At 45.3% G+C, this 72,089-nt stretch overlaps 3 protein-coding genes and 1 pseudogene across 3 annotated transcripts in view; 1 reads left to right on the top strand and 3 right to left on the bottom strand.

The window, feature by feature from the left end:
• Window positions 1-46,812: 46,812 nt before the first annotated feature.
• On the bottom strand, window positions 46,813-47,796 carry LOC123416863 (transcription factor BHLH133-like). Its single transcript, XM_045106821.1, has 5 exons — window positions 47,527-47,796; window positions 47,383-47,445; window positions 47,153-47,218; window positions 47,013-47,078; window positions 46,813-46,908 (listed from the first exon to the last, which is right to left on the bottom strand). Exons 1-5 carry the CDS (start codon window positions 47,794-47,796, stop codon window positions 46,813-46,815), a joined length of 561 nt encoding a protein of 186 aa, XP_044962756.1.
• A 1,524-nt stretch (window positions 47,797-49,320) lies between these two features.
• LOC123401362 lies at window positions 49,321-51,789 on the top strand (annotated as a pseudogene).
• A 9,588-nt stretch (window positions 51,790-61,377) lies between these two features.
• LOC123416847 (putative leucine-rich repeat receptor-like protein kinase At2g19210) lies at window positions 61,378-66,139 on the bottom strand. Its single transcript, XM_045106820.1, has 11 exons — window positions 66,022-66,139; window positions 64,851-65,909; window positions 64,341-64,479; window positions 63,744-63,815; window positions 63,544-63,615; window positions 63,373-63,453; window positions 63,113-63,282; window positions 62,771-63,039; window positions 62,549-62,675; window positions 62,329-62,397; window positions 61,378-62,232 (listed from the first exon to the last, which is right to left on the bottom strand). The coding sequence occupies exons 1-11, from the start codon at window positions 66,137-66,139 to the stop codon at window positions 61,538-61,540; spliced, it is 2,871 nt and encodes a 956-aa protein (XP_044962755.1). The 3' UTR covers window positions 61,378-61,537.
• A 4,520-nt stretch (window positions 66,140-70,659) lies between these two features.
• LOC123416831 (probable LRR receptor-like serine/threonine-protein kinase At1g05700) overlaps window positions 70,660-72,089 on the bottom strand; it is a 5,238-nt gene continuing 3,808 nt past the window's right edge. Inside the window, exons 10-12 of the mRNA XM_045106818.1 lie at window positions 71,964-72,032; window positions 71,678-71,870; window positions 70,660-71,311 (exon numbers count right to left, since the gene is read on the bottom strand). Coding sequence (XP_044962753.1) covers window positions 70,822-71,311; window positions 71,678-71,870; window positions 71,964-72,032 — 752 coding nt within the window. The 3' untranslated portion in view covers window positions 70,660-70,821. The remainder of the gene's footprint in view (window positions 71,312-71,677; window positions 71,871-71,963; window positions 72,033-72,089) is intronic.

Raw genomic sequence — 72,089 nt, 5'->3', positions numbered from 1 at the left:
TTTGATAGCAGTCACTAGTAGAAAACAGGGCATTTGTCCCGGTTCATAAGGGCCATTAGTATCGGTTCTTGAACCGGGACTAATAGGTTGTTACTAATGCCTCCCCCCTTTAGTCCCGGTTCTTACACGAACCGGGACACATGGGCATCCACGTGGCCGCTGCAGGCAGCCCAGGCAGGGGGGCCTTTGCTCCCGGTTGGTGACATAAACCGGGACCAAAAGGCATCCACGCGTCAGAAGCTGGCTGCAGCTAAGGTTTTTTTTTTTTGAAAGTGGCTGGTTTAGGGGTTTTGGGGGTTAATTTAGGTTGTTATTAGCTAGCTAATAGAGAGAAGTGTCCCTCTCTTATCTTCGTGCTTGGTTTACCAACGCTACTACTATGTTCATTTCACCCGCTGATATATAATAACTCTTCATGCTCGTATCATACATCATCATATAATAACAAGTCCTACTATCATGCATCATCATACATCATAATAACAAGGAGCATCCATGAGCAGGCACAAAATTTCATCAGGCACACCCCATCATACTTAAAAGTGCAGTAGCAGTTCAACACTATCGTACTTAAAAGGTTTATACTATAAAGATTAAAGCCACCAGGTTCTTAAGATATTCACTCCCGCTTCTTCACCTTCTCCTTCATCATCTTGATGCGCTTAGAGCTGCGAAGACCTAGGCCAGGCTGTGGAATGTACTCCTCTAACACAATTGGCATGGCCCTGTCGCCCAGCTGTGGGACATCCATCGCGAGGCCATCGTCGCTGCTACTTTTGCTGCCAGAGTTGCTGCTGCCGTAGACATAGCACCTGTCGCAGTACTCGCTGCTCCTGCTCCCATTGCCTTGCCAAATGCAAAAAGTTTTTTTTTCAAAATGGGTGTGAGAGATAGCCTAATGGAGAGGAAGAAGAGGTAGAGCGTACCTGTTGGAAATATGCCCTAGAGGCAATAATAAATTAGTTATTATTATATTTCTTAGTTCATGATAATCGTTTATTATCCATGCTATAATTGTATTGAATCAAGACTTATATACATGTGTGGATACATAGACAAAACACTGTCCCTAGCAAGCCTCTAGTTGGCTAGCCAGTTGATCAAAGATAGTCAGGGTCTTCTGATTATGAACAAGGTGTTGTTGCTTGATAACTGGATCACGTCATTAGGAGAATCACGTGATGGACTAGACCCAAACTAATAGACGTAGCATGTTGATCATGTCATTTTGTTGCTACTATTTTCTGCGTGTCAAGTATTTGTTCCTATGACCATGAGATCATATAACTCACTGACACCGGAGGAATGCTTTGTGTGTATCAAACGTCGCAACGTAACTGGGTGACTATAAAGATGCTCTACAGGTATCTCCGAAGGTGTTCGTTGAGTTAGTATGGATCGAGACTGGGATTTGTCACTCCGTGTGACGGAGAGGTATCTCGGGGCCCACTCGGTAATACAACATCACACACAAGCCTTGCAAGCAATGTGACTTAGTGTAAGTTGTGGGATCTTGTATTACGGAACGAGTAAAGAGACTTGCCGGTAAACGAGATTGAAATAGGTATGCGGATACTGACGATCGAATCTCGGGCAAGTAACATACCGAAGGACAAAGGGAATGACATACGGGATTATATGAATCCTTGGCACTGAGGTTCAAACGATAAGATCTTCGTAGAATATGTAGAATCCAATATGGGCATCCAGGTCCCGCTATTGGATATTGACCGAGGAGTCTCTCGGGTCATGTCTACATAGTTCTCGAACCCGCAGGGTCTGCACACTTAAGGTTCGACGTTGTTTTATGCGTATTTGAGTTATATGGTTGGTTACCGAATGTTGTTCGTAGTCCCGGATGAGATCACGAACGTCACGAGGGTTTCCGGAATGGTCCGGAAACAAAGATTGATATATAGGATGACCTCATTTGATTACCGGAAGGTTTTCGGAGTTACCGGGAATGTACCGGGAATGACGAATGGGTTCCGGGTGTTCACCGGGGGGGGGCAACCCACCCCGGGGAAGCCCATAGTCCTTGGGGGTGGCGCACCAACCCTTAGTGGGCTGGTGGGACAGCCCAAGAAGGCCCTATGCGCCATAGGAAGAAAATCAAAGAGAAAAAAAAGAGGAGGTGGGAAAAGGGGGAAGGACTCCTCCTTCCGAACCTAGTTGGACTCAGTTTGGAAGGGGAGGACTCCCCCCCTTGGCTCGGCCGAACCCCTTGGGGGTCCTTGGACCCCAAGGCAAGGCTCCCCCTCTTCCCCCTATATATACAGAGGTTTTAGGGCTGATTTGAGACAACTTTGCCACGGCAGCCCGACCACATATCTCCACGGTTTTACCTCTAGATCGCGTTACTGCGGAGCTCGGGCGGAGCCCTGCAGAGATAAGATGATCACCAACCTACGGAGCGCCGTCACGGTGCCGGTGAACTCATCTACCTCTTCGTCTCTCTTGCTGGATCAAGAAGGCTGAGATCATCGTCGAGCTGTACGTGTGCTGAACGCGGAGGTGCCGTCCGTTCGGCACTAGATCGTGGGACTGATCGCGGGACGGTTCGCGGGGCGGATCAAGGGATGTGAGGACGTTCCACTACATCAACCGCGTTCACTAACGCTTCTGCTGTGCGGTCTACAAGGGTACGTAGATCGAATATCCCCTCTCGTAAATGGACATCACCATGATAGGTCTTCGTGCGCGTAGGAAATTTTTTGTTTCCCATGCGACGTTCCCCAACAGTGGCATCATGAGCTAGGTTCATGCGTAGATGTCTTCTCGAGTAGAACACAAAATTTTTTGTGGGCGGTGATGTGCGTTTTGCTGCTCTCCTTAGTCTTTTCTTGATTCCGCGGTATTGTTGGATTGAAGCGGCTTGGACCGACATTACTCGTACGCTTACGAGAGACTGGTTTCAACGCTACGAGTAACCCCGTTGCTCAAAGATGACTGGCAAGTGTTAGTTTCTCCAACTTTAGTTGAATCAGATTTGACCGAGGAGGTCCTTGTATAAGGTTAAATAGCAATTCATATATCTCCGTTGTGGTGTTTGCGTAAGTAAGATGCGATCCTACTAGATACCCATGGTCACCACGTAAAACATGCAACAACAAAATTAGAGGACGTGTAACTTGTTTTTGCAGGGTATGCTTGTGATGTGATATGGCCAACGATGTGATGTGATATATTGGATGTATGAGATGATCATGTTGTAATAGATAATATCGACTTGCACGTCGATGGTACGGCAACCGGCAGGAGCCATAGGGTTGTCTTTAAACTAACGTTTGTGCTTGCAGATGAGTTTACTATTTTGCTAGGATGTAGCTTTAGTAGTAATAGCATGAGTAGCACGACAACCCCGATGGCGACACGTTGATGGAGATCATGATGATGGAGATCATGGTGTGACGCCGGTGACAAGAAGATCGTGCCGGTGCTTTGGTGATGGAGATCAAGAAGCACGTGATGATGGCCATATCATGTCACTTATGAATTGCATGTGATGTTAATCCTTTATGCACCTTATCTTGCTTAGAACGACGATAGCATTATGAGGTGATCTCTCACTAAAATTTCAAGACGAAATTGTGTTCTCCCCGACTGTGCACCGTTGCGACAGTTCTTCATTTCGAGACACCACGTGATGATCGGGTGTGATAGACTCAACGTTCACATACAACGGGTGCAAAACAGTTGCACACGCGGAACACTCGGGTTAAGCTTGACGAGCCTAGCATGTGCAGACATGGCCTCGGAACACATGAGACCGAAAGGTCGAGCATGAATCGCATAGTTGATATGATTGGCATAGAGATGCTTACCACTGAAACTATTCTCAACTCACGTCATGATCGGACTTGAGATAGTGGATTTGGATCATGTACCACTCAAATGACTAGACAGATGTGTTAGAATTATGCCCTAGAGGCAATAATAAATGTATAGTTATTATTATAATTCCTGTATCAAGATAATAGTTTATTATCCATGCTATAATTGTATTGAATGAAGACTCATTTACATGTGTGGATACATAGACAAAACACCGTCCCTAGCATGCCTCTAGTTGGCTAGCCAGTTGATCGATGATAGTCAGTGTCTTCTGATTATGAACAAGGTGTTGTTGCTTGATAACTGGATCACGTCATTGGGAGAATCACGTGATGGACTAGACCCAAACTAATAGACGTAGCATGTTGATCGTGTCATTTTGTTGCTACTGTTTTCTGCGTGTCAAGTATTTATTCCTATGACCATGAGATCGTATAACTCACTGACACCGGAGGAATGCTTTGTGTGTATCAAACGTCGCAACGTAACTGGGTGACTATAAATATGCTCTACAGGTATCTCCGAAGGTGTTAGTTGATTTAGTATGGATCAAGACTAGGATTTGTCACTCCGTGTGACGGAGAGGTATCTCGGGGCCCACTCGGTAATACAACATCACACACAAGCCTTGCAAGCAATGTAACTTAGTGTAAGTTGCGGGATCTTGTATTACGGAATGAGTAAAGAGACTTGCCGGTAAAACGAGATTGAAATAGGTATGCGGATACCGACGATCGAATCTCGGGCAAGTAACATACCGAAGGACAAAGGGAATGACATACGGGATTATACGAATCCTTGGCACTGAGGTTCAAACGATAAGATCTTCGTAGAATATGTAGGATCCAATATGGGCATCCAGGTCCCGCTACTGGATATTGACCGAGGAGTCTCTCGGGTCATGTCTACATAGTTCTCGAACCCGCAGGGTCTGCACACTTAAGGTTCGACGTTGTTTTATGCGTATTTGAGTTATATGGTTGGTTACCGAATGTTGTTCGGAGTCCCGTATGAGATCACGGACGTCACGAGGGTTTCCGGAATGGTCCGGAAACAAAGATTGATATATAGGATGACCTCATTTGATTACCGGAAGGTTTTCGGAGTTACCGGGAATGTACCGGGAATGACGAATGGGTTCCGGGAGTTCACCGGGGGGGGGGGGGGCAACCCACCCCGGGGAAGCCCATAGGCTTTGGGGAGACACACCAGCCCTTAGTGGGCTGGTGGGACAGCCCCAAAGGGGCCTATGCGCCAAGAGAAGCAAATCAAAGGAAAAGAAAAAAAAAAGAGGGAGGAAGTGGGAAGGGAGGGGGACTCCTCCCACCAAACCAAGTCCAACTCGGTTTGGGGGGGGGAGTCCTCCCCCCCTTTGCTCGGCCGATCCCTTGAGGGTCCCTTGGACCCCAAGGCAAGGTCCCCCTCCCTCCTCCTATATATATGGAGCTTTTAGGGCAGATTTGAGACGACTTTCTCACGGCTGCCCGACCACATACCTCCATAGTTTTTCCTCTAGATCGCGTTTCTGCGGAGCTCGGGTGGAGCCCTGCTGAGACGAGATCATCACCAACCTCCGGAGCGCCGTCATGCTGCCAGAGAACTCTTCTACCTCTCCGTCTCTCTTGCTGGATCAAGAAGGCCGAGATCATCGTCGAGTTGTACGTGTGCTGAACGCGGAGGTGCCGTCCGTTCGGTACTAGATCGTGGGACTGATCGCGGGATTGTTCGCGGGGCGGATCGAGGGACGTGAGGACGTTCCACTACATCAACCGCGTTCTCTAACGCTTCTGCTGTACGATCTACAAGGGTACGTAGATCACTCATCCCCTCTCGTAGATGGACATCACCATGATAGGTCTTCGTGCGCGTAGGAAATTTTTTTGTTTCCCATGCGACGTTCCCCAACAGTGGTATCAGAGCTAGGTTCATGCGTAGATGTCTTCTCGAGTAGAACACAAAAGGTTTTGTGGGCGGTGATGTGCGTTTTGCTGCCCTCCTTAGTCTTTTCTTGATTCCGCGATATTGTTGGATAGAAGCGGCTTGGACCGACATTACTCGTACGCTTACGAGAGACTGGTTTCATCGTTACGAGTAACCCCCTTTGCTCAAAGATGACTGGCAAGTGACGATTTCTCCAACTTTAGTTGAATCGGATTTGACCAAGGAGGTCCTTGGATGAGGTTAAATAGCAACTCATATATCTTCGTTGTGGTGTTTGCGTAAGTAAGATGCGATCCTACTAGATACCCTTGGTCACCACGTAAAACATGCAACAACAAAATAAGAGGACGTCTAACTTGTTTTTGCAGGGTATGATTGTGATGTGATATGGCCAACGATGTGATGTGATATATTGGATGTATGAGATGATCATGTTGTAATAGAAATATCGACTTGCATGTCGATGGTACGACAACCGGCAGGAGCCATAGGGTTGTCTTTATACTAACGTTTGTGCTTGCAGATGCGTTTACTATTCTGCTAGGATGTAGCTTTAGTAGTAATAGCATAAGTAGCACGACAACCCCGATGGCAACACGTTTATGGATGATCATGGTGTGGCGCCGGTGACAAGAAGATCGTGCCGGTGCTTTGGTGATGGAGATCAAGAAGCACGTGATGATGGCCATATCATGTCACTTATGAATTGCATGTGATGTTAATCCTTTTTTGCACCTTATTTTGCTTAGAACGACGGTAGCATTATGAGGTGATATCTCACTAAAATTTCAAGACGAAATTGTGTTCTCCCCGACTGTGCACCGTTGCTACAGTTCGTCGTTTCGAGACACCACGTGATGATCGGGTGTGATAGACTCAACGTTCACATACAACGGGTGCAAAACAGTTGCGCACGCGGAACACTCGGGTTAAGCTTGACGAGCCTAGCATGTGCAGACATGGCCTCGGAACACATGAGACCGAAAGGTCGATCATGAATCATATAGTTGATATGATTAGCATAGGAATGCTTACCACTGAAACTATACTCAACTCACGTGATGATCGGACTTGGGGTAGTGTAAGTGGATTATGAACCACTCAAATGACTAGAGAGATGTACTTTTTGAGTGGGAGTTTAGCATATAATTTGATTAAGTTGAACTCTAATTATCTTGAACATAGTCTAAGTCCACTTTGAATATATTTGTGTTGTAGATCATGGCTCACGCAAGTGTCATCCTGAATTTTAATACGTTCCTAGAGAAAGCTAAGTTGAAAGATGATGGAAGCAACTTTGTAGACTGGGCTCGTAATCTTAAGCTAATCTTACAAGCTGGAAAGAAGGATTATGTCCTTATTGCTGCGCTAGGAGATGAACCACCCGCTACGGCTGATCAGGATGTTAAGAACGCTTGGTTAGCACGTAAGGAGGACTACTCAATAGTTCAATGTGCAGTCTTGTATGGCTTAGAAGCGGGACTTCAACGTCGCTTTGAGCGTCATGGAGCATTTGAGATGTTCCAGGAGTTGAAGTTTATCTTTCAGAAGAACGCCCGGATCGAGAGGTATGAGACCTCCGATAAATTCTATGCTTGCAAGATGGAGGAAAACTCGTTTGTCAGTGAACATGTGCTCAAAATGTCTGGGTACTCAAACCGTCTAGCTGAACTGGGGATTGAACTCCCGCAAGAAGCTATCACTGACAGAATCCTTCAATCACTGCCGCCAAGCTATAAAGGCTTTGTGTTGAACTACAACATGCAAGGGATGAACAAGTCTCCCGGCGAGTTGTTTGCGATGCTGAAAGTCGCAGAGTCTGAACTCCGTAAAGAGCATCAAGTGTTGATGGTGAGCAAGACCACTAGTTTCGAGAGAAATGGCAAAGGCAAGAAGGGCAATTCGAAGAAGAGCGGCAAGCCTGTTGCCAATCCGCTGAAGAAACCCAAGGCTGGACCTAAGCCTGAAACAGAGTGCTTCTATTGCAAGGGTATGGGTCACTGGAAGCGCAATTGCCCCAAGTATCTGGCAGATAAGAAGGCGGGCAAAGAAAAATCAGGTATATTTGATATACATGTTATTGATGTGTACTTAACCGGCTCTCGTAGTAGTGCCTGGGTATTCGATACCGGTTCTGTTGCTCACATTTGCAACTCGAAGCAGGAACTGCGGAATAGACGAAGGCTGGCGAAAGACGAAGTGGCGATGCGCGTAGGAAACGGTTCCAAGGTTGATGCAATCGCCGTCGGCACAGTGTCACTTCAACTACCATCGGGATTAGTGATGGACTTAAATCATTGTTATTTAGTGCCTGCGTTGAGCATGAACATTATATCTGGATCTTGTTTATTGCGAGACGGTTACTCTTTTAAGTCTGAGAATAATGGTTGTTCTATTTCTATGAGTAACATCTTTTATGGTCATGCACCGAATGTGAGAGGATTGTTCATATTGAATCTTGATAGCGATACGCATATACATAACATGGAGACCAAAAGAGTTAGAGTAAACAATGATAGCGCCATATTTTTGTGGCACTGCCGCTTGGGTCATATTGGTGTAAAGCGCATGAAGAAACTCCATGCTGATGGACTTTTGGAGTCACTTGACTTTGATTCACTTGACACGTGCGAACCATGCCTCATGGGCAAGATGACTAAGACTCCGTTCTCCGGAACAATGGAGCGTGCAAGTGACTTGTTGGAAATCATACATACCGATGTGTGTGGTCCAATGAGCGTGGAGGCACGCGGCGGATATCGTTATTTTCTCACCTTCACTGACGATTTACGTAGATATGGTTATGTCTACTTGATGAAGCACAAGTCTGAAACATTTGAAAAGTTCAAGCAATTTCAGAGTGAAGTGGAAAATCATCTTAACAAGAAGATCAAGTTCCTACGGTCTGATCGTGGGGGTGAATATCTGAGTTTCGAGTTTGGTACTCACATAAGACAATGTGGAATTGTTTCACAGTTAACACCGCCTGGAACACCACAGCGTAATGGTGTGTCCGAACGTCGTAATCGTACTTTGTTAGAGATGGTGCGATCTATGATGTCTCTTACTGATTTGCCGTTATCATTTTGGGGTTATACATTAGAAACAGCTGCATTCACTTTAAATAGGGCACCATTGAAATCCGTTGAGACGACACCATACGAACTGTGGTATGGCAAAAGGCCAAAGTTGTCGTTTCTTAAAGTTTGGGGATGTGATGCTTATGTCAAAAAGCTTCAGCCTGAAAAGCTGGAACCCAAAGCGGAAAAGTGCGTCTTCATAGGTTACCCAAAAGAGACAGTTGGGTACACCTTCTATCTCAAATCCGAGGGCAAAGTGTTTGTTGCTAAGAACGGAACTTTTCTCGAGAAGGAGTTTCTCTCGAGAGAATTGAGTGGGAGGAAGATAGAACTTGACGAGGTTGTCGAACCTCTCATCCCTCTGGATGGTGGCGCAGGACAAGGGGAAACCTCTGTCGTTGCGACGCCGGTTGAGGAGGAAGTTTATGATGATGATCATGAAACTCTAGTTCAAGTTTCTGTTGAACCACGCAGGTCGACGAGATCACGCGCTGCTCCAGAGTGGTACGGTAATCCCGTCTTATCAATCATGTTGTTAGACAACAATGAACCTGCAAATTATGAAGAAGCAATGGTGGGCCCAGATTCCAACAAATGGCTAGAAGCCATGAAATCCGAGATAGGATCCATGTATGAGAACAAAGTGTGGACTTTGGAGATACTACCTGAGGGCCGCAAGGCTATTCAGAACAAATGGATCTTTAAGAAGAAGACGGACGCTGACGGTAATGTGACCGTTTATAAAGCTCGACTTGTGGCAAAGGGTTTTTCACAAGTTCCAGGAGTTGACTACGATGAGACCTTCTCACCCGTAGCGATGCTTAAGTCCGTCAGAATCATGTTAGCAAAAGCTGCATTTTTCGATTATGAAATCTGGCAGATGGATGTCAAAACGGCGTTCCTTAACGGTTTCCTTAAGGAAGAGTTGTATATGATGCAACCCGAAGGTTTTGTCGATCCTAAAAATGCTGACAAGGTGTGCAAGCTCCAGCGATCCATTTATGGACTGGTGCAAGCATCTCGGAGTTGGAACAAACGCTTTGATGAGGTGATCAAAGCATTTGGGTTTATACAAGTGGTTGGAGAATCTTGTATTTACAAGAAAGTGAGTGGGAGCTCTGTGGCGTTTCTGATATTATATGTGGATGACATATTACTGATTGGAAACAACGTAGAGCTTTTGGAAAGCATAAAAGGTTACTTGAATAAAAGTTTCTCTATGAAGGACCTAGGAGAAGCTGCTTACATTCTAGGCATTAAGATCTATAGGGATAGATCAAAGCGCCTGATAGGACTTTCACAAAGCACATACCTTGATAAAGTTTTGAAGAGGTTCAAAATGGAATAGTCCAAGAAAGGGTTCTTGCCAGTGTTACAAGGTACGAGATTGAGTAAGACTCAGTGCCCAGCAACTGATGAAGATAGAGAGCATATGCGCTTCGTCCCCTATGCTTCAGCCATAGGCTCTATCATGTATGCAATGCTGTGCACTAGACCGGATGTTAGCCTGGCCATAAGTTTGGCAGGTAGGTTCCAGAGTAATCCAGGAGTGGATCACTGGACGGCGGTCAAGAATATCCTGAAGTACCTGAAAAGGACTAAGGAGATGTTTCTCGTGTATGGAGGTGACGAAGAGCTCGCCGTAAAAGGTTACGTCGATGCAAGCTTTGACACAGATCCGGACGACTCTAAGTCGCAAACCGGATACGTATTTATTCTTAACGGGGGTGCAGTAAGCTGGTGCAGTTCCAAGCAAAGCGTCGTAGCAGATTCTACATGTGAAGCGGAGTACATGGCTGCCTCGGAGGCGGCTAAGGAGGGTGTCTGGATGAAGCAGTTCATGACGGATCTTGGAGTGGTGCCAAGTGCACTGGATCCAATAACCTTGTTCTGTGACAACACTGGTGCCATTGCCTTAGCAAAGGAACCAAGGTTTCACAAGAAGACCAGACACATCAAACGACGCTTCAACCTCATCCGCGACTACGTCGAGGAGGAGGACGTAAATATATGCAAAGTGCACACGGATCTGAATGTAGCAGGCCCGCTGACTAAACCTCTTCCACGGCCAAAACATGATCGACAACAGAACTGTATGGGTGTTAGATTTATTACAATGTAATTCACATGGTGATGTGAGGGCTAGATTATTGACTCTAGTGCAAGTGGGAGACTGTTAGAATTATGCCCTAGAGGCAATAATAAATGTATAGTTATTATTATAATTCCTGTATCAAGATAATAGTTTATTATCCATGCTATAATTGTATTGAATGAAGACTCATTTACATGTGTGGATACATAGACAAAACACCGTCCCTAGCATGCCTCTAGTTGGCTAGCCAGTTGATCGATGATAGTCAGTGTCTTCTGATTATGAACAAGGTGTTGTTGCTTGATAACTGGATCACGTCATTGGGAGAATCACGTGATGGACTAGACCCAAACTAATAGACGTAGCATGTTGATCGTGTCATTTTGTTGCTACTGTTTTCTGCGTGTCAAGTATTTATTCCTATGACCATGAGATCGTATAACTCACTGACACCGGAGGAATGCTTTGTGTGTATCAAACGTCGCAACGTAACTGGGTGACTATAAATATGCTCTACAGGTATCTCCGAAGGTGTTAGTTGATTTAGTATGGATCAAGACTGGGATTTGTCACTCCGTGTGACGGAGAGGTATCTCGGGGCCCACTCGGTAATACAACATCACACACAAGCCTTGCAAGCAATGTAACTTAGTGTAAGTTGCGGGATCTTGTATTACGGAACGAGTAAAGAGACTTGCCGGTAAAACGAGATTGAAATAGGTATGCGGATACCGACGATCGAATCTCGGGCAAGTAACATACCGAAGGACAAAGGGAATGACATACGGGATTATACGAATCCTTGGCACTGAGGTTCAAACGATAAGATCTTCGTAGAATATGTAGGATCCAATATGGGCATCCAGGTCCCTCTATTGGATATTGACCGAGTAGTCTCTCGGGTCATGTCTACATAGTTCTCGAACCCGCAGGGTCTGCACACTTAAGGTTCGACGTTGTTTTATGCGTATTTGAGTTATATGGTTGGTTACCGAATGTTGTTCGGAGTCCCGGATGAGATCACGGACGTCACGAGGGTTTCCAGAATGGTCCGGAAACGAAGATTGATATATAGGATGACCTCATTTGATTACCGGAAGGTTTTCGGAGTTACCGGGAATGTACCGGGAATGACGAATGGGTTCCGGGAGTTCACCGGGGGGGGCAACCCACCCCGGGGAAGCCCATAGGCTTTGGGGAGACACACCAGCCCTTAGTGGGCTGGTGGGACAGCCCCAAAGGGGCCTATGCGCCAAGAGAAGGAAATCAAAGGAAAAGAAAAAAAAAAGGGAGGAAGTGGGAAGGGAGGGGGACTCCTCCCACCAAACCAAGTCCAACTCGGTTTGGGGGGGGAGTCCTCCCCCCCCTTGGCTCGGCCGACCCCTTGAGGGTCCCTTGGACCCCAAGGCAAGGTCCCCCTCCCTCCTCCTATATATATGGAGCTTTTAGGGCAGATTTGAGACGACTTTCTCACGGCTGCCCGACCACATACCTCCATAGTTTTTCCTCTAGATCGCGTTTCTGCGGAGCTCGGGCGGAGCCCTGCTGAGACGAGATCATCACCAACCTCCGGAGCGCCATCACGCTGCCGGAGAACTCTTCTACCTCTCTGTCTCTCTTGCTGGATCAAGAAGGCCGAGATCATCGTCGAGCTGTACGTGTGCTGAACGCGGAGGTGCCGTCCGTTCGGTACTAGATCGTGGGACTGATCGCGGGATTGTTCGCGGGGCGGATCGAGGGACGTGAGGACGTTCCACTACATCAACCGCGTTCTCTAACGCTTCTGCTGTATGATCTACAAGGGTACGTAGATCACTCATCCCCTGTCGTAGATGGACATCACCATGATAGGTTTTTGTTTCCCATGCGACGTTCCCCAACAAGATGTACTTTTTGAGTGGGAGTTCTGAAGTAATATGATTAATTTAACTAATTGTCATGAACATAGTCTAATGGTCTTTGCAAATTACGATGTAGCTTGCACTATAGCTCTACTGTTTTTATATGTTCCTAGAGAAAATTTAGTTGAAAGTTGATAGTAGCAAACTTTATAGAGGATTGTCCTTGTTGCTGCGCAGAAGGCTTATGTCCTTAATGCACCACTCGGTGTGCTGCACCTCGAGTGTCGTCTGTGGATGCTGTGAACATCCGACATACACGTTTCTGATGGCTACACGATTGTTCAGTGCAAAATACTTAATGGCTTAGAAGCAAGGCGCCGAAGACGTTTTGAGACGTCACGGAACATAAGTGATGTTCTAAAGAGATGAAATTGTGATTTCATGCTTGTGCCCTTGTTAAGAGGTACGAGACCTCTGACAAGATTCTTTGTCCACAAAGTAAAGGAGAAAAGCTCAATCGTTGAGCATGTGCTCAGATTGTCTGAGTACGACAATCGCTTGAATCAAGTGGGAGTTAATCTTCCAGATGAGATAGTGATGGTTCTCCAAAGTCACTGCCACCAAGCTGTGAGAGCTTCGTGATGAACTATAACATATCAAGGATAGATACAATGATCCTTGTGCGATTCGCGATGTTTGACACTGCGAAAGTAGAATCAAGAAGGAGCATCAATAGTTGATGGTTAGTAAAACCACTAAGTTTCAAGAAAGGCAAGGGCTAGAAGGGATACTTCATGAAACGGCAAAACAGTTGCTGCACTAATGAAGAGACCCAAGATTAAATCCAAACCCGAGACTAAGTGCTTATGTAATGAGGGGAACAGTCACTGAAGCGGAGCAACTCTAGATACTTGGTAGATAAGAAGGCTGGCAAAAGTCAAAAGAAGTATATTTGATATACATGATGTTGATGTGGACTTTACTAGTACTCCTAGTAGCACAAGGGTATTAGATACCGGTTCGGTTGCTAAGTGATTAGTGACACGAAATGAAAGCTACGACATAAACGGAGACTAGCTAAAGGCGAGGTGACGATACGTGTTGGAAGTAATTCCAAGGTTGATATGATCAAACGTCGCACACTCCATCTACCATCGGGATTGGTGTTAAACCTAAATAATTATTATTTGGTACTTGCGTTAAGCATGAACATGATTGGATCGTGTTTATTGCAATACGATTATTCATTTAAAGAGAATAATGGTTACTCTATTTTCTTGAATAAATCACCTTCAATGGTTTATTGAATCTCGATCGTATTGTTACACATGTTCATAATATTGGTGCCAAAAGATACGAGGTAATGAAGATAGTACCACTTACTTGTGGCACTGCCGCTTGAGTCATGTTGGTGTAAATTGCATGAAGAGGCTCCATGCTGATGGATCTTTATACTCACTTGATTTTGAATCACTAGTGACATGCAGATCATACCACATGAGCAAGGCCTTGTTTTCATTGAGATGAAACAAGATAGTAACTTGTTGGAAGTGATACATTTTGATGTGTGAAGTCCAATGGGTGCTGAGGCACGCAGTGGATATCATTATGTTCTTACTTCAATGAGGATTTGAGTGGATACAAGAGTATTTACTTAATGAATCACAAGTCTGAAATATTGAAAAGTTCAATTCTGTTTCGGAGTGAAGTTCGTCGTAACAAGAGGATAAACTGTCTACGATATGATCATAGATATGAATATCTGAGTTACGAGTTTTGGTATGCAGTTAAGACAATGTGGAAATTGTTTCGCAGTTCATGCCACCTAGAACATCATAGTGTGATGATGTGTCTGAACGTCATAGCCACGCACTATTTGGTATGGTGCATGCTATGATGTCTCTTATCGAATTACCACTATCGTTTATGGGTTATGCATTAGAGACAACAACATTCACTTTAAATAGAGCACCGCGTATTTCCGTTGAGATGACACAGTATAGACTGAGGCTTAGAGAAATCTAAACTGTCGTTTCTTGAAAGTTTGGGGCTTCGACACTTATGTGAAAAGGTTTCAGTCTGATAAGCTCGAACCCAAAAGCGGATAAATGCATCTTCATAGGATATCCAAAACAGTTGGGTACATCTCCTATCTCAGATCCAAAAGCAAAGTGTTTGTTTCTAGAAACGGATCCTTTCTCGAGGAAAGGTTTCTCTCGAAAGAATTGAGTGGGAGGGTGGTAGAACTTGATGAGGTTATTGAACCATCACTTCAACCAGTGTGTAGCAGGGCGCAGGAAGTTGTTCCTGTGGCGCCTACACCAATTGAAGTTAAAGCTGATGATGGTGATCATCGAGCATCGGATCAAGTTACTACAAGCCTCGTAGGTTGACAAGGTCGCGTACTACTGCAGAGTGGTACGGTAACCCTGTCTTGGAGGTCATGTTGTTGAGCAACAGTGAACCTACGAGTTATGGAGAAAGCAATGGTGCGCCCGGATTCCGACAAATGGCTGGAGGCCATGAAATCCGAGAGAGGATCCATGTATGAAAACAAAGTGTAGACTTTGGAAGAACTACTTGATGGTCATAGGACTATTGAGTAAAGATGGATCTTTAAAAGGAAGACAGACGATGATGGTGATAAGTCACTATTAAGAAAAGCTCGACTTGTCGCAAAGATGTTTCCGACAAGATCAAACAATTGACTATGATGAGACTTTCTCACTCGTAGTGATGCTAAAAGTCTGTTAGAATTATGTTAGTAGTTGCTGCATTATTTGTGAAATATTGCACGTAGGATGTCAAAACATTGTTTCCTCGACGGTTTCCTTGAGCAAACATTGTATGTGATACAACCAGGAGGTTTTGTCGATCCTGAAGATACTAGCAAGTATGGAAGCTCCAGTGATCCTTCAATGGACTGGTGCAAGCATCTCGGAGTTGGAATATACACTTTGATGAGATGATCAAAGATTATGGGTTTGTACAAGGTTTATGAGAAACTTGTATTTCCAAAGAAGTGAGTGGGAGCACTATGGAATTTCTGATAAGTATATGTGGTTGACATATTGTGGATCAGAAAGTAATGTAGAATTTCTGTAAAGCATACAAGGTTGTTTGAAAGGAGTTTTCAAAGGAATACCTGGATTGCGCTACTTGAACGTTGAGCTTCAAAGATCTATGGAGATAGATCAAAGGCACTTAATGGAAGTTTCAACAAGATGCATGCCTTGACAAGTTTTTGAAGGAGTTCAAAATAGATCAGCAAAGAAGGAGTTCCTAGTTGCGTTGTAAGGTGTGAATTTGAGTAAGACTCAAAACCCGACCACGGCAGAATAAAGAGAATAGACGAAGGTCGTCGTCTATGCCTTAGCCGTAGACTCTAAAGTATGCCATGCTGAGACCGCACCTGATGTGTGCCTTGCAGCAAGTCTGTTAAGAGGTACACAGAGTGATCCAGGATTGAATCACTGATCAGCGATCAAAGTTATCCTTAGTAACTAAATAGACTAAGCAACTTTTCTCGATTCTGGAGGTGGTTAAAGAGTTCGTCGTAAAGGGTTACGTCGATGCAAGCTTTGACACTAATCCGAATAACTATGAGTAGTGAAACGGATTCGTATAGTAGAGTAGATATTTGGAGCATTTCCGAATAGCACGTAGTAGCAGCATCTATAAGATGACATAAAGATTTGTAAAGAACGCACGGATATGAAAGTTCCAGAACCGTTGACTAAAATCTCTCTCACGAGCAAGACGTGATCAGACCCCATAACTATATGGGTGTTGGATTCGTTGAAATCACATGGTGATGTGAACTAGATTATTGACTCTAGTGCAAGTGGGAGACTGTTGGAAATATTCCCTAGAGGCAATAATAAATTAGTTATTATTATATTTCTTAGTTCATGATAATAGTTTATTATCCATGCTATAATTGTATTGAATGAAGACTTATATACATGTGTGGATACATAGACAAAACACTGTCCCTAGCAAGCCTCTAGTTGGCTAGCCAGTTGATCAAAGATAGTCAGGGTCTTCTGATTATGAACAAGGTGTTGTTGCTTGATAACTAGATCACGTCATTAGGAGAATCACGTGATGGACTAGACCCAAACTAATAGACGTAGCATGTTGATCGTGTCATTTTGTTGCTACTGTTTTCTGCGTGTCAAGTATTTGTTCCTATGACCATGATATCATATAACTCACTGACACCGGAGGAATGCTTTGTGTGTATCAAACGTCGCAACGTAACTGGGTGACTATAAAGATGCTCTACAGGTATCTCCGAAGGTGTTCGTTGAGTTAGTATGGATCGAGACTGGGATTTGTCACTCCGTGTAACGGAGAGGTATCTCGGGGCCCACTCGGTAATACAACATCACACACAAGCCTTGCAAGCAATGTGACTTAGTGTAAGTTGCGAGATCTTGTATTACGGAACGAGTAAAGAGACTTGCCGGTAAACGAGATTGAAATAGGTATGCGGATACTGACGATCGAATCTCGGGCAAGTAACATACCGAAGGACAAAGGAAATGACATACGGGATTATATGAATCCTTGGCACTTAGGTTTAAACGATAAGACCTTCGTAGAATATGTAGGATCCAATATGGGAATCCAGGTCCCGCTATTGGATATTGACCGAGGAGTCACTCGGGTCATGTCTACATAGTTCTCGAACCCGCAGGGTCTGCACACTTAAGGTTCGACGTTGTTTTATGCGTATTTGAGTTATATGGTTGGTTAACGAATGTTGTTCGGAGTCCCGGATGAGATCACGGACGTCACGAGGGTTTCCCGAATGGTCCGGAAACGAAGATTGATATATAGGATGACCTCATTTGATTATCGGAAGGTTTTCGGAGTTACCAGGAATGTACCGGGAATGACGAATGGGTTCCGGGTGTTCATCGGGGGGGGCAACCCACCCCCGGAAAGCCCATAGGCCTTGGGGGTGGCGCACCAGCCCTTAGTGGGCTGGTGGGACAGCCCAAGAAGGCCCTATGCGCCATAGGAAGAAAATCAAAGAGAAAAGAAAAAAAAGAGGAGGTGGGAAAAGGGGGAAGGACTCCTCCTTCCAAACCTAGTTGGATTCGGTTTGGAAGGGGAGGACTCCCCCCCTTGGCTCGGACGAACCCCTTGGGGGTCCTTGGACCCCAAGGCAAGGCTCCCCCTCTTCCCCCTATATATACAGAGGTTTTAGGGCTGATTTGAGACAACTTTGCCACGGCAGCCCGACCACATATCTCCACGGTTTTACCTCTAGATCGCGTTTCTGCAGAGCTCGGGCGGAGCCCTGCCGAGATAAGATCATCACCAACCTCCGGAGCACCGTCACGCTGTCGGTGAACTCATCTACCTCTCCGTCTCTCTTGCTGGATCAAGAAGGCCGAGATCATCGTCAAGCTGTACGTGTGCTGAACGCGGAGGTGCCGTCCGTTCGGCACTAGATCGTGGGACTGATCGCGGGACGGTTCGCGGGGCGGATCGAGGGACGTGAGGACGTTCCACTACATCAACCGCGTTCACTAAAGCTTCTGCTGTGCGGTCTACAAAGGTACGTAGATCGAATATCCCCTCTCGTAGATGGACATCACCATGATAGGTCTTCGTGCGCGTAGGAAATTTTTTGTTTCCCATGCGTCGTTCCCCAACAGTACCGACATCGTCGTCGTCCTAGTAGCACCTCCGACACATAGTCGTGTCGAACACCTTCATGACGAACGTGGCGTTGTCGTCGTACCTGAAGACAAGGAAGTACCCGATCCGCAGGTCGTAGGCACGGACGAACTGCTTCTAGCCACGATCTAGGTACATGCGGCCATCAGCGTCGAACACCACCTCCACGTCCCACAGCTTGCGAAGCCCATTGCCGGCCTGCCTCAGCTTCATGTTCTGTGGCCGATGGCCGTCCAACATCTTCGCAAAATTGTGCGGCAGCACCAGCCTGGAGGATTTCTCAAGTATAACCGTGAAGAACTCCATCTCTGAAAAGCAGCAGAAGAGACCAATAATTATACTACCCTTTACAACATTGTCATACAACATTTACAGCAACATGATCATTAGTATTAGGGAGGACCTAATTAAATACCCTATTTAAGGTAAAATAGTATAAAACAATATAGACCCTGACTTGAGGTCGGAGGGGGGTCGGTGACGGGGACGACGACGCGGATGATGGAGGGGGCTCCTAGATTTCTACAAATCGTAAAATAAAGTAGTATTCAAATTAGCATGCAGTCAATTATAAGCTAGACTACATCATCGATCTCTTGTGTCCATACATCGTCGAATATTATCACTAATTAATACTCCTCGAATACTATCATACATAAAACATCATTAATACAGCTAGAACCGTAGCGCCCGACGGGTATCGTCGCGGGCGGTGGACACCCAAAGAGAAGGAACCATCACAGGATCATAGCTCCGGTGAGATCCCTGAAGAACCTGCCAGGTATTGTCGAACCTGCCCTCCTATGCAACCATGTAGCGACGGACGTGCTCGTCCTCCTCGCTAACACGACGACGTACCACCTCCGCGGTGTCCGGAAGCCTCGGCACCGTCACTGGCCCACGCGACCGCCACCAAACAAGGATCGGGTCAACAACGGGTTTCCTCCTCACCAACCTATGTCCCTCGGAAGGTAGCACCTCCCAATACCAGCCGGGCGGAGCCCAGTCCCGGACATGGCCCCTCTGATCCAGCAGGTGTCCTCCGCCGAGTCGACGACGAGGATGCGGGATAGGCATCGTAAAATGAACTAAAAAAATAAACTAGTTCTATTAATTTTCTTGCTAAAAATAAACTACTTATATATATAGTAAAATAAAGTAGTTTTATTAAATCAACTAGTTCAACTATATTGACAAAAGTTTTAAGTGTGTGTAAAAATTCGGCATGAAATAACATTTCTATAAGGCATGGAAAAAAAATCAATACGTTGAATGAAACTATTCTATGCTTTATTATATTTCATTTAAATGTTAAAATATAAAGCATTTGATTTCCGTTTTAAGATACCCACAAAAATTAGCACTTTGTTTTCACATTTGTTTTGAAGGAACTACACACATAACAAAAAAATCTGACAAGTATACGACTAACCACTATTTCCAAAATCAATATACTTTCACGAGACCATTGCTAAGTAACCATGCATTAAAACTAGCCCGTGCAAATGCACGGGTTGTTGACTAGTGGATATTAGTTTGAATCGTCCTTTGCATGTAATTAGATGCATGAATGAGAAAACTAGGGATGGTTGATAGAGTACATGCTTGAAATGAGCATTCTACAACTATATATATATATATATATATATATATATATATATATATATATATAGAAATCAAATGTTACAAATCAGAAACTAAAAACAATAAATAAATAAAAAACAGAGCCATAGCGGCGGCGGCTCACATTGGGGGCGGCCGGGGCGACGGCGTCACTACAAGGAATATGCTCATACATGACGTTTTTTAAGATGTCGTTGATGAATTCGTCATAAATCTATGACGATTTCATCCGAGATCGTCGTAAACCGTTTGAGGGATAAATCTACATATAAATTATGACGATGTGAGTCAAAAACGTCGTAACCGCATAAGATGAGATCGTCAAAACTTTTACGACGATTGTAAAAATGTCGTAACATGTTCTAACTATGTTGACATGTCACTCGTGGGTCCATTACATACCACCTCATCCTAGTTTGTGAAGCAACCTACTATTCTGTCATTCCAAAAATTCTCAAAAGATTATCATAAATACTTTGGATCATATATTTCTCAAATATGTGAAAACCCTTCCTTCCATAGTTCAAAAATAATTCAGCAATATTCATTTTCCTATTGTGTTCAGAATAGCACTTTGTGAAGGAAGTGCTATTTCTATTTATTTGATTACCCTCATATTTTTTTGGGCACTCTTTCCTATCCAAATCATTGCCTCATAAAAGCTTTTGTAATGATTTTCCTAGTAAATCTTTCTCAGCAAATTTCCAAACTTTGTATTCAGCTAACAGCTTTGTGAAGGAAGTACTAGATAGGAATATCCCGATGAGTTGATTTTTTTCCATATGATCTATGTGGCCAAAACATAGCTCTCCACAAAAGTTTAGCCACATCTAACAATCCATGTGAGCTCATCATCCAATCTTTGTTTCTGGTAATATTTTCATTTTGTGAAGCAACTACATTTTATATTGCTTTATAGTTGATGAAAATTTACCACAGGATGGCACTGACCATAAAACCTCACTCTACCAAATTTTAGCTCATTTAATTCAGCCACCTTCCCTCAATATTTTTCTCAATATTCTGTTTAGTGGAGAGCATTGTGAAGGAAGTACAATTTTTGTTTATAGAAATTTTATGAACTTTTTACAATACCTTAATGTTCCCAAATTATCATCCTCCTCCAAATTTCAGCTCAATCCAATTATCTATGTGAGCCTAGTTTCAATTATCATTTTCTGTCCAGATTGGCACATTGTGAAGGAAGTGTCACTTTGGCATGTCCAAATGGTTTAATTTTTATACGGTGCCTTCATATGCCCAAATTAACATCATACACCAAATTTCAGCTCAATCTATTCATTCATTTGATCCCAGCTTCAACATCCATATTTCTACATAGTGTGTTACTTTACAAAGCAAGTGCCACATAGGTTCATCCATTTGAGCTAAAAATTTGCCAAGAGAGTCTCCTTAGTAGATGATCATCCTCAGCCAAAATTAAGGCCCGTTGTCTATGTGAATTACCCGCACCGCTAATCAAACACTTGGCCGCTAATTCATGTTTGAGCTTAGTTCAGTCTCCTCGTGAGATTCTTCTATTGTATTCTTCTTGCTAACACCTACTGAGGGATTGTCCAACCCACCATACATGTCTATTCCACCTAGAACACGTGGCAATGCAACGGTCAGGCGGTGACCATGCGGCTGGCATGAAAGTTCACGTGCTCTAGATTTGGGGCCCTCGACCACCATCCAAACCTCGACGTCAAGGCACCACACCATGTATTTCTGATTAAATAGATACTTATATACCTATAAATGATTTTTAGGAAAAATAAATAGCAAACTATAACGCAGCTGTAGTTCAAATTTAACCCGCTTCCAGTTGAATCGACATAAATTTGTCTTTTTCACGAGAGGTGGATAAAAGCTTTTAACACCCAACCATTTTGTCAATTGGACATTACATATGAACTAGTATTTTATAAAAATGATTTGGTCCAATTTTGAAACAAATATATGGTAGGTCCTTCACAAAAAAACTCATTTTGGTCACTTGTAAAATGAAAAATGAATTTTTCATACAAGGAAAAAAAAATCCTTAATCAACATTATTTGCCATTCCAAAATGCACCCTTGTGCATAATATTATATCATTTCGACAAACTATGTCATGAATGTGGCCATAAGATTGATCATTTGGCTTGAAAGCCATGAATCTTCACACATGATAGCCCATTTTTAAGAACACTTATTTAAAATAATTGTCGTATTACAAGTTTATTATTTTTCCTGGTAACTTTATCACATATAATGACACAATGCAATGGTTGTCTATTTTTTAAATTTGTTTTGATTTTTTCATGGCCATTTCAAAACGCGGTCAAAACAACGGGTATGACCGTTCCTATCTAGTGGTTGAATATTGGAAATATTTTGGTGTTTCTCTGATTAAATAGATACTTGTGTACCTAAAAATGATTTTTAGGAAAAATAAAGAGCAAACTATAATGTAGCTGCAGTTCAAATTTGACTCGCTTTCACCTAATTCAACGAAAATTTGTCTTTTTCATGAGAATTCGATAAAAGTCTTTAACATACAATCATTTGGTCAATTGTACATTAAATATGTCCTAGTATGTTACAAAAATGATTTGGTCCAATCTTGCTACAAATATATGGTAGGTCCTTCACAAAAAAACTCATTTTGGGAACTTGAAAAATGGAAAATGAATTTTCCATACAACGAAAATAAAAATTTCCTTAAGAAACATTGTTTTCCATTCCAATACACACCCTTGTGCACAATATTATATCATTTGAACAAACTATGTCATGAATGTGGCTATAAGATTGATCATTTGATTTGAAAGCCATGAATCTTCACACATGATACTCCATTTCTGAGAACAATTTTTTAAATAATTGACATATTACAACTTTATTATTTTTCCTGGTAACTTGGTCACATATAATGACACAATGCGAAGGTTTTTCAATTTTTTGATTCTTTTTGAATTTTTTATGCCTGTTTCAAAATACGATCCAAACGGCGGGTATGACCGTTCGTAGCTAGGGCTTGATTCTTGCAAATATTTTGGTGTTTCTATGATTAAATAGATAATTATGTACCTATAAATGATTTTTTGGAAAATTAAAGAGCAATCTATCAACCAAGTGTAGTTCAAATTTGACCTGTTTCCAGCTGAATCAAAGGAAATTTGCCTTTTTCATGAGAGGTGGATCAAAAGCTTTTGTCACTAAACCATTTGGTCTATTGTATATTTAATAAGACTTAAAATTTTAAAAAAAATATTTAGTCCAATTTTGGAACAAATATTTGGTAGGTACTTCACAAAAAACCCACTTTGGACACTTGAAAAATGGAAAATGGATTTTTCGTGCAAAGAAAATGAAAAGTGTGTTCACCGGTAGGTCCTGCATAAAAAACCCACTTTGGTACTATTTATCACCCCTAGTCACAAAATGTGTTCACGGGTATTAGAGTTCCACATATTAAGGTAGACGACTCATGTAGTCATATGATTATTGAAAACCTACAACGTTTTAGTCTAGGCAATTTTAGGTCCGCTCACCTTCAATGTCAGCACGAGAGGCCTGAAACAAAATCTAGTTGCAAAATGACGAAACATTAGACAACGACGGCTTCAAATAACCTTGATGGAACATTTCTGAGAATTTTTTTTGTGATTAAAAAAACGTTTGTGGGATGGAAAGCAAGATTCCTGTGAGAAAGAAGGTCGTGATGCTGGTGCTGTGTGCGGCCCAGAGAAAGGTTGGCCCAGCCGCCCAACGGAGAGCCCAGCCTATAAACACACGACCCTCAGTCCGCACCCCACCCTCCCTCCCCAAACCCTCGCCTCCTTCCCCTCCCCCTCCGCGCCGGACAAAGATCAGGTGCCTTGCCCATGGCAAGTCACGCCGCAACTTGCGGCTATGCATCTGCCACTCAAATGCTATCCAACGGACAGCACCCATCTAAAGCAGAGACACCCCATACTTGACGCTCGGTCCATCCAGCAAAACACACATCAATTTTTTCAGCTCGATTATAGTCATTAGCAATTTTCTAACCAGTTATCAGTACGAATAATTAGTTAAAAATAAAAACAAATATGTTTTTAGGATGTTTGAATTATACGGGTAGCATTGTATATTGAATAAGTGATCAGCATTTTTCAGCCAATTAGGGCATGCACAACGCGGACCCTTAAATCGCCCGCATCCTTTCGGACAACACATTTCGAACGCGCCTTATCATGTAACTCAGTCCCGCATCCGTCGATCGACCAATCTGAACGTTGGGCAGTGAAGTCCGCCCGTGCCTCGTCCATGGTAAGCTCCCTTGCAAAATACTCAGTCCCGCATTTGTTCAGCTGTTTGCGTTATACAAATAGCATTGTATACAACTAAAATAAAAAGCATTGGATACTGAATGTAAGTGATTAGCATTTTTTAGTCAGTTAGGACATCTTCAACGCGGATCCCAAACCCCATGCATCCGTCCAGACAGCACAGTTCAAAAGTGTTTCGTCATTCAACATAGTCTTACATCCGTCTTCGACTGGTCTGAACATTCTTTTTTTGTGGGCGTCCGAACCGCTATCATGCACGCGTCCGACAACCCTGGACAACCCAAAACTCTCTCCCTCGCATGCGTCCTTTTTCGCCCGAAGAGGTCAGTGCCACTCCAGATAGTGGGTGCCTCATTCATGTCGGCTTATGCGACCTTTTACTAGAGCTGGCGTTGAAGTGGTGTGCCGCGCGTCTTGATGTCCGACAACAACCGCATTATCGCACTCCCGATCTCCTTATTCGTGCACCAAAATTGGCATGTCATCGAGCGCCAAAGCCTCGTGGGACAACCTCTCCGCGCGACTAGAAGAAGGAGCTCTCCGACAGGGGGGCGGCCGACACCCTCGTTGAACCAGCCAGATACAAGTAAACTTGCAAGGGAGCTTACCATGGGCGAGGCACGGGCGGACTTCACCGCCCGACGTTCAGATTGGTCGACCGACGGATGCGGGACTAAGTTACATGATAAAGAGCGTTTGAAATGTGTTGTCCGAAAGAATGCGGGTGATTTAAGGGTCCGCGTTGTGCATGCCCTAATTGGCTGAAAAATGTTGATCACTTATTCAATATACAATGCTACCCGTATAATTCAAATAGGCTAAAAACATATTTGTTTTTATTTTTAACTAATTGTTCGTACTATTAACTGGTTAGAAAATTGCTAATGACTAGAATCGAGCTGAAAAAATTGATGTGTGTTTTGCTGGATGGACCGAGCGTCAAGTATGGGGTTCTCTGCTTTAGATGGGTGCTGTCCGCTGGATAGCATTTGAGTGGCAGATGCATAGCCGCAAGTTGCGGCGTGACTTGCCATGGGCAAGGCACCTGATCTCTGTCCGATCCGGGAGGAGGTGTACGCGCCGGAGGTCAGCGGCATCGCGAAAGCCGCGACGGCCGATGGCTCGGCGACGGTCTCCCGCGTGCGGTGCTGCCTGTGCGAGGCGATGAACGCCATCCGCTCCCGGTCGCTGCTTGCCAGGTCGGCCAGGGGCGCCGGCGCGAGGCGGAACAGGACGAACCGCGCCGAGTTGCCCGGGCGGGCGCCGTAGCCCGGGCCTGCCAAGAACGCGGCGGACGCCGCGACGAGCAGCGGTGGTAGCTGTGCTGTGCCGTCAAGTGGTACGACGGCTTCTGTTGGCTTTTGAACGTGCGTATGCAGCTGTACACGCGTGCCTACGCGATTCTTGCTTTCGCCGGCTACTTGACAGAACTTGCGTAACTAGCGACACGAATAAAACTGATCGATGGATTTGATGGCTAAAGGCCCGTGTCGAGCCTTTGCTTTGTATTGCTTTTCGTTTTTCTGGTGTTACAATCAACACCCCTAGGGTGTCTTTTATACACGTCCACAAGGGACTATGGAAATAGACTAGGACTAGGAATCCTAATACTACTAGGACTCGGTTTGGCTTTCTTTCCTAATCCTACATGAGCAACATGATTAACATCTACATTCACCTCCTTAATCTTGTTGCTTGACTTCACTTCTTGCACTCCGACTTTCCTCCTCATCTCGATGAACTTCTGTCGACCGAGGGACTTGGTGAAAATATCGGCAAGTTGGTCTTTCGTGTTCACATGTTGAACCTCGATCAACCCTTCTTCAATGCACTCCCGGATATGGTGGAACCGGGTATCTATGTGCTTGCTCCTTTCGTGATGAACCGGATTTTTGCACAACGAGATTGCAGCTTGGTTATCGATCTTCAGTGACACCTTCTGCACCTCCCGCTTTGCAAGAATAGCTAGGAGTCTTCTCAGCCACATTGCTTGACAAGCCGCCGTGCTTGCCGCTATGTATTCTGCCTCGCATGAAGACAGTGCCACCATCTTTTGCTTCTGAGAATTCCAGCTAATCGGATTCGGGCCAAGGTAGAAAACCATGCCCGTTGTGCTCTTTCGGTCATCAACATCACCTGCCATGTCACTATCTGAATATCCACGAAGGATCAATCCTTCCTTTCCCTTTCTGTACGTGCAGCCAAGATTAATTGTGCCTTTCACATAGCGTAGAATTTGATTGACCGCGCTCATGTGTTCGGTTGTCGGATTCTCCATGAAACGACTCACGATCCCGACTGAATAAGCCAAGTCAGGTCGGGTATGCACCAAGTATCTTAGGCTGCCCACAACGCTTCCATACATTGTGGTGTCCACCGGCAGATTTGAGCTACGCTTGCTCAACTTGTGACGTTGGTCCATTGGAACTTGTGTCGCGTAGCAATCTGACATGCCACAGTTTTCCAATAACTTGATCGCATAAGCCGATTGACATAGGGAAATCTCTCCGGAGCTTTGCTTCACTTCGATGCCCAAGTAATAGCTGAGTAATCCCAGATCACTCATGCTAAACTTGTTCTTCATTTGCGCCTTGAAACGTTCAATTTCTTGTACGCTATCTCCGGTGATAATCAGATCGTCGACATAAACTCCAACTAGCAGGTTTGAGCCTTTGGAGTTCTTTGTATAGACTGCGTGCTCGAGGGGACATCTCTTGAACCCGAGCGAGACCAGACTTCGGTCTAACTTTGAGTTCCAAGCTCTTGGCGCTTGCTTCAACCCGTAAAGTGCCTTCTTGAGCTTGTAAACTTTCCCTTCTTCGCCTTTCTTCTCGTAGCCGAGGGGTTGTTCCACGTACACTTCTTCTGTGAGATCGCCGTTGAGGAAAGCGGATTTAACATCCATATGATGAACCTTCCAATCCTCTTGTGCTGCCAAAGCTAGGAGCACTCTCACCGTCTCGATTCGAGCAACCGGTGCAAACACCTCATCATAGTCAACTCCTTGACGTTGAACGTAGCCCTTTGCAACGAGTCTTGCCTTGTACTTCACAATGGCACCCTCCGTGTCCTTCTTTAACTTGTAAACCCACTTCAAACCTATCGTCTTTTGGTTTGGAGGTCGGGTTACCAAAGTCCACGTGCCATTGCTCTCAATTGCCTTCATCTCCTCATCCATGGCGTGCGTCCAGCTAGGACTTTTTCTCGCCTCTACGAAGTTCGCCGGCTCCTCAACTCCGAACAGACATAGTCCGGAGTACTCGAGCGTAACTGGCTTTGTGTACTTGTAGACTTTCTTGAGGGTCTTGTAGCGACGAGGCCCTGAGGAGTCCGTTGTGGCTTGCGAAGGAGGCGACACAAATTGTGTCGGTGTTGATGCACTTGAGGAAGACGGCTGAGACCCTGGTGTGTCATCGACATCCGTGTCGTCGGCGTAGTCGTCGTGACCGTGACCATCATCTTGATTGTCATCGTCACTATGCGCCTCGTTGTCGATGTTGTCGTCGAGATCTCCGCCTGTGTCGTGCGCGGCGTTGCCGTTATCTCCTTGCGACCTATGCGCGTCGTTGTCGGTGTCGGCACCATGATGATCACTACCATTGTGGTCACCTTGTTTGGGCGTCTTGCCAACCACCTGGACATCCTCCCCTGCATCATCATCAGTTGGAAATTCAACTGCAAATATGTTACTGTTTGGAGCATCGTCGGCTGCGGCGCTCCAATTCCACGCTTGGTTTTCTTCAAACGCGACGTCGCGTGAAATCCGTAGACGCTTGGTTTGTGGATCGTAGAAACGGTATGCCTTGGTGCCAGAACTGCTCTCGTATCCGATGAACACCATCTTGGTGCTACGATCGGCAAGCTTTGAGAGATGTGGCTCCGCCGTCTTCACATGTGCCACGCACCCGAACGTCCGTAGATGAGACACATTCGGCTTACGTCCGTAAATTGCTTCATACGGAGTCTTGCCGATCACCGCCTTCGTTGGAGCCCGGTTGAGAAGATAGACCGCCGTCGAGACAGCTTCTCCCCAAAAGGTCCCTGGCAGGTTCTTGCTCTTGAGTAAACTCCTTGCCATGTCAACGACGGTTCGGTTGCGCCTTTCAACGACCCCATTCTGCTGCGGCGTGTAAGGTGCCGTGAGGAACCTCTTTATGCCAATCTTCTCGCAGTAGTCGTTGAACTCATTCGACGTAAACTCTCCGCCGCGATCTGTCCGTAGAGCGCGAACCTTCAGCTTGTGTTCCATCTCCGTTGCAGCCTTCAGCTTCTTGAACGCTTCAAACGCTTCATCTTTAGACCGTAGGAGAACGACCCACATATATCTCGAGTAGTCGTCTACCACAAGGAAGAAATACTTCTTTCCAGCGTGAGTTGCCGGGGTGATAGGGCCACATAGATCACCATGGAGCAGCTCGAGTGCATCACTTGCACGATAGGTAGACTGAGCAGGGAATGGCCTGCGGTGCTGTTTTCCAACCAAGCACCCGTCACATACTCGATCAACATGGTCGATAAGTGGCATCCCGGATACCATCTCCATCTTTGACATCTTCTTCAAGGCGTAGAAGTTAACGTGTCCAAATCTAGCATGCCATAACCACGAATCATCATCACTCTTGGCGAGCCAACACTCCGGTTGAGATTGATCAAGGTTGAGGATATAGAGCCTATTCCGTGTGCGATTAACACGAGCTAGCACGTTTCGGAGGTTGTCGAAGATCGTCATCACTCCGCTCTCTATATTCACCTTGCATCCATTCTCGTCAAGCTTCCCAATAGAGATGATGTTGTTGCGCAGCCGTGGGATGTAGTACACTCCGGTGAGTATGCGATGTTCGCCTGTGAGACCCTCAAAGAGGACAGATCCTTGCCCGCAAATCTCCACAGTTGAACCATCACCGAACTTGACCGAGCCTTCAACATCGTATTCCAGCTCGAGGAATTTCTCCTTGCACCCCGTCATGTGGTTACTGGCACCTGTGTCGAGATACCACGACACGTTCTGATCACCGGATAACTTTGGTGTCACTTTTTCCTCATGAAGTAGCACCTTCCGGCTTGGTTTCACAACCACCGTTTCAGCGAGATCACAAACTTCGGCCATCAGAAGACCTGGACCTTCGTCTTCCTGCTTTGCCAAATTTGCCTTGATCTCCCGCTTGTTAGGCTTTGGACAATCCTTCGCAAAGTGACCCATCTTATTGCAGTTATAGCACTTGACCTCGGACAAGTCCAAGTTCCGTGGTTTCTGCTCTTTAGATTGGCCCGCCTTACCACGACCTTGTGGTTTGCCTTTTCCTTTGCCTTTTCCATTTTGTCCATCGCCCTTCGTGTTGCTTGAGCCTTCGCCACCGTCACGCCTTCCTTTGCTACTTGGGGCCTCCCAATCTGTGCGCGAGTACATGAGTTGGTCACTACCTCCTCCTTTGCCTTTCCGACAGCCACGAGCATTCTCTTCCCATGTCCGCAATCGTCCGATCGCCTCCGTTATGGTCATGTCGTCGATGTCGTAAAGCTGCTCGAGCGTGCCGATGATGTACGTGAATTTATCAGTGACAGAACTGAAAAATTTCTCCACGATCTCGGTCTCATCGAGCTTTGCACCAAGCGCGCGGATCTCTCCCACCAAAGTAGTAAGACGCATGGCGTAGTCATTCATAGATTCAGTTTCCTCCATCTGCAACTTGTGAAATTGGCGCTTCAGCACTTGTGCCCGAGCCTTGGTGACGCGATCTTCTCCGATCCTCATCTCCTTGAGTGCGTTCCACGCCTCTCTTGCCGTCTCGAACTCCGCCAATGTCATCAGCACGGAATCCGGCACAGACTGGGCTATGGCGGCCATGGCACCTTCGTCGGACTCGTCATCGACGTCGTCGTCCGTGATTGCCTGCCACACTCGAAGGGTTCGGAGAATAATCTTCATCTTCACCGCCCACACGCCGTAGTTGGCGTCGGTGAGCATCGGGTACTGGATGGGGATGTTGCGATGCGCCTGGACGTTAGCGCCGCTCGTTCCTCCACCACTGGTTGCTGACTTGACGCCCTTCTTCACCTTGTCGCCGTTCTTGTTCGCCTTGGCACCGCCGATGCCGGTCTTGCTCGCCACCAGCGTGTACGTCCCTCCCATCCCTTCCCGCGTCCACGCTCCCATTCCCGTTCCTCCGCCTCTGCAGCTTCTGTCCATCCATGTCCGCACGCCTGACGACTTGCTTGCTTGCTTCAGAATTATCGTCTCCATCAACTGGAGGAGGTACCGCCTCTGCACGCACCCGCTCCACATATCAATCGTCGTCGACTACACAGCCGTCTTCGTCTTCCACCTCCTCATGTTCCTCGACAACGGCCACGCTGCAGGGATGGGACTGTAAGGCCCCTCCCCCCCCTGCAGAGGTGGTGCGACGCGCTTGGGCGCTTGCGATTGTGCTTTGTGCGCGCCGTGCTGGCCGCGGGTCAAAGCTTCCTAGGACACGCTGCGCCGGATTTCGGTTGGATCTGTTTCCGTTAACACGGATGCTTTACTCAGTAGTACTACAACTTTTGACAGTAGATTAATTCCACTTGAAAAATCTGGATCCTCAGTCACGGTCATAGCAATACTAGACAACATTTCCTTGGTGTCCACTGGTCACCTACATTGAGCAGAGTAGAGCAGCAATTTGCTTACGTTCTGGACCCAGTCGCTCGTGAGCACATCAGCAGTAGCGTTGCTTGAGCATCATCGGGCTGTCGGTATTTGGGCAGCTGCTACTAGCACCGTTGTCCACATTTGGGCACTGGATGGATGCCACGGGACGATACTGCAGTTGATGATACTGCAGTGTATGTGAGGATTTGCTGCGCGGGTCTAGCTTTCTCTGTGCAAGTAGACGAACTTCTTGCGTGTGATTGACTGATTTCTGGTGTGGTTGCAGGTGATGAAGGTGGACATGCTCGACGGGGTCACCATCTTGCGGTCTGAGAAGGTCAAGGATGAGATCGTCCTCGACGGCAACGACATCGAGCTCGCGTTCTGCCGCCCTTATCAACCAGCTGAATCAAACAGGATCCAGACACTGTCTTTGCTCATGCGCATGGTGATGTTGCCTGAATACTTTTTGTTTGATGTGATGCAGATGAGCCTGCTCTACTTCAAGGCGCAGCTGTCGGGGCGGCTGCCGCACGGCCAGCGTGTCGCCTCGCGCGACCACTTCGGCCTCACTGACGGCCTCGAGGAAGGGGTACGTCCCCATTGTCGAATTGTTCCGTCTCTCCTCCTTCCTTGCCGGCCGGCATGGGTGGCCGATCAATCATCGTATCGTTCAGTCGATCGATCAGGATCAGGGTGCTGACTTTGGATTTATCTGTTGCTTGCTGTGTCTGTGTTTGGTTCCATTAGATGGATTTGGTGGGCGGATACTACAATGCCGGCGACCACGTAAAGTTCGGGCTGCCCATGGCCTTCACGGTGACCATGCTATTGTGGAGCCTGCTTGAGTACGGCAGCGACGTGACGGCCACCGGCGAGCTCGCGCACACCCTCGAGTCCATCAAGTGGGGCACCGACTACTTCGTCAAGGCGCACACCAAGCCCGACGAGCTCTGGGCCGAGGTAAATATTTTATCCCTTAAGTCATTAAGATTAGTTCTTATTTACTGTATATTTCTTGCTGTAAAAAATCTCATAGCTGTTGTACGTGCATAATGTGTGCGTATTCCTGTATTGCTTTCAGTCATGTACTGCCGATAAGTCGCCAAAGGGGCACAATGTAAACAAGCAAAAGATTGTATATTAAACCTCCAAATGAAACCTGATATAGTTGTTATTTCTTTATAGTATTTTATTTCATAATTTGACTGATGCTATGGTTTGTGTTCTACGCTTTGTGGTTAAACGGTTTCTTTGTTAGGCTCCATCTTTGGAGTACTTATTAGAATAGCAAACGTGAAAGTAAAAGAACATCCCTCCACATGCAGCCCAAAACCGCGAGGTAGAGCACAATGTATATGTTCCAAGAATGACTTGTGTTTTGCTCCAGTTCTCTAGTTGCTGAAGGGCTTGGCTATCTATGTCATCTTAAAACCTTATTTGCTTGCTTGCTTGTTTTATTGTCTGCATGGAAAAATTAACCATGATGAAGAAACACATGAAGTGGCCTGTAAATTTATGGTGCAAATAATGTTTTGAGGTCAAGACTCATATATCATTAGACTAAGTGTCACATCTTTATTTATTACATGTGCAATAGTTGCTGGATTTTGTCTTTCATGCTAAGCAAGATCGGTGCAGCAACAATGACAGAAAACTCAAATCCCCCTTTTGTCATCTAGAATTTTTCTTTCCAATGTCAGAAATTAATCATGGATGCCATTACCTGACTTCCTTTTGGGTACATTTCTCAATTGACAAATTTGACCATGGCGTTCTGCTAGCAATAATCATTGACGATGAGTCCATACCATGGGTTAAGGGCTTAAGACAATAGTTATGTGAGAAACAAGCCAAAATCCGAGTTGTATTCCAATATGTTTGCCTTATCACGTCATGTATGAAATCCATTCCCTTTACATCCCAGTTTAAAGTAGCAGAAGGCCCTCTTGTGGGTAAGCACACGAAGGGGTGCCACTGCAAGAGATCCGAGTGCCTGAAGAGATACTGTGAGTGCTTTCGATCTAATATTCTCTGTTTAGAGAACTGCAAATGTATTGTGTTTCTGTGGGTGGGAGTGGATCATTCAGTAATCAACAATGTTGACTCATGCATTGCGTTTTTTTGTCACTACTTGTATTTATTCCTGGTATATGTCTTTCTCACAACTGTGTATCAAATCGGTCTGGTGAACATTGACGGATTCTACGATCAATTGGTGCATCATACTTATTTTCCTTCAAAGTTTTTCTGAATATTATTATTTTTGTGTGCAATTTATCTTAGAGGGATCATGTATGTCAGTATAATCAAGTAACTGAATGTATTCATGTAAATTTTGTTAAGTAATAGTAGATCCAGAAATGTAGTTCTTAGAACTAATGGTAGGAGCAGTAAACGAGTAAACAAAAATATCCATATGCAAATGTCGGTCTATGTTTGATTCAATTTGGTTTGCTCTGCTACTGAAGCTCCTATCCAGTCTAATGTTTTTTTTGTTATGTCTCTTTCTCTGTTGCTAGGAAAGTGGTGAGAAGATGTCGAGGATGCCTACTTGGGACATTTAAATCAACACAACATAAAAAATTCTGAACCTATGTTTGTAGATGTGCCATTGTTCTATTGTGCAATTCTGTTCGTTATTGCTATATTTCTGTGTAAGGAAATGTATTCATGAGATGACTTATTGTGTTATGTAAACCTGAGATATGTATTTTGTGATGTTATATGATGGATGATTTTAATTCGACTCGGAGTTTTCTTGATTTGAATATGAAATAATGTTGGATTTAATACTGGACAAATAATTGGGTTGAAAAGGCTCAATAAATAGAAATGAAACCAAGTTCTGGAACAAAAAGTTGCTGAATTCAAAAATGAAAAAAAGGCCAAAACTGAAACTGGACTAAATGTATTTGGGCACTAAAAGGCGAGGGCCCAAATTATAATGATATTTTTTTTAAAAAAATACTAAAGTGGTTGTAAATAGGCTAAACCCAAAAAGAAGCCTAATAAGAAAAGCTCAAAAAAATAAAACCAGCCCATGTGATTAATTGAAATGGGTTGGGCTGATTTCAACCATGACGTTTTGATTTTGTCGTAATTTTGTCACGTAGGACTGCCACATAGGACTGAGTTTGATTGCCAACGATGATTTAGTATCGTCGTAAAGGTTACGACGATCCAGGAATCATCGTAAAAGTTATGATGATTTTATTCAAAATGTCGCTGCTGTTCATTTGTGACGCTCCGTTTTCGACGCTTGGTTTTTCGTCGTGAGATCGTCGTAAATTAAAAATCGTGACGATGTAGCGACGAAAAAATAGCATCGTGTATTAGCATATTCCTTATAGTGCGTGGGCGGCGAGGGCGATGGCGACGGCGGCGGGGGGGGGGGGCGGAGGGCGAGGGCGACGGTGACTGGCGACGGCTCGGGGGCGGCGGAGGGCGACGGAGACGGCGGCGGGGGGCGGAGGGCTACGACGACGGGGGGCGGAGGGCGACGATGACGGGCGGCGGGCGACAGCCATGGCAGCCTGGCGGCGCCGTGGATGAGCTCGCGGCGTCGTCGGGCGTGGATGAGCTCGCGGCGCCGTGAAATCTGAAAATTTCCAAAGTGTTGGCTTATATAGCAGAAGCATTGGTCCCGGTTAGTGGCACCAACCGGGACTAAAGGGTAGCATTGGTCCCGGTTGGTGGCACCAACCGGGAGCAAAGGTCGGCCTTTGGTACCGGTTGGTGCCACCAACCGGGACTAAAGAGGTGCATTAGTCTCGGTTGGAGCCACCAACCGGGACTAAAGGCATGTGCCTGCCACAGCCGCGGTGCGGTTGGATGTTTAGTCCCACCTCGCCAAGCGAAGGGCTGCCGAGCCTGTTTATAAGCACCACCGCGGCTGCAATGTCGAGCGGTACGAATTTAGAGACAAAATTCAACCTAAATTCAAAGAGCTAGTTAGGCTAACTAGCACTTTAAATTCAAAGAGCTAATTAGCCTAACTAGCACTTTGAATTTAGGTTGAATTTCTCTCTAAATTCGAATCTATTTTTTTATTTTTTTTCCATTATTTTTGTTTTATTTTTTGTTTTGTTTCTACTTAAATTCAAAGTGCTAGTTAGCTTATTTTGTTTTGTTTCTACTTACAACAAAATACTTTTATTTTATTTTATATTGTTTGTAATTACTTATTTATTTTCTTTTATGGTAATTCTTTTTCCTATTAAAGTTTGTAACAAAATTCTTTATAATTTTAGTTTCAATAATACTAGAGGTTTATAAAAGCTTTTTAGTTGATTCCTTTATTTTAAGTTTTCTCAGTTTTTTTGCTTTCTTTTTTGTTTCTAATTACTTATAAAAGCATTTTATTTGGTACAGGTTTTAAGGCTGGCCCCCACGAGCACCTTTTAGTACCGGTTCGTGGCATGAACCGGTAAAAGAGTTTTTTAGTTGATTATTTCTGCAGCTGTTTTTTAGTCCCACCTCGCCAAGCGAGAGGCACTCGCAGCGGTTTATAAGCCCTGAGTGTAGAGACGATGAAGGGAGAAGCGCAGTGCTCACCTGTCTGTTACAACATGCATTTCAAATGAACTACAAAAAGGTTGAAAGTTGGCATGGTATCATCATAATAATTGTGGAGAAAGTCTTCACTTTTTCTTCGCTTGTGTCCTTTCCTTATTGCGCCGTAACCATGGATAATCTTCATCATTTATCAGGATGCTTGGGTCAGCCTTGGCTTTGAAGGGAGGAATTTCATGAAACTTTTCATAATCTTCGGACATGTCTGTCTTGCCCTCTACTCCCACGATGTCCCTTTTTCCTGAAAGAACTATGTGGCGCTTTGGCTCATCGTATGATGTATTCGCTTCCTTATTTTTTCTTTTTCTCATTTTGGTAGACATGTCCTTCACATAGATAACGTGTGCCACATCATTGGCTAGGACGAACGGTTCGTCAGTGTACCCAAGATTGTTCAGATTCACTATTGTCATTCCGTACTGTGGGTCTACCTGTACCCCGCCTCCTGACAGATTGACCCATTTGCACTTAAACAAAGGGACCTTAAAATCTACTCCGTAGTCAAGTTCCCATATGTCCACTATGTAACCATAATATGTGTCCTTTCCCCTCTCGGTGGCTGCATCAAAGCGGACACCGCTGTTTTGGTTGGTGCTCTTTTGATCTTGGCTGATCGTGTAAAATGTATTCCCATTTATCTCGTATCCTTTCCAAATCGTAACACTCGAAGATGGTCCCCTGGACAACGAGTACAGCTCATCACAAACAGTGTTTTCATCTCTGAGGCGTGTTTCCAACCAACTGCTGAAAGTCCTGATGTGTTCACATGTAATCCAGTCGTCGCACTGCTCCGGGTGTTTGGAGCGTAGTCTGTTCTTGTATTTATCGACATAAGGGGTCACCAAGGTAGAGTTCTGTAGAACTGTGCAGTGTGCTTGAGACCAAGAATATCCGTCCCTGCATATTATTGTCTCCCCTCCAAGCGTGCCTTTTCCAGTCAGTCTCCCCTCATACCGTGATTTAGGGAGACCTATCTTCTTAAGGTCAGGAATGAAGTCAACACAAAAAACCCAATGACATCCTCTGTTTGATGGCCCATGGAGATGCTTCCTTCTGGCCTAGCACGGTTACGGACATATTTCTTTAGGACTCCCATGAACCTCTCAAAGGGGTACATATTGTGTAGAAATACGGGGCCCAGAATGAGAATCTCGTCAACTAGATGAACTAGGACGTGCGTCATGATATTGAAGAAGGATGGTGGGAACACCAGCTCGAAACTGACAAGACATTGCACCACATCACTCCTTAGTCTTGGTATGATTTCTGGATCGATCACCTTCTGAGAGATTGCATTGAGGAATGCACATAGCTTCACAATGGCTAATCGGACGTTTTCCAGTAGAAGCCCCCTCAATGCAACCGGAAGCAGTTGCGTCATAATCACGTGGCAGTCATGAGACTTTAGGTTCTGAAACTTTTTCTCTACCATATTTATTATTCCCTTTATATTCAACGAGAAGCCAGTCGGGACCTTCATACTAAGCAGGCATTCAAAGAAGATTTCCTTCTCTTCTTTGGTAAGAGCGTAGCTGGCAGGACCTTCATACTGCTTTGGAGGCATGCCGTCTTTTTCGTGCAAACGTTGCAAGTCCTCCCGTGCCTCAGCTGTATCTTTTGTCTTCCCATACAGGCCGAAGAAGCCTAGCAGGCTGACGCAAAGGTTCTTCGTCACGTGCATCACGTCTATCGAAGAGCGGACCTCTAGATCTTTCCAGTAGGGTAGGTCCCAAAATATAGATTTCTTCTTCCACATGGGTGCGTGTCCCCGAGCGTCACTCGGAACAGCTAGTCCACCGGGATCCTTTCCAAAGATTACGTGTAAATCATTGACCATAGCAAGTACGTGATCACCGGTACGCATGGCGAGCTTCTTCCGGTGATCTGCCTCGCCTTTGAAATGCTTGCCTTTCTTTCGACATTGATGGTTGGTTGGAAGAAATCGACGATGGCCCAGGTACACATTCTTCCTGTAGCTTCTCAGGTATATACTTTCGGTGTCAGCTAAACAGTGTGTGCATGCATGGTATCCCTTGTTTGTCTGTCCTGAAAGGTTACTGAGAGCGGGCCAATCATTGATGTTTACAAACAGCAACGCGTGCAGGTTAAATTCCTCCTATTTGTGCTCATCCCACGCACGTACATCGTTTCCATTCCACAGTTGTAAAAGTTCTTCAACTCATGGCCTTAGGTACACATCAATGTCGTTGTCGGGTTGCTTAGGGCCTTCGATGAGAACTGGCATCATAATGAACTTCCGCTTCATGCACATCCAAGGAGGAAGGTTATACATACATAGAGTCATGGGCCAGGTGCTGTGATTGCTGCTCTGCTCCCCGAAAGGATTAATGCCATCCGTGCTTAAACCAAACCATATGTTCCTTGGGTCACGTGCAAACTCAACCCAGTACTCTCTCTCGATTTTTCTCCACTGCGACCCGTCAGCGGGTGCTCTCAACTTCCCGTCTTTCTTACGGTCCTCACTGTGCCATCACATCAACTTGGCAAGCTCTTTGTTTCTGAACAGTCGTTTCAACCGTGGTATTATAGGAGCATACCACATCACCTTTGCAGGAACTCTCTTCCTGCGGGGCTCGCCGTCAACATCACCAGGGTCATCTCGTCTGATCTTATACCGCAATGCACCGCATACCGGGCATGCGTTCAAATCCTCGTACGCACTGCGGTAGAGGATGCAGTCATTAGGGCATGCATGTATCTTCTGCACCTCCAATCCTAGAGGGCATACGACCTTCTTTGCTGCGTACGTACTGTCGGGCAATTCATTATCCTTTGGAAGCTTCTTCTTCTTCAATATTTTCAGTAGCTTCTCAAATCCTTTGTCAGGCACAGCATTCTCTGCCTTCCACTGCAGCAATTCCAGTACGGTACCCAGCTTTGTGTTGCCATCTTCACAATTGGGGCAAAACTTTTTTTTGTGATCCTCTAACATGCAATCGAACTTCAGCTTCTCCTTTTGACTTTCGCATTGCGTCCTTGCATCGACAATGACCAGGCGGAGATCATCATCGGGCACATCGTCTGGTTTCTCTTGATCTTCAACAGCTTCCCCCATTGCAGCATCATCGGGTACATCATCTGGTTCCTCTTGATCTTTAGCAGCTCCCCCCGTTGCAGCATCACCGTATTCAGGGGGCACATAGTTGTCATCGTCCTCTTCTTCTTCGCCGTCTTCAATCATAACCCCTATTTCTCCGTGCCTCGTCCAAACATTATAGTGTGGCATGAAACCCTTGTAAAGCAGGTGGGTGTGAAGGATTTTCCGGTCAGAGAAAGACTTCGTATTCCCACATTTACGGCATGGACAACACATAAAACCATTCTGCTTGTTTGCCTCAGCCACTTGGAGAAAAATATGCACACCCTTAATGTACTCGGAGGTGTGTCTGTCACCATACATCCATTGCCGGTTCATCTGCGTGCATTACATATAATTATGTGTGTCAAAATTAAGAAAATCAGAAAATATCTATCTAAAGTAAGAAAATGAGACAAGTATCATAAAGAAGATAAGAATAAGAGGCTCACCATGGTGGTGCCGACGACGAGATCGGCGCGGGCGATCAACGGCGGTGAAAACAGGGACGGGGCATGACGGACCCCTAAATCTAGACAAATCTCGGGAAAAATGAAGCTCCTAGGTCAAGCTTCGAGAGGAGAAAGCTTAACTAGTGTGGCTCGTGCATTTCATCGAACACCTCATGTGCATAGGAGGTGAACTAGAGCACCAAAATGCCCTCCCCTCGCCGGCCAAAAAAACAGAGTGCTCTGCCGCGGCGATGGGTATATATAGGCAACTTATTTGTCCCGGTTCGTGGCATGAACCGGGACTAAAGCCACCCCTTCTGTGCCGGTTCATTCCACGAACCGGGACCAATGGTTGTGGGCCAGCAGCGAGGACCATTGGTCCCGGTTGGTGGCTCGAACCGGGACAACTGGTTCTACATGAACCGGGACCAATGCCCACGAGGCCCCGGCCGGCCCCCTGGGCTCACGAACCGGGTCTAATACCCCCCATTGCTCCCGGTTCTTGAAGAACCGGGACTAATGGGCTGGCCAAGGCCGAACGATAGCCCTGTTTTCTACTAGTGAGTGATAACAGTAACAGCAGTAACGACAAAAGTGGTAACTTAGCAAACACAGTATGTGAAAAACTCGTAGGCACTGGATCAGTGATATTGCTGGATAATATTCATCATATAACAGTACCAACATAGGGTGACACAAAGCTATCTCCCGTTCATCGATATAATGTAGGCATGTAATCCATAAATAGTCATACGTGCTTATGGAAAATAACTTGCACGTCATCTTTTGTCCTACCCTTCCGTGGCAGCAGGGTCCATAAGAAAACTAAGGCATATTAAGGCCTCCTTTTAATAGAGAAAAGGAACAAAGCATTAACACATAGTGAATACATTAACTCCTCAAACTACTGTCATCACCGGAAAGAATCCCAATTATTGTCACTTTGGGGTATGCGGATCCTAACACGTAGCAGGTGCATATACCTTGCAAGATCGGATTAGGAACATAGATATAATGGTGAAAACATAAACTATTCAGATGTGAAATCATTTCACTCAGCCCTAGTGACAAGCATTAAGCATAGCAAAGTCATAGCAACATTTATCTCCGAACATAGTTGATACTAGGGATCAAGCCATAACAAAACTAACTCCATTACATGACGAATCTCATCCATTTCTTCACTGACCAACAAGCCTACAAAGGGATTATTCACTCCCGTGGAGAGCATCATGGAATTGGTGACGGAGGAGGGTTGATGATGACAAAGACAGAAGATTCCCCTCTCAAGAGTGCCAAACGAATTCCAGATTAGGCCTCCCGATGAAGAACAAGAGGTGGCGGCGGATCTGTATCGTGAAACGTGACGAAACTTCCTCTCTTAATTTTTTCTCGAAAAATAGGATTTTATAGCACTGGAATTAGGGTCAGCGGAGCCATGTGGGCCCCATTAGACACGAGGCCACTCGAGGTGGGCCTCGCGCGCCCTCATGTCTAGTGGGCTGCTTTGGCCTCCCCTTTGATAGATCTTGGTTCCAGAAATTATCTTTTATTCCCTAAAAAAATCTCCAAAAAGTTTCGTTCCATTCCGACAACTTTTATTTCTGTACAAAAACAACACCATGGTAGTTCTGTTGAAAACATCGTCAGTCCGGGTTAGTTTCATTTAAATCATGCAAATTAGAGTCCAAAACAAGAGCAAGAGCGTTAGGAAATGTACATACGATGTAAATTAACTCCCCAAGGCTTAACCCATTGCTTGTTCGCAAGCAATTCAGTTGACAAACTGAAATTGATGAAGAAAAACTTTTACGAACTCTTTTGTTCTTGTTTACATATACTTGCTTAGAGAGCACCCATGTTTTCAACATAAATCATAACTAATCATATCGACAATAAATCTTATAAATTATACTAGGTCATATCAATGTCATAATCAACTAGCGAGAAATAATAAGATAACTCAAACATTAACACTTTGTCAAATACAATCATGATATAATATTGCAATAATGGTATCTTGCTAGCCCTTTGTGAGACCGCAAAACATAAATGCAGAGCACCTCCAAAGTTCAACCGGCGACTAGACATTATAATTCATGGTAAAGGAGATCGAGTCATGCTGCAAACAACGATTAACTAGACACAAGGCACGAGGATTAAAGCAGTGCTCTTAGGTATGGTGCTTATTTGAGAAGGTGATGACTCAAAGTAAAAAGAAATAACATGAAAGTAAATAAAAAGTCCCTTCGCAGAGGGAAGCATGGATTTAAGTGGTGCCAGAGCTCATAGCTAAAATAAGACATACACTATTTTGGGAGGTGCACCCTTACTATCAACATTACGACCAAGAGTTATCGATATCTTCCATGTTAAACAAATTAGCAGTGGTTCCCAAGCGGTAAAAGTAAAGGTTTACTCCCCCTCAACCAACAAACACACTCCACGGCTAGCCGAATCCATGGGTGTTGTCCATACCAACAACAATCCAGGAGGAGTTTTGTTTAATTATTTGCGATTTACGATTCGGGATTGGGAGTCCCTTTTTACCAGCCCCTCTCGTGCAAAGACGAGTGAATAAACACTCATCATGTGAATAACCGCTTAGCATGGAAGATATTGACCACCCTCTATCGCTCCATGAGCGATCCAGGAACACAAAACAGAAGTTCATTTAAAATATTAGAGGTGGCACATGCAAATTTACTTGGAACGACAGGGTAATACCGCATATAAGTAGGTATGGTCGATTCATCTGAAATAAATTTCTTTCAAGGATTTTGATCACAAGCAGTATTCCCGCTTAGTACAAGCGAAGGGTAGCAAATAGGTTGGGAAGCGACCATCTAGAGAGCGAATATGGTCATGAACATGCTTTATGAATAATCATCATTGCATACTAGCATCAGTAGGATATAAACACCATGAACATAAATATCGTGGAGGCTATGTTGGTTTTGATTCAAGTACATACGTGAGCATGTGCCAAGTCAAGCCACTCGAACATTCGGAGGAGGATACCATATCATCATACTACATCAAAAGCATTTTAATGCATGTTGACATCCAAGATAAATCATTATCCGCTCCAAGCTACTTAAGCATGACATGAAAACTATAATCTCTAATTGTCATTGCAAACATGTTTGGTCATAATACGCTGAATCACGGATACTGGTCTAAACATACTTACAAAAACAAAACCAAGTTGAGTTCATACCCGCTTCTCTCTACCACAGTCACTTCATCAAATATCATCATTATTGCCTTTCACTTGCACGATCGAACAATATAAAAATAATAATAATGTTACTCGTAAGGTTTTCCCTAGTAGTGACGGTAATAGGAATTCCGTCTACATGTGTAGGAGTCCTAACAAGGCGTCTTGGCTTGTCTATCTAAATCGTTGTAAACAAGTTGACATTTAGATAAAAGGCATTTTTAATATGAAAGAAGATTTATGACAATAAAAAGGTAAAACTCATAGGACAACACTTCATATTTATCCTTCGGATAGACATTTCTTATTCCTATGTTGGGTAATTCAACCGTCAGCGAGGAGTGCCATAAAATCGGCATGACCTTCGATAGGAATTGGAGACAACACTTCATATTTCTCCTTCGGATAGACATTTCTCCTTCATAGGTCTGAAAGGAAGAACAGGGAGAGGAATGAACCCATAAAAAAGTACTAAATTTTGGGGAAAAATCGGCACGAACTTTGATAGGAATTGGACATAAAGAGTGCTAGAAATTAAGCAAAATGGAACTTCACTAATACTCAAGACATCTACAAGACACACGAAAACATTGGCACTCACAAAGATTCTACAATTACACAAGCACTAATACTCAAGACATCTACTAGCAAAGATTCTATATAAGAAATTATTAACTACATAAACAAAATATTACACATGTATAAATATAACAAATTTTAACTTCACTAACAAAATATTGCGGATCTACAAATATAACAAAATTTAACTACACTAACAAAAATTTACAGATGTACAAATACAACAATGAGAACAACTAAAAACGGGCATGTACAAAGAGAAGGGAGGTGTGGTTACCGGGCCGGAGTCAAACGGCGAGGAGGACAAGGCTGAGGACGATGGCTGAGGCATTAGCGGACAACAAGTTCGACAGAGACATGGACGACGTTGAATCCGGAGGAAGGAGCAGGCGATGTTGATGGGGAAGTAGTTGCATGTAGCCCTGCACGACGAGGCCGGCGAACTTCGAGCCGGCGACGCGGATGATTTGATCCACGAAGCAATTTGAGCCGACGGACGGCGACCTCGCCGGTCGAGGAGGATGACGCCATGACATTGTCGATGGCAGCGAAGAGAGAGAGGGAGAGAGAGAGAGAGAGAGAGGAGAAATAGAGGTGTCTAATTGTATCTAAGCGGGATGTAGGTGGGGGTGATAAGGTTGTGTATAATAGTGGCGGGCACCTAAGAGCAACTCTAGCAGACCCCGCATCCCGCCCCAACCCGCAAAATAACCGCCAAAGTGCGGGTTGGGACGGAAAAACCTGTCCGATCAGATCCCGCATCCCGCCCCAGCCCGCAAATATTTTTGCGGGGCGCGGCAAAAATTCCCCCAACCTCTAGTTTCACGGGCTGGGAGGCCGACCCGAGCTCAGCCTCTATCTGCAACAAGATTTGGTGGGAGGGACATTTCCGCGTGGCCTTTCCCGCTTCCCCTACCCGCCCACCACCATTGCCTCACCACCGCAAGCTCCGGTGCATCCTCCGCGGCCGTCCCTCACCGCCATGGACGCCTCCTTCCTGCCGCCCGTCACCGTCGAGGTCGCGCATGCTCCTTCCATGGCTCTCGTCACCGGCCATGTTGGCCCCGCTGTCGCCGACAATGTTGGCCCCACCGTCGCTCATGCTAGCGCCACTCCTTCCCCGGCTCTTGTCGCCGGCCATGTTGGCCCCGCTGTGCCGTGCGGGCCGTAAATCCGATAGCCCCCGCCGCGAAGGCTCGCGCTCCGGGCGCTAAGGCTGTTGTGCGATCTCGGCCGGCGGCGGAGAAGGTCACCAAGGCCGCGGGCGTCAAGAGGAAGAGGATTCAGGCTCCTCCTTCATCGTCTCACTCCATCCCGGAAAGAGACGCCCCGGCGATGCCGTTCAACGGTGTCGCTCACCCCGCAAGCGAGGTGTTCGGTGAAATGGCCGGAAGGTATGCGTCTTCGGTCATGGTCATTTCTTTTCGTTTGCGCCATTTGTTGCGATAGCTCGTGACTTGTCAATCGTTCAAAGATCGAAGTACTACACGATCTTGGAAGATCAAGCTTTGACCCAAGCATGGAGTGCGGTGTCTCTTGATGTATGCACGGGTACATTTCAAACCGCCAAGAGATATTGGCAAAGGATCGAAAATCAATACTTCCGCATTATGGCAAAGTATCCCAATACGACTCCACACACATTTAGGTCGCTTGAAGGGCGTTGGGAGAATATCAAGCCTATGTGCAGCCGTTGGGCAGCTTGCTTGGACCAAGTACGCAATGCACTTTCAAGTGGCACCGTGAAGTCAGACTATGTGAGTTTGTTTTGCCTTTGTTCAAGTTGTGTGTAATCATATTTGCATCATGAGAATTGATTACGTCACTTTGTTCACATTGTGTAGGACAAGATTGCCCAACATAGATACAAAGACATGGAAGCTTCGGAAGGCAAATTCTTCAAACTAGAGCATTGTTGGGAGTTGCTCCAAACGTGCGAGAAGTGAAAGTTGATCGACAAAGAATCTTTCTTGCTCGTCAAAGAAAACAAGATCATGTCAATGAACCGCGATGACATGGACGACCTCACCAAAACATGGCATGATATGGCACGTAGAGCGATCTTAAAGAGAAGGATGGAAGACTCTACTCCATATGGTGGCATGATATGGCAAGGAGATAGATCTTGATCATTCCATGATATGGCAAGGAGTGAAGTTCGACCAAGATGATGCAAGACCATCTTTTGCGTTTGTCCTACTGAACTTGGCTTTTATTTCTGCGTAAAACCGTGTTATGTTTGTTTGAATTTGAACTTATTTGTGTGAATTTATGTCAAATACGAGAATTGAGTGTTTTCTGTTTGCGGGTCGTCGCGGCCATGTCCGAACAGACCCTGCAAAGCCGAACCGTAAAAAAAGCATATTCGACGAATATATTTTTATACAGATCCGTTTGAGGGGTCTGCATCTGTGCCACCCCGCGCTGGTCCGTAAAAATCGTTTTGCGCGAACTGCAAACGCGTTTTACGGACCGCCATTATATGGGGTCTACTAGAGTCGCTCTAAGTGTATCCGCCACCATCAGCAAATATTAAAATTGAAACCGGTTGGGATGGTGCCCAAATATAGCTGCGATGGTCAACGGAAAATGCCTGCGGCTGCTTGGCATCGGACCAGTGACAAGCGCAGCGACGTGCCTGTGACGGGTCTGCATCGTCTCGCGTATGAACAAATTAGAAAGCGTATACCTGTGACGGGTCATGAAAACTGCCCACGACAAGTACGCATGTGGCAGTGGAGGGTGGGTTGCCGTTGCTTGATTTACAAATTACTCCTTCCGTTTCAAAATATAAGACCTTTTAGATATTACACTAGAAGACTACATACGGAGCAAAATAAGTGAATCTACAATCTAAAATATGTCTACATACATCCGTATGTAGCTCATAGTGCAATATTTAAAAGATCTTATATTTAGGAACGGAGGAAGTAGTTGTGGCGGTTGCCACGCGGCGCCCGCCAATAATTTCCCTTCCGTGTTCCACTCCGAAAGCCGGTGGCGGGTAAGAATTCCTGGTGTCTTGGCTCGGGCTGGTAGATATGTGGTGTCTTAGTCCTCGTATGAATGGCCATCATTTGGGTAGCGAGACTTCTTCATTGAGTCAGTCTTACGGACTTTGATTCTCTTCAAGTTCATCCATCGTGACAAATTATATAGAGCTCGGGTGTAGATTCCTGCCAGCTCTTGGGGCAGCAAGGTTTGGGTTTCTCGCGGTTGCGTATGAGTTGGTGTCAGGTTCTTCAGATTGATTCGAGGATTCAAAATTGTCGACTGTGGCTCAAGGACATTGGTCCTTAGAGGCACGTGCACGAAAACTCCCCAGCTGTCATTGACAAGGTCAAACCGGCTTCGTTATAGGACTAGCGACAACCCAGCGTTTGTGGCCTGGGGGAGATGCTTTTATATGTGTGTATCTTTATAATATATTTGATCCTTTCGTTAAAAGAAACCATAGAAGATTCACATATTCCATATTGTCTAAATTTCTAGTTGTATCCTTTGGATGGATCCGATTGTGTGGTAGTACCGTAGTAGTAAAGGGTAAAGCTATTGTTTTCTAAAGAATAAGTTGTATAAATTGCCACTCTTGATTCCGTTCCTTTGTATGCGTACAAAGTAAGAAGTCAATTCGAAATTAAAATCAATATACAACAAGCCTGGTTTAAAATAAATCTTACTATTGAGACTGTTCAAGCAATCAAGAATTAAAAAAAATCCAAAATAAGGGCCTACAGTATTCAATAAAATGAAAATTCAGGTTAAAGTCCACGAGAGCCGGAGGTCCTTTCAACAAATTATGTACCATCCGCGAAGTCAGTCTGTACGGGATAGTCATTCCTGAGCCAGAGATTCAAGATGGGGAAGCCTGACGTTGACGCCATCGTAGCCGAGCGCAGCGTACATCCACGTTTCATCGGAGCTCAAGAGCTGTGCATCAAAAGATGGGAAGAAGTAAGTGGCATGCACTTGCACACTGAGTCACTGACAATTGAAACATTTGTCCATCTGTTTCTTCATAAGTGAATACATACCTTGATCTGCAGATGCAGAAACTTGACATACTGGACAGCTTCCTCCAACATTGTGCTGATGTCAACCTGAAAAAGCAAACGATCAACACAATTGGCATCAGCAGGGGCAAATGAACAATGAATGGCAAATAGTAAGATACCTTTGTGCCGTTAGGAATCAGGTGTTGCAGTACTCTCAGTCTCTCATTGATCTTATGCCTTCTCCTCTGTTACAAAATTGCACATTATGTTAAAATGTTGAATAAGAATTCCCTAAAGGGAAACAAAGCTTATACTCCCTCCGTTCCAAAACAAGTGTCATAACTTTGTATTACTAAAGTTGAGACACTTATTTTGTGACGAATGGAGTAATATGTGAGTAACTATCAACCTTTGCATAGTTGCTTTGTGAGTCCATTGCAGCTCTTGACTTGTTACCACTCTTCTTTGCGGCCTATAGAATCGATTGGTATAAAAAACAAATAGGAAGTAGAATTACAATGTGAAAATGGGCCAAATGTAGGCCTTGACTTACCGAGAGTGCCGCGGGGACATTGTTGTGCTGGTTGCTCTGCTCATCCCCTTGCATCTTTCTTTTGATACCAGTGTTCCTCTCAGTCGCTGAACCGAGGTCAACCACTTGGCAATCAAAAGATGGATTTGTGCTATCATTTTCGGAGGAGCAGAAGATTGCATCAGAATCACTGCTGCACCATAGCACTGACTGCAAATGCGCAATCATCTCCGACTCCTCGCAGATTGCATCGAGACAATCCCAGCAGGATGCACATTCTGCTGCCTGCATTTCTTCTGATCCCTGAATTCTCTGGTGCAGTATGGTTCTGAGAAATCCTTTGGTTAGTACTGAGCATACCTAGCAGCGTGTTTATATATGTACCCTCAGGAGCAGAAAGTCTTTGTTATTGCAATACATGGATTTGACTTGAGATTAACAACAATGTTCCAAGAATTAAAATGCAGAAACATCTTGTGAGAAAGATGAGGAGGATCGATAATATTTGATTCAACGTGTTGGGAAGTGGTAGTTCTTGGGAAGTCATAAATGCTATGGTGCAGAATATATATTTGGTGTGGTGCATGAATCATAAGTATTGGATTAGTCAACGATGCTTATGGATCACAATTAAGAGGCTACAACAGCAGCAGCGCAGACTAATGGAACTCTGGTGTATATCGCATGAATCATGACGCCACAGTTCAGCTTTTATGTCTTAAAATTGCGATGCCAGCTAGTTGCTTATAACAAGGTCAGAAGAATCCAATTGATCAAGACGGTGCAGATCATGCAGCAATTCTCAACACTGGGCAAAAGCCTATTTCGAAAGATCATGCAGCAATCCTGAAGCACATAAATACAACTGCCCTCTTACCCGAGGAAGGAGATGAATTTGGTTTCTGCTAGGATTTGTAAGGCCATCTACAACACCGGGTGCCTGACTAGGCGCTTATAGAGGAAAACGGAAATTAATATTATTAAATTAGAAAATATCTAAGAGCTGTACCTTCCAAAGCCAGAAGCTAACTATCTCTTATCTCTTTATTTACTACTAGTACAAATGCCCGTGCGTTGCACCAGGCTAGAAAAAGTTGCATAACCTATTTGTTTTACCATTAAATGTTAAATGTAAATTAAGACATCTATACATCACTTCTAGCCCTTGTTTTGATTAATTGTTTAAAGTCCGTGTCATGAGATTCATGTCATTGGTTAAATGCTGGACATATATCAGGAACGGGATGCTAGAATACGGAAACATAGCGAAACCTCAATTCTCGTAGTCTGCGTATGACACAACATGGGTGACTATGGTGCCATCGCCGGACTCCAATCCTCAGGCTCCGTGCTTCCCTCGGTGTGTTGAATGGATATTGCAAAATCAACACTCTGGTGAGTCTTGGGGTATCAACGTATTTGGATCCGGCGAAACGGAACGCCTTTCTCTCCGCATGAAGCCTGCCGGCCTCCTCTTTCCCTTGCCGCGTCCCCGGCCTCGCCGTGCTCTGGCCCGGCCATCCCCGTCGTCGCGCCGCCCCTGCCCGCTAGCCTCCCGCGCCGCCCCCCCGGCCATCCCCATCCCCGTCGCTGCATCGCTATGCTCGTCACGCCGGGCCCTTTATTGTTATATATATTAGGGGAGATAGGTATAGATGATCTTTGATGCCAATTGGTCAACCCAAAGAAGGAAGCCTCCCTTCAATAAGATTTGTCTCGCGGCTTCTCCGTGCCTCTCGAGAGAACGTGGCTCAAAGCTCAAAACTTCATAAAAAAATCTATTTACATTACATTATGAAATGACTCGGACCATGGCCTAGAAAGCGGATCAAGGCCTAAGAAGGAAGGCGTTTTCATTTCACAACAAGATAAGGTAGCCAGCTAGCTCCGTCGGCTGGCCAGAGGTTCGAAAACCATTGGGCAATGGGAGGGCACGGCAACCTGAACCTCCTCCCTCGCTCCACGACCAAACCCCTCACAGGCGGCACCGGCACGGGCACAGTCGGTTCGTCGCCATGCCGCTACTCCGTCCACTACCGCAACGCCAGTAAGGTCGCCGCCGGGAGGAGGAGCGCGGCGGCGAGTGTCTCCTGCTCCGCCGCCTCCTCCGAGGCGCCGCCGTAGCAGAGCACAATCGAGGTACTACTACCACATGGCATGGGGAACGCTTGGAGTGTCATCTCTGACGCCCTGCTGGCGACGTACCTTGGGAATTGATTCAGGTGGTCATCGTCGGCGCGACCAAGGAGATGGGGAGGGTGGCGATCGCGGCGGTGAGCAGGGCGCGGAGGATGGAGCTCGCGGGCGCCATCGACACCCAGTGCATTGGGATGGATGTAGGAGAGGTGCGTGCTTGCAGCTTGCTTGCTCACCACTCGTTCACGTGTGCTCCGCCTCTGTTCTTGGTCTGTTGCAGTTCCTAAGTGATGTGTGTTGTTTTTTCAGTTAACCGGCATGGACGAAGCCCTGGAGATCCCGGTGCTCAATGACCTCACCATGGTTCTCGGCTCCATAGCACAGGTATCGAATATCGATCAGCATCCTCATCTGTGGAATGATGATTTATCTATCATGTGCTTCTTGCCGAGTGCCTCTTGTTCGGCGTTTCGCTGACTGCAGATCCTCCTGTTTTCAGACAAGAGCAACTGGTGTGGTTGTTGATTTCAGTGAACCTTCATCTGTCTATGACAATGTCAAGCAGGTACATTATCCAATGAATTTATGTAAAAGCTCCACGGGCATGCAACCAGAATTGCAAATGCAGCAGATTCAAGCAAGAGTAGCAAATCAACAGTAATCCATCAAGAAAGCATTTGAGGAAACACGACGATGATCGCAATGCGTATAATGCCCTTGAGAACTACTACCTATGTAAATAAATATAAGAGCGTTTAGATCACTACTTTAGTGTTCTAAACGCTTTTATATTTCTTTGCGGAGGGAGTACATCCATAAGTTGTTCAGTAACTTGGTAGTACTCTCCGGAAAGATGCATGATAAGATATTTATTCATAGAATCTAAATTATATCGCAAAACGTAGTGGATTGGCTGTTTTTCAGGTTAACGATTTTAGATACAATGCCCACTCTGTGTAGTGCCTCCATCAAAACTTGCAATGAGATCGTAATACATTACCCAGTTTACACGCAGGCAGCAGCATTTGGCTTAAGCAGTGTTGTATACGTTCCTAAAATCGAGATGGATACAATAACTGAACTGTCAGCATTCTGCGACAAGGCAAGCATGGTAAGGCTACTACTGTTCGATTGTTTCTAAAATCCACCATGATCAGATTATTTATACACGCAAGCTTACCCTGAATCCATGATCAGGGTTGCTTGGTCGCGCCAACGCTGTCGATCGGCTCGGTACTCCTTCAACAAGCTGCAATCCAGGCCTCATTCCACTACAACAATGTCGAGATAGTTGAATCTAGACCTAACCCATCGGTACGAGGCATTCCTGACAAAGTTAAACCCTATGCATTCACCACTATATGGATGCCTTCCGATCACTTGCATCACAAAACATTAGGTGCAACTAATATTTTACCACCTTGCAATCACAAGCAAGGAGGGAAAACCCAAAGAAAAACGTTTACAGTACCCATCAAGAAGATAAATACTTTTGTGTAGATGTGCTATTAGCAACGTGCAGATTGCTAGACTGATGTTTCGGATTGACAGGACTTGCCATCACCAGATGCAATACAGATTGCGAATAACATATCTGATCTTGGTCAGATATACAACCGACAAGATATGGATTCCCATAATCCAGTAAGTGTGATGCAAACATTCAAAATTCCCCCTTTTAGTATGGATTTTTTGGAGCAACATTTGCAGGAGCATTGTTATGTTCACTCTACCTAGATGATATGTTTCACAAATTGGCTGGCTAGTGTTGAAAAGGCAAGAGGCCAGGTACTTGGAGAAGATGGAGTGCGTGTGCACATCATGGTTCTTCCAGGGCTTGCCTCAAGCACATCAGTCGTTTTGTCGGGCCCCGGAGAGGTACTTCAGCTGTAAATAATATGCTTGATTGAACTTTGGATGAACTGACCACAATACCATTATTTTCAGGTTTACACATTGAAGCATGATGTTACAGATGTCCAGAGCTTAATGCCAGGACTAATTCTAGCAATACGGAAGGTGATACGGTTGAAGGTAACATGCACTACCCCTTTCTTCAGTATTCCTGCGACAACATCTCTAGTGTACTGAAACAAATAATCGCATCTTTTGCAGAACTTGATTTATGGCCTGGAGAAGTTCTTGTAGGAAACGGTCAGCTCACATATCATGACAATTCTTTTTTTTCGAGGAAGAGATCAATGGGATTAAATCAATTCCAAGGCTCATAATCAGAAACACAGCCACTCGCAAGGCAGATCCAAGAACCCTAAGAAAACGGCACACAGTTTTGGGTTTGGCTCCGCACATAAGATGACACTCCTGATAGTGCTCCAGACAATAAGCAAGCTGATGACATGGTCTCAGGGGTTGTACCTGATTGCTTGCTGTACTTTGAGAGGTTTTTCAGAACCAAACTCTTGGAGAAAAATTATACAGGTCACGCTATGGGCTCAGGTCCTTTCTAGTGTACCAACTTTTTTTTAACTCCATAGTGTACCCTTTATACTGGTATATGCCTACAAATCTGAAAGCGCTCTAGGATTGCTAGACAGAAATCGCCGCCGACAGGGCAGCAACTGACATGAAGAGATAACACAAGAGCCTTGTAACAACAAACATCGACTTCAATATTCGTAGCAGCATTGACATTTCACGATATATCCTCAACGCAGATTAAAAAAAAACCAGGACAATCCATGCACAGATTTGGCATATTGACCGCCGATGCCAGGGAAAAGCCATACAACCACTCGACGTTGTATATGCAGCATATCTATGCCATACGCAGAAAAACAAAACTAATGGAAAATTATCACAAAAGAATGTCACAGCAGTATAACATGGTTCATACTTGTGCGTTGCCACGGAAAAAGAAATAATTCATTTACTTTTCTTTCAATCGTCAGTTTATTTGTAAGTTCAATCCTGAGTTGTCGCGCATGAAAAGGCATGCTGTCTCTTCTTCATTTGTCGTTCTACTATTAGCTCATCACGAATGAAATCTCCGTCACTAATCCTTCTCCCTGGTTGTACTTCCATAATTTTTTGTCCAAATATTATTCTTCCTAATTTACATGTATGACCAGAATGAATGTTATTGCTGATGCACAAGCATGGCTTCATTGTGTTTTTTCTTATCTTAATAGTTAAACCAACCCTTTTCATTTATCAACAGCCCTTATACTCGACACAAACAAGCAAATACATAATACACTGATAGACCAAATAATAAACTTTTAAGAAGAGAACAGTGGATAGTGTCGTTGGAGATAAAAGAAGTGATATGCAACACCTCTCAGATATTGACTGTATATTCACTGTATATTCAGGAATTCAAACTGAAATAGGATGTTCTGCACCACCACAATTGTTAGGATGTGCTTGTAAACCTAGCCACGTTTACTATAACGGACATGTTTTACTTTTACTTTTAGTTGAAAAGCTTTACTGGACAATATATGATTTCATCACATGACTGAAAAGGTCACTTATTTTTGGAACGCATAACTGAATTAATCAACTTTTTGGCAACGGAAAGTGGATACTTTCTTGCTAAATGCAAAGCAAAGTGACAGGAAAAAGCTCAACCAAAGCCTTTGATGTGAACAAGCCATTATCATTCAATATTGATACAATCTGCTGATACAAACATTTGGACTGGTAATGTGCATATCACTTGGCTGAGTAAAGAAAAACAATACATCAGCTACACGCTACAACCTGCATCCCCAATTCCCCATCATGGAGTAGCAGCTTCTAAAAATTATGAATTCATAAGTGTTTCATAAGATAAATGTTTCTCAATTCAAATTAAGTATCTTCCATGAAGTTAGTTTATAGCCCAGACTATATAAGTAAATTGATTGCCTGCAAGGCTGCAATTCTAGGCTAAGGTAAACTTTGGAACCCCATCACGAACTCTTTTAAGAACTGGATGCAAGACCACATTTGGTTTTGGAGACCAACAAAGTAAAACTTTGCTAAAAACGATGTCGGCTTGTGAACTGAATAAAAGAACAACTTACTTTGCTAAAAACAATGTCTGCTTATGAACTGAATAAAAGAACAGCTTTGCAGTTTGGTGGCACACAAATAAAAAGAACAACTTACTTTGCTAAAAACAATGTCTGCTTATGAACTGAATAAAAGAACAGCTTTGCAGTTTGGTGGCACACAAAGAAACAGGAACGTAAACAAGGGCAAGTTGATTTCATCGGCCTTGTTAGTGATTTGGCTTTCAAGGGGCTACATACCTCTGTTGTGGCCACCGTTAGCGATTTATAGTTTGACAAGATGATTTAGACTATGGCCATGGATCCGTGGTGGAGCAGTTTTGTTTGCACAAAAAGAGGAACAGCAGGGAGGACATTAGGCGGTGAAGAAGGGAGTGCCCGAGGCGGGCGTGCCGGTTCTTGCCGTCGTGTTGAGGGCCTGCGCCGGGTGGTCCTGGCCGTCGTGCTGGGGGCCTGAGGTGGCTGTGCTGGTCCTTGCCGCCGTGTTGGGGGCCTGAGGTGGCTGTGCTGGTCCTTGCCGCCGTGTTGGGGGCCTGGGGCGGAGCGGTCCTGGCCACCATCAACCGCCATGGCGGGGCGTGGCTCAGGCCGGCCGACCAAAAGGAGAAGAAGGCGAGTGGGCGATGGGAGATGAGGTGGGAATAGGGGAGGGAAAGACCTGCGCCGGCGCCGGACGCCGTGGTGTTCGCCCCCGTCGCCGGCCGCCTTGGTATTCGCCCCTGCCGCCGACCGCCTTGGTGTTCGCCCCTGCCGCCGACCGCCTTGGTGTTCGCCCCCGCTGCCGGCCGCCGTGGTGTTCGCCTCCGCCGCCGGCCGCCTGGTTGCCTGCTAGGTCGCCGCCGCCAGGACTTCCCCGAGCTCCCTAGCCTCCTCGCCGGAAGCCGGCAGCCGACATCCTCCTGCGCCCGCACGCTGCCCCCTCGACCCGGCCCCCTCATCCTCCTGCGCCCGCATGCCATCTTCCTCGCGCCCGCACACCACCCCCTGGACCTCGCGTCACCGACGACAAGCCCCCGCCCCGAGTTGCCCCGCGCCGAACTCCATCGTCTCCTTGCCCGTCAACCCAGCGGTTGATGACGGGAATGGATAAGCCAAGGGGCGTTATGTAAAAACAAAACGTTAATTAACTTAACAATGGACTGCGGGTTGAATACAGAAAACAGCAGGGGCTTTTTTGCAAAAACGGCGGCGGCGGGTTTTCCGACGGAAGTGATAGCCTCTTTATTATTAGGTAAATAAAGATATAATTGAAGGCATCATATGATTTTCCACGTTGATCCACATTATAAAAAAAATTACACCGTTGATTTTTATAATTGATCAATCTTGACCTCACGATTTATGTTACTCTCGCTATGAAAAAAGTAGACCAAACAACATACAGGTGGCAAATACGTTTTTTAGTACCACGTCACAAAGTACAAACCTGAACTAAACCTACATGGTGTTAAAAAAAACTAAATCTACACGTACTGCTCCATCCATTCCCGCCGATTGATGGGAGTAACAGATGGGGCACTCTCCCAATCTCCCACGATTCCTCCCTTTCAACTCAACAACGCCTCATCCTAATATGTCAGATTACCATCAAGTACGCAACCCTTCCTCCTCATGTAATGTACGTCCCTAAGCCCATCTATTTGCCCAAGAACTTCTCCAATCGTAGGAGGCACCATGGCTTGTTGGTGCTAATTGTAATGCTGACATGGCCTAAGACCTAGGAGCGTTATATTTGGTTTCTTTATTGCCGTACGTGCAACCAGGAAGCTCTTGGGAAATTAGGCAAGTTCATCATTAATTTTACTAAATAATTCATGACTGAAACGAAAGATAGCATGCAATACTCTAGCAATCCGGCAGAGGAACTAACGTTGCACAACATCACCACGCAAGAAGCAGCAACTACAACGATCAACATAAACAGATTACGAGTAACGTACTGTTCGTTAGTTGCAGCAGGAGCGACTGTGTTGATGATGATATTGGTGACGATTCTTTGTTGATGGCAATGAAGATGTGGTGACGAATTTGAGCAGTCGCACAAAACGCTTCCCAAAAACCTAATTCGTCCTCTCCTGGTGTAGGATCGCAAAGACGAACGGTTCCGGAGACCTGCTCTCTCGCATGCCAATGCACGCCGACGTTCGAGATGAGGTAGAATACGATGGCGGCGCAAGCTGTGAGACGAGGCAAAACCCTAAATGTTTTCGTTGTGTCTTTGGCCGACCATGTTAAGCAGTATATATATGAGGATCAAGGTCGGTTCCATGTCGCGACCACGTCTCAAACCGACTTGGTTTCCAAGTCGTATACTTACCGGACAAGAAATTCTCAACTTGTGTGTCAAGACATAAAAAATAAAACAGCAAAAGGAAGCCACGCCCCTGCAAGGCGTCCGACCAGAATTCGGCGGACCGTTCACGCGCATGTCGCACGTACGCGCCGCCCTGCCCGGCGAGGCGAGGCGAGCGAGCGCACGCGTGTGGTTCTCTCCTTTCTCTTCTCAATACACACTTAGAGTGTTGGGAAGAACTCACTATATAAAGAGGTCCAACTCTTCCTCCACTAACTGTATGTGTTGGGGATATTACCCGCGGTGTGACCCGCCCTATTGGGCCGGGTCAGGTGCACGGCGATTCAACATTCATAATCAAGGTAGGCCTTGGCCCAGGGTCTGAGAGGTGCAAGGTGAACTTCAACGGAGAGCCGACTGGGCCCATGAGCCTAGATGGCGGTTTAAGATCTACGGAGAAGATAAGTCGCCGTGGGAGTTTTCTAGATTAGAAGACACGGCGGTTTAGAGATATGGCAAGCCACGATTTGTAATGTGGCCTGGACTTTTGTAAACCCTAGGGCCTTGACCTGTATATAAAGGCGAGTCCCTAGGGCAGATAAGTTAAGTTACAATCCATCAAAAGCTAGGTCAGGCGAGTTACGCCCTCCTGGTAATTGATTCCACCATCAATATACACAAAGCAGGACATAGCTTTTACCTCCATCGGAGGGGCCGAACCTGGGTAAACCCGAGTCTCGCTTCCGCTCAACCCCTTTGAGTCGCCACCAAGGTGCGATGGCTCCATCACTAAGTCCTTTCACAAGGACATCTGCGGTGACAAAACCACGACAGTTGGCGCTCAGCGTGGGGCTAAAGCACGGTGGAGTTGAGTTCTCAAAGGGAGCCCTTCCAGGGTTGGGAAGCTATGCGTCGGCCTCATGACTAAGAGCCGTCGTGGAAAGTACTACATCGACAACTCTAAGTGGGGCCTGAGGCCGATTCAATAGAATCTGGATACAGGGTCCCCTTCGGCGAGATTCATGTCTTCATTGGCAAATTTGGGGCTCCCGTACCTGAGCCGGACATCTTCACCGACACCGTCGAGCCGGCCCGGTACGCCCATCCTGCCAAGCATCAGGTCAGGAAACGCCACGCCTTTGTTGGTTTTACACAGGGAATCAACCTACCGGATGAGCCGATGATTCAGGACAACACCCCTGTCAACTCGGACGACGAGTCGTCCATTGGCGACACGGATTCGATCTATCCTCTCCACGAAGGACAGCTTGGGGGATTGCCTAAGGCGGCAATCTCCGAGGACTTTGAAGGACCCCATCGTCAGGTCGCCATTTACATGGCGGGAGCAGCGGCTCCTCAGCCAAACGCGGCTGGCAACAACGAAGCCAACGGATCACGGAAGACTCCGGCTCAAGCCATGGTGGATTTGGTAGCAGAGGTGGCCAAACTCACGGCGATTACTATGACCGCGGAGAATCAGGAACAGGTCAACGCCGAGTTAGCAAAGCTAAGGGAGGAGATGGCCAAAATCCAGCGCGACATTGAAGGTGAAGCTGCCAGGATGGCAACCCAACAGGCCCAGATCACCGCGGAGACAGAGCGACTAAGTGTTGAGGGATGGCAGCTTGAACGACAACAGTGAGCTTCCGATGCGATTCACCAGAGGAGGCATCACAATCGTCTGCCAGCCGATCTGAACCCAACTCGACTCTTCGATAGCCCACATACGCCTGGGATGGAGCCTAACTGACGATGACAAGTCGCCCAACGCGTTGACCCGACTCAGCCGCCGCCCAACCCACATGCACCTCAGCCGGCACCGGCTCAAGAACCATGCTTTCAGACGCCGTGGGGTCACTTTTCAAACCCCGTTGATAACGTACTGTTGGCAATACGCAACCTCGAATCTCTTCCCATCCACGGAAACTCTCTGGCTGAGGTAGAGGCAAGGAACGCCATTGAGATGTTGAAAACGGCGGTGGTCCAACACGCACAATATTCATATTGCCGCGAGCGGCTACACTCCACACCTCAAGCAAGTCATACCAGGAGTCGTCAGGATGACCCACCCGCGGTGTCCAGCAGTGAACGGCGACGTCCTCCGCAGATCAACCCGCCCGGGATACCTGACACACGGGCTCAAGACCTCATGGATGCAGCGCGAGCCACCCGCCTGATGGAGACGGCGGCCGCGGCGGGTCAAGGTTATCCGGCTTATGTGTTGCCTTCCCCCATGCAGGCCGAGTCAGGTGGTAGGAACATTGGGATACCTTGTCTACCACCCGCCCTCCGCAACGAGCGCATGCCGAAGGATTTCAAAGGCCCACACAAAGTTCCCAATTACACGCCGGATCTAGAGCCAGGGGCATGGATTGAAAGCTACGAGCTTGCAATGAATATGCTTGATGTTAATGAGGTAGTATGTGCCAAGTATTTTACAACGATGCTTGAAGGGACGACGCACACTTGGCTGAAGAACCTGCCGCCCAACTCCATCAACACCTGGGCCGAGTTGAAGGAACGTTCCATCAAAAACTTCACAGGGACTTGCAAGCGCCCGATGACTATTGTCGACTTACAACACTGCATACAGTGCTCAGACGAGTCGGCACATCATTGGACACGGCGGGTTGCAGAGGTGATCCACTCATCGGATGGCATTTCGGCGGCTTAGGCCGTGCTGATCTTGAACAAAAAATGTCACTACCAACCTTTGTTGTTGAAGCTTGGGCGACTCAAGCGCAAAGTGCAAGATATGGGGGAAATTATGGCCACTCTGACTAGGTATGCCGAGTCAAACTATACCAAAGATCCCGGGGAGGAGGATGATAAAACTAGCACCGCCAGGAGGGGGGAGTCATCCAAGGGCTACTCTCAGTCCCAGGGGCGAGGCAACCACAACCCCGCGGGTCAAGGGAAGAAAAGGCAGCAGGAAGGCGCCGCTGATTTCGTCGCCAATACTAACACTGGGAATGGGAACCAGCATTAGAAGAAAAGGGGCTTCAGCGGGAAAAAACCACACAACTATCACGAGATGCTCAAGGGCCCCTGCCCACAACATACCACCGCGGAAGGTCCATCCACCCATTCTTGGGAAGACTGCTATGTGATGCAGGAGTTTCGTGCCGAGGCGCTCAAAAACGGGCAAGGAGGTAGTCATGGTGGACACCCGGATCAGTTTGGGCCGGGCGGCTCACATAGAAATCCGGTTGGTGGTTTTCCTAACCCAGGTCCACAGGGCGGGTCACACGCTAATGTTGGGCAGTATCAAGTCCAGAACAGTCAACAGTATAACACGCAGGGCGGTTTTCAGCAGCAACTTCAACAAGGTGGCTCACAACAGCAGAATGACAGTTTCCAGAACAACCCTAAGCAATTGAACAGTGGGAAGTATCATATGTTCACCACCAGTACTTGCAAAAGGGACCAAAAGGTCAAGCACAGAACCTTCAGCATCATTGAGCCGGCGCTCCCCAAGTACCTCAATTGGTCTGAGCAGCCCATTGTCTGGAGCAGGGAGGATCACCCGCCCCGGATTGACAACCCTGGCGACTTAGCATTGGTCGTGGCACGATAGGTAGGGGACTATACCCTATCCAAGGTCCTCATGGACGGAGGCAGCAACATCAATATCTTATACTACGATACTTTCTGACGAATGAATTTGTCGGACATCCTCCACGGTCTTCCATGGCATTGTCCCGCGTAAGTCGGCATACCCTGTTGGGCGGATCAAACTTAATGTGGCTTTTGGCACAGAGCCTAACTACAGGAGCGAGGCCCTCATGTTTGAGGTGGTCAAGATCAAGAGTCCTTACCACGCGCTTTTTGGTCGGCCGGCTTATGCCCGTTTTATGGCCCGCCCATGTTATGTCTACCTCAAGCTCAAGATGCCAGGCCCTAAAGGAACTATCACGATCAGTGGAGACTGGAAGATAGCTCAAGAATGCGAGGAGGGAGACGCGGCTAACGGTGAGTCAGCCTGCGCAGCTGAGGAACTCAAGTTTCATCAGGCCAATGTCGACCTGGCGGACATGACTCTACTCAAGAAACCCACGATCGATTCAGAGCCGCCCCTCAAGTTCAAGCCAACAGATGACACTAAGTTGGTGGATTTCACGCCCGACCACTTTTCCAAGCAATTCACCATTGGGACAGGTCTGGATCCCAAATAGGAAAGTGCGCTCATCGAATTAATCCGTCGACCGATTTGAGAAGATTAGAGATCACTGGCCTGCATTTGTGGCCTATAAGTCATCGGACAAGAGTAAGGAAATGTCAGAGAGAAACAAGAACAATGTTGCAAAGAAGCAGTATCACCATCACACGGGGTTAGGTGGCTACCTCAAAGGCCGTCCGTTGTGGGACAAAGCTGAGAATGACCTGATTGCTAAAGGGGTCCAACCACAGACATTGAACTGGCCCGACCGTTCAAGGAATTGGTTCTTCCGAGTTGGGGGAACTTTGGACCCTGAAATAGGGGAGTGTCGTTGGACGGACGAGCAACTTGCAACACCCATGAACAAGCTTCAGCAGTGTATCACCGCAGCGAAGGAAGGGGTGTGGAAGTTATAGCAACATACTTCTCATATGAATAATAATGCTATTTCTTGTCATCTACTCGCATTGAAATAGCACTTAAGGATCTAAAATAACACAAGAATGGACACACACACTGTGTTCGGGGCAAATATTTGGAAGTGTCGGTCTACGAAGCACCGATACGGCGACACTGATATGGCAATACGGGTACGACGATATGGGATATGACAATTTCTAGAAACGGCAATACGGCGATATGGCAAGCATACATAAATAATGATAAAATGACATGTAATAAAAACTAACATAATAAATATACTCAATCCGTTTTTAAATATAAGTCTTTTTAGAGTTCCACTAGGGCACAACATACAGATGTATGACATACTTTAAAGTATATACATTCACTCATTTTGCTTTGTATGTAATTCCCTAGAAAAATCTCTAAAAAGACTTGTATTCAGGAACAAGGAGTATGAGATGAGATAAAAATACGACCCACTGGTTGCCTAATTGTTTTCATGCCTCCTTGTTTCTCATTTTAAAAATATCACTATCATCAAAGGGTAACACGATCATAGACTGCCCCAATCCAATTTGGAAAGTAACACCTATTAACATGACAACATAAAATCAACTGATCAACGGTACACCAAGGCATGAGCAATACTCAACGGCGATACTTTAAGAATACCCGTATCGCTATTTTTTCTTTTATTTTAAAATGAAAAGAAAACGATACTTCGGGGATAACTGTATCGAAGCCGTATCTAACGTATCGGGGTATCGGCGAAGTATTGAACGGCGATACACAGATTTCTGAAGTATCGATGCTTCGTAGGTGCCAATTGCTCAAACAATAAGCATCAACCCTGAGGTTCTCCCTAAAGAACTTTAATAGTAAACTTCAGATGTTCACAAACTTTTACATCTGTATTCAGTTTTGTAAAAATAAACATGCATGTTCAGAAAATACACACGTACACTTCACGAAGAAAAAACAATAGAATAACATGACTGACAATAAATTAAAGCATAGAAGTCTTCAGCGTGCAGCAGGACCTTTGGACATTGTTGGCACCCTCATGAAATTATGCTCCATCTCAAACGATGTGTTGTTCTGGCTCACACTAGTGGACTGATCAGTTGTGTAAGAGTCATAACTCAAGTTGGGATCTATACCGCTGGTACCAGTGTAGAAACCATTGTTTGCGTTGCATTCGGTGCGGCCATTCTGTAGCTCGACACATTCCTGTAGTTGCGCCACCACGTCAGTCATGGTGGGCCGCTGCACCGAGGCTTGTGCGGTGCATTTGAGTGCAACGTCCGCAACCTTCCACACCGCGTTGACATCGTAGCCACCGTGCATGCGTCCATCGACCACACCCTCTATGTTACCTCGTGCCAATCCTTGCCGCGCCCACTGGATGATGCTGATGGGCACCGGCTCCCGCAGGATAGCAGGCTTTCCCGTGACTAGCTCCAGCAGCACTACCCCGAAGCTATACACATCGCTCTTGGAGGTTGGCTGCATGGTCGCATGGTACTCTGGATCAACATATCCTGGTGTGCCGACGAGCGTGTTTGTGGACACATGTGTGTCATTGTTGCCACTGAAGGCCTTGGACAAGCCAAAGTCGGCAATCCTGGCCTCCATCCTTGTGTTCAACAAGATGTTGCTAGCCTTCACGTCCCTGTGGATGAGGGGAGGATTGCATCCCCTATGTAGGTATTCTAGGCCTGCACATCACCAGGATGGTCCGTGCTTTACTTTTTGAGAACATTGATTAAACACTCCATAGCAAAACTAGCAACTGAGTGCCTTCACTATCGTACCTTGCGCAGATTCAAGTGCGATGCGGAGTCTCTGTGTCCACGGCAGACAAGCTCCATTGCGGTTGCTTCCTGCAGACGGATTGACACTGTAAGATGAATAATAATATCATTCTTTCAGTACAATGTGCTCAACGTTTAACTGCTTAAATCTAATGCAAATGTTTTTCCCTAAAAATGACTGCAGAATCTAAAGCTACATTGATATAAACAACTTACATACCTTCAATGTGCTCTTGCAGGGTTCCTTCTGACATATACTCATAGACGAGTGCCATGTACTCCCCATCCTTGCAGTAACCAATCATGGAGACAAGATTCTTGTGATGAATCCGGGTCAAAATCTGAGCCTGCTCAGATTTTCTTAAGTTGTCAAATTTAATTCTGAAATATCTTAACATGCATTTCTATCCACGAATTGTGATCACAGTTATAGGAACTCTACCTCTGCGAGAAACTCCTTAACACCTTGACTGGAAGAATGAGACCGCAACTTCACTGCCACTTGGGTGCCATCCTCCAGGAAGCCGTCGTAGACGTACCCGAACCCTCCACGTCCAAGCACTCGCTGGAAGTTGTTTGTTATCATCTCGAGCTCCTTATATGTGAACCGTCGGCTCTCAAGTTTCAGCGAACCATCCTCACAAACACCACTTGGCAGTGCGTAGCTCGTCGTCATCTCATTCTGTGGCTTCACTGAGTTGCTCATTGATCCTTCATAGATGGCATGACTAACGTTAGTAGTGTTCATGGATATGGAATTTTGGGGCTGATGCCAAAGCCTCACCTGGCCTTTTTCTTCTTAGGAAACAAAAGAGTAGTACTAGTACCACCAATACTATCACTAGAATCACAGCTATAGGGACAGCAATGTAAATGGACAGCTTGCTGTTCCTTGTAGTTTTAGCAGGCTGGCATGAAGCACCGTTGGAGCAAAGGTTTGGATTGTTTCCATATCTAACAAAAAAATGAAATTAAAACACTTCATGAAAATTATCAAGTAGGAGTAGTACAGTACATCAGTTGTACCAAATGGATTTTCTTTACCTCAGGCTCAGGGAGCCATCTTGAATTCTTTTGAGAAGTCCCGGGGGGATTGATCCATTGAGCTTATTGCCTGACAACTCTCTGTATACACAAAAAAATAAATTTATTTGGATGATTCAATGTAAATCATGAAGGGAAACATAAAAAATTGAGAAAAATTGCTCAACTTACAACACAGTAAGTGAAGTCAACTGTGAAAGGGCATCTGGAATTGAGCCTGTCAAGTTATTGTTTGATAGATCCCTGAAACATATGAAACCAATATTCTAAAACAAGTGTTGTAGCCCAAATAAACTACAAACAAATATTTTGCAAAAAGAAAACGCAAAGTGCAAAGAAAGGACAAAATATATCTAGAAATCTTAACATACAAGTATTGGACAGCCTTGAGAGTTGCGAAAGAAGATGATATATCACCATTAAGACCAGTGGAGGACAGGTTTCTGGAGAAAGCAAATAGCCAGTGGATCAGTTTAACCGCACTATATATGATCATATAATCTTCTGTGATGCCGCTTAATTTAATAATATTCCGCACAAATACGGACGTGGAGTATATGAGCTCGAGCTCATGTACTCCCGAATGAACAGTAAAATCGGTAAATATAGTAAAAAATCGAAAAAATCTGAAATTTATGGGCATGAAACATTGATGTTTTTTCTATATGTGTGCAAAATTTCATGATGAAATCACATTTGTGGAGGTGTGTGCAAAAAAACAAAATCAATGCTTTAAAAATAGTGTTTTTGGAAACATTTTGGAGCATCAATTTGTTTTTTTTACACCTTCAGGAATGTGATTCCGTTATGAATTTTTGCATGCATGTAGGAAAAAACATCAATGTTTCTTGTCACAAAATTTAGAATTTTTTAACTTATTTTACTAAATTTTCGAATTTTACTGTTCATCCGAGAGCATATGAGCTCGAGCCCAGAATAGCACTTCCTCACAAATACAGACTACTTACACGGTTACGATCCTTGGAGAGCTGGCAATGGCGTAGCTGCAGGTCAACCTATCCCAAGCCATGCTCTTGGGAACGCAGGGGTCACCCATCCAGTTCTTCTTCACCTCATATTTTGTCTTGATAGCCATGATGGCAGAAACTGCAGTGAAGCCATAGCATGCACGATGTGCTTAATCATCGGAACGCTTGTATATGTCATAGTACTCATGTAGTACGTGTTAGTAGAATGTGTTAGTAGTACTATCTAGTAAGTAGTGCATATATACCATGTATTTTTTGAAAGTCAAACTTTACAAACTTTGATCGAGTTCATAGAGAAAAATATTTATATCTATATACAATATAAAAATTTGTTTCATGATGTATCTATAATGATATGTATGACATTCTAGACGTAGATATTTTTCTCTATACTTAGCCGAAAAATTGAAGTTTGACTTCTATTTTTTTTTATATGCACTGCATTATGGAATGGAATGGAGATTGAGTATAAGATTTTTCATGACGCACCATCTTGGGAGTCCGTGGCAATGTTTGTGGTTGGGATGACGGAGAACACCTCGACGGCATTGATGATTGGTGGCAGCGTTGAGTTGGCAGTGGCGTTGATGGAGATGTTGTAGCGGCTGTGCCTGGAGGGGAGGCTATTGTAGGTGGCGCCGGAATACAGGTAGTCCGGCGTGAAGCCGCTCGGGTACCACGGCTTGCCGTTGAGGTTGACGTAGAACTCCCGCACGGCATTGCTGGGGAGGAGCTGCAGCTCGGAGAAGTGCATGATGGCGATGTACCCCGGGGAAGGGTCGTTGGGCTGGGGCTCGGCGTCCCAGAAGAACTCTATGCTCTGGGAGGCATTCCGCGGCCTGATGGCCGTCTGCATCACCGCTGACGGCGCCTCGAAGTGATCGTCGTCTACGTTCTGCACCTTCCTCTTGGACGACATCTCGACCCAGTTCGTCGCGTCGATCCAAGGATACCATACCCTGTCGTGTGGATCCGCAGGGTACCTGATGATGTCGGTCGGCTCGACGGGGCCGAAGTTGAGCCTGCCCAACAGCACCAGGCCCTCCGTCGCAGTGGCCTGCGGGTAGAGCGTCTTCTTCAGCGGCCTCAGGTCAATCCCCGAGATGAAGGGCGTCCCGGCGCCGGTGTTCACCAGGCAGACCTGCACGAAGTCGTCGGGCACCACCACGATGGCCTCCGTGATCATCGTCGTGTCCGGCCCCGTGATGTTCACCGTCATCCACAAGTTGACGCCTACGTAGAGGTCGAACACCGGCGGCCGGTCCAGCCCGTCGTAGTTGCCGTACTTGAACCTTGCCCGGATGAGATACTTGAGCCCCGGCACGAGGGACCGGAGCGTGTAGCAGCTGCGCGCCCCTGCGCCGGCGGTGGCTGCGAAGCTGCGTACGGTGTACCAGTTTCTGGCCGTCGACGGGGTGATGTACTCGGCCGAGATGTTGTGGTTGGTGCCGGCGTCGGTGAAGGCGGCGTCCGTGGCTAAGACGAGTTTGGTGGCGTTGTCCACGTAGCCCTCCTCCCCCTGTAGGCCGCAGTCTATGCTTATGAATCCTGCATCGATCGATCACGTACGCCGGTGTAATCATAGGCTCCATGAATCAAAGACTCAATAATGTACCACCAGGTAGTGCAAATTGTGAAGCACGATTCAATGCGAATATACCTTTACTGTCAGGCTGCGCGCAAGCTTGGCGCACGCCGGCGGCGGCAAAGACGGCGAGGCAGAGAATTAGCTGCAGCCACGGCCCGGCCGCCATCGTTCGCGGCGTTGATAGCTCCATTGCACATACAAATGGCTAGTGGAGCGTGTGATACTCTATGTTTGGATCATCATCGGTGCCTCCATGTAAATAGGCAGGAAAGGCAACCCTGTCACGCTGTCCTCTGGTTAGCCTAATGATCGTCACATCAACAGCACCACGCATGATTAACCATGGCAGCATGTGTACTGTTAATCCAGTGCACAACTTGCACGGAGCGGCACGTACGTGAAGACGAGACGCTGATGATCAGTAGCCATGCATATTGCTCCGCGCGCGCGTTGAACGCTGCACTGCACTACGTGGGCACATGCAACCACGCCGCAACTTGGACAAAAAATACGTAGATGCACTGAACTAAGCCGGAATGAGAATCAATACTAATTCTTCCAAAATTCTTTGACTCGGTAAACTACTCACCCCAACGGCAACAAATAATTAGACACGCCAGCTTGCAAGTTCGATTGATCCAATGGGCTAGCATGCACAACTCCCTCGGTCTGCCCTGCATTGCATGTGATACTGGTGTATCTTACCTCCGTAATGTATAATATTATAGATTATTATTTTAGATCATCTTATTACTATCATGCAAGATTCATAGTAGTATACTAGTATGAGAAAGGTACTCGTGTAATAGCTCTCAATAGGAAAAAAAATAAGAAAATTGAAACTTTACAACATCAAAGATGATCAAACTTTTTAAGTTCTTTCAAGTTTTCATGTCAAAATATCATGTAGATAAAGGTGTACAAACAAGTTTCAGATTTCAGAGTAAAAGTGCTCAAAACTTGAAGCACTGAAATGTTTTTCCTGTGTAGAGCTCCCCGAATATTTTTTTTGTCATGAAAATTGCAAACACCTAGAAAGTTTGATCATAGTTTCAGTTATTTTTTATTTTTTATATATCACTGTTCATAGAGGGTGCCTAGACACCCGGGAGCTAAAAATCAACTCCCATCATCCCGCCACAGTAGCATGACTTTTGTTCATTCCGGCCTTGTGCTGCTTTGTAGCTGTCGACGTCATGTTGATAAGCACATGTCGCACACAGGATGGAATCCAGAGCGAGAGTTCTAAATCTGCGCCAACTATGGAAAAGGTAAATATATGGAAAAAAAATACATCTTGATCTATTTTCAGATAATTTGCACAATTCAACTCCTCTAGTGTCACTCACATCAATAAGTGTATATATATATTGTGATCCACAGAAAACAAAGGAAAAATATTGCTTCACATGGATATGGGTTGATCTCATCCAGAAGTATATAAGAGAATTGCTCGACTACTTTATTGGACCACTGAGACGACATATAGATGAGATGCAACTCAAAAACGATGTAATGCGAGGCCAAATCAAAAATTTCAAGATGTTTCGATATACACTTTTAGCCGGTTGCATGCTTGGCCTATTTCTCCAGGCTGAATTGATGGCAACATTTCTTCTTGTGGCCGTCATCACACCGATGATGTTCTTAGTCTATATTTAATAGTAAATTATAATTTTTATTGTTAATTATCCTTGTTAGTTAAATCTATGTTGTTCTTATCTATATGAACTTTTATTTTGATTCTGCATATATATATTCAAAAGAAAGTCATAAATAATGAAATAAATAACATAAGAAATAATAAACTAAAATAAAATACATAGCAAATGGAGTTGACCATGTGGGCCAACGCTACCAAACACACCACTGCCTGTCAAATCCAATCATCCATATACACACACGATCTATTCCCCACCCAAACACCCCCAAATCAATCCCTAATCATCTGACTCTGTCTTCGCCGGCAACGATCAAGGCCCCGACCGTCGTCGCCATCTCTGACTCCACACCACCGCCGCCTCAATCGTCGTCGTCTCCGTCTCCACCTCCACCGCTAACGTCATCGTCTCCGCGCCTCCACCGCCGTCGCGTGAAGGACACACCAGCCCCCCGCCTCCACCGTCGTTGTCATCTCCGTCGCCGTCTTCTCCTCCGCCGTCCCCTTGACGTGGTCTCCGTCGCCATCTTCTCCACCTTTAACTTCAAAGACCCGCCAGCCTCGTCGTCTCCATCACCGGTGGGTAATTGTAGTGCCGAATTTAATGTAGTTGTGTAAGTAGTATAAGAACGAGGGGCGGAGCTGCATCTGCATCTACCCTGTTGCACCCTTGCTAGTTTAGCCTGATGCACTTATACACATGCTTGATCCAAGTGCTAAACTACCTGTAAAAAGCTACTTGACCATGTTGCCCGTGCAACAGGATAGCTCCATGCAGCTCCGCCCCTGATAAGAACGTAGTACAAATTTTTAAGGTAGTTGTGTAGTGCATATTTTAGTCTAGTTGTGTACTGAGATTTTAGTGTATAATTGTGTAGTGCAGATTTGTGGTGTAATTGTAGTTTCAGATTTTAGTGTAGTTGCGTAGTGCAGATTTGTGCGTAATTATAGGGAAGTTATGTAGTATAGTGTTTTAGGATAATTATAATTTCAGATTCTAGTGTAGTTTTTAGGGTAATTGTATTTTCAGATTTTAGTGTGGTTGTGTACGTAGTGAAGTTTTTAGGATAATTGTAGTTTCAGATTATAGTGTAGTTGTGTAGTGCAGATTTTTAGGGAATTGTAGTTTTAGATTATAGTGTAGTTGTGTAGTGCAGATTTATAGTGTAATTATAGTTGAAGATTTTAGTATAGTTAGTGTAGAAACTTTTATTTGACTTGTACATATATATGTGTGTGTGTTACAGGTACAGTCAGATGGCTCCGAAGTTTCGTGATGTACGACAGAAGGGGACAGTGTTGACCTTCAAAAAAAAGAAGGGGACAATGTCGTCCACCGGGTTGGACACAAGGACACCCTAGAGTTAGCGGCGCGTGCCTAAGATGCAAAGGGGATTGAGTATCATAAGGAAAAAATGATTCTCAACTTCCCTGATTGCCGTCAGTACGCACAGTTCCTTGCGCAGGAGAACATAAGGATATGCAGTAGGGCTGAGGAGAAGGAGAATTTCTAGGCCGAGCAACAGTTTTTCGACCCATTAATGACGAAGCTTGCGAGAGATGAGGAACTCTTAAAGACCAACAAGATGATGCTCCTTCAGTATGACGCGAGAAAGAGCGTAGAGGAAGATCCCGTAAATTGGGATAACCTCGGGACACATGAGGAGAAGGGGGAGGAGATGCAGCCGCTACAGCCCCTGTGACCAGTAGCTTGCTAGATGATGAACGTAACACTATATAGCTAGCTGTTTTATATATGAATGATTGTTTAACATTATGTGTGTTATTATATATTTGAACCGTACATCGTTTGTAGAATTGCTTAATTACTAGTATATGTTCTGTCTTGATATGTTAGTTATTTAGTTTAATGATTTATGTTTATTTTCATCGACGATATTGACAGCAATAAATGGATGCCCCGTCAAAGAACTGTGGTGTATGTCCTTGGTCACCTTTTTGCAATCCGAAGCAACTATAAGAGCATCTTTAACAGACGTCCAAAAAGAGCTTCACGCGCTAAAAATCTATTTTTTCGCGCCGGACAGCTCTAGCAGAGGCTGCAAAATATTGCGCGCGTTAAAAAATTTTAGACACGCATTATAAAGTGCTACCACACGCAACAAATTTGGGATGCCGGATCGCGAACGCTTCATAATTTAGACTGCGTGTTTTTTTTGAACACGTATTTTTTTACGACCGTAAAAACAATATTGGTCCCGATGCATTAAAAACACTACAGTGACGTTTCTAAAACATTTATTGCACGTTATTTTTTATGTGGCTGTTGGAGATGCTCTAAATTCTAAATCAAAAGGACTCCGAACAAGCAAGAGCCTTGGGGTGCCCTTGTTGCTGATCTTCGAGATTAAAATAAGACCTCTTTGAGTGTGTCAAATGATTCTTATCTAATCATTCCATTTTGCAACTCTATTTTCCACCATGCCCCTTTCCCCTGCCCTTGGTGTCACCGTTTCCGAACTAACTGAGAAGGCCTCTTTATCTCGACTAAGTCGGCTGCTTGTCGCCGCTATGCCTTGGTCCTAACCACGCCATGAGGGAGAAGAATCAGCATACAGTTATCTTTATGCACCAACCTTGTGAAGATCGTCACTATTTCAGGTTGTATTTTCACTTAGCAAATCATGTTATGCTTTCACGACGAAGATTATGTTTGCCATCACATTTTCACGCAACACCATCATCTGAATCAAAAAGGTCAGACTTAGGCCCTGCTTGGATTGGGTGTAAATTTATACACCCGGATTAGATCTACAGTGTATATTACCGGATACAGTGTTATTTCTACGTGGATTGAAAACGACGGTAGAACGTCTGTATTAATTACGGGTGTATTCACAAGCAAAACGAGGATCCAAGCAGGGCCTTATCGATGATGTTGTACGGTTCAGCCAATAGAGAATCTTCATCCTTATTAAGTCATCTTCTAAACTAAAAAAATCGAGAAACATCAAGTATTACTATTATATACTTCGTCTCCTTTTCCAAAAAAATAAATTATATACTTCATCTCAGTGTCACTCCTATTGTCTAGAAAAGCCAACATAACACATTAAATGTCTGAACATTTGTACATACACGATTCCTCTAATCATAACAACAATTATCGTGTAAAAACTTTCAAATTTCCTTGAGTGAAAACAGAGAATACTCTCACAGAAGAGAGGTGGGGGTAATCATTGTCTAAATCCTCACCTAATAGCTGGACCCGTAGACATTATAGACACCCTGCCCAAGTGCTCTTGCTCAAATGCAGTGGTGCTCTGGCTCAGATCAGTAGACATGCCAGTGTCATATCGACCATAGTCGTTCATGCTGCCACCGCTCCCGGGCGTGTAAAACCCTGCATTCACATTGCCGTGTGCAGCCTCGAGCTCAAGGCACTCATGTAGCACTGCTACCACTTCAGTCATCGTGGGCCTCTCTCCAGGCTTTTGGGATGTACACTTCAACGCGGTGTCTGCAATTTTCCACACGCTATTGACATCGTGATCTCCACGCATGCGTGCATCCACCACATCCTCGATGTTACCACGGGCGAGGCGCTGCCGCACCCACTGAACAATGCTCGCTGGCTCAGGGTCATTTAGGATGTGTCGTTGCCCTGTGACTATCTCCAATAGCACTACGCCAAAGCTAAAGACGTCGCTCTTATTGGTCAGCTGAAATGTAGCATGGTACCTAGTAAAGTATGTATGAAATACGTCAATGGGTGTGGTTTTAACTTTTAAGAACAATCATGCAGGCCAAGTTCTTCAAGATATTTTTGGCTCAAACGAATTTCACAATAATTTGCACATAATTAAGAAATCAATTTGATTCTTGCGCCAATCAGGATTTTTGCTTATAAATGACTAAATTGAATGTCAATTTTTCAAATTTAAGGGACTGGGTCTGAATTTTGTTCACCCTAGGAGAAAAGGTAGATCATACATTATGATTTATGAGCCTGTATGTATGTTGAATTGTACTAACTTCTAGAAAACCGAAATATGTTACTCCACTTGTTCATAATAGGTGAGAAGTTTTTTAGAGCAGTGCACTTACTCAGGGTCAAGGTAACCGAGTGTGCCAACCACCCTTGCCGTAGAAACATGTGTATCGTTGTTGCTATTGAAAGCCTTGAGTAGGCCAAAATCAGCAATTTTAGCCTCCAGATTTGCATTTAGCAAGATGTTTGACGTCTTCACGTCCCTGTGTACGAGGGGCGGGTTACACCCCTTGTGCAGATACTCAAGCCCTACATGGATCCACATGACACATCATCTACTACATCACAATCCACATCCGCGCCTTCTATATGTATTGTGGAGAAACTTAATTAAAAGCTTACCTTGTGCAGATTCCAAGGCGATACGAAGTCTCTGTCTCCAGGTTAAAGTTTTCATGGTGTTATCTTTCCCTGCAATGCAAATATTATAAGATGAATCACATGTACTAAAAAAATTCTCAGATGCTT

This window comes from Hordeum vulgare, chromosome 1H, assembly GCF_904849725.1.
Source record: "Hordeum vulgare subsp. vulgare chromosome 1H, MorexV3_pseudomolecules_assembly, whole genome shotgun sequence".
Lineage (NCBI taxonomy): Eukaryota > Viridiplantae > Streptophyta > Magnoliopsida > Poales > Poaceae > Hordeum > Hordeum vulgare.
The sequence above is the reverse complement of the archived record's forward strand: the minus strand, read 5'-3'. Positions and strand labels throughout refer to the sequence as shown.

Bases quoted from the DNA above. Each gene is read 5' to 3' on its own strand.
- LOC123416863 (XM_045106821.1), bottom strand. From the start codon at position 47,796: ATGCAGGCAGCAGAATGTGCATCCTGCTGGGATTGTCTCGATGCAATC. The intron at 47,079-47,152 runs GTATCTTACTAT...TTGCTTTTTCAG, and splicing joins TGATTCCTAACGGCACAAAG to GTTGACATCAGCACAATGTT. The intron at 46,909-47,012 runs GTATGTATTCAC...TTTGATGCACAG, and splicing joins TTCTGCATCTGCAGATCAAG to CTCTTGAGCTCCGATGAAAC.
- LOC123416847 (XM_045106820.1), bottom strand. From the start codon at position 66,139: ATGGAGCTATCAACGCCGCGAACGATGGCGGCCGGGCCGTGGCTGCAG. The intron at 63,454-63,543 runs GTAAGTTGAGCA...TTGTGTATACAG, and splicing joins TTGACTTCACTTACTGTGTT to AGAGTTGTCAGGCAATAAGC. The intron at 62,676-62,770 runs GTAGAGTTCCTA...AAATCTGAGCAG, and splicing joins TTAAGGAGTTTCTCGCAGAG to GCTCAGATTTTGACCCGGAT.